Genomic DNA, 63,874 nt, shown 5'->3' on the forward strand with positions numbered 1-63,874 from the left:
AAACCTAATAAATTATGTACTAAAACCTTCCTCTTGAATTAGTCTATCTATTAAAAATAAAAATAACTGCGTTAAAAACAACCGACTTCAAAAACGGAAAAGTAAGAAATAAAAAAGATTTGATATTATTAATTACTACATATTATTTTTATGTGCTATTTACTAAAAAGGTTTGATGTCGGTGCATGGGCTTAATACTAAGTGCTTAGTGTTTGGCACCGACTTCAAACCTATTTAATAAATAGCACATAAAAATAATATGTAGTAATTAATAATATCAAATCTTTTTTATTTCTTACTTTTCCGTTTTTGAAGTCGGTTGTTTTTAACGCAGTTATTTTTATTTAATACTTTTTAGTGTATTTTTCAACACGAATCAAACGAGCCCAAACTCGATAAAGTTGAGTCAATATATTACTGAGTTCCTATGGCCACCTTCCGATTCCATCATCAGATCAGCTCCATGTCATGATAATGTTTCATCGCTATCCAATTTACATTCGTATACAAAATTTCAGCTCAATCGGTTACCGGGAAGTGAATCAAAGTTACTTGCTACATTGAAATTAAGTCATCGAGTACAGACAAAAATGCTCATAAAATAAAAACTACTAGGCCTAGCCGAATAAAATTTTTATGGGACCAATTCGACACCATCCCGCATCGAACAAAAAAAGAATCACGTAAATCGGTTCAGAAACCTCGGAGTAATCGGTGTACATACATAAAAAAAAAAAAAAAAAAAAAAAATATACCGGCCGAATTGATAACCTCCTCCTTTTTTTTGAAGTCGGTTAAAAAAACCGCATCAAAATCTGTTGCGAAGTTTTAAAGATTTAAGCATACAAAGGGACATAGGGACACAGAAAGCGACTTTTTTTATACTATGTAGTGATATTTATAAAGCAATTGAATGCCATAAAACAAAAAATAACAAATGCAATCTTCGTGTTTTGTGAATTTTCACCATCATGCGTTCCCACAAAAGGTAAGTTGTTGTTGTTTGTTGGTAAGTTGTTAAATGAAATGAAATGAATGCTTCTTTTATTATTTTGAGGTGCATTGGGAACAGAAGTTTTTGATAAAATTTTATTTGTAAGTAGCTTTTTTTATAGATTTACAGTTAACTTTTGATTTTTTTATTTACAGATTCAATGCTAATAAAATTATATCGCCTTTGGAAGACGATTTCTGCTGATATTTTTACTACACCACTTGAAAATTGATGATTTGATGATAAAGACAGTAGCAGCGAGGATTAAGTGGAAATTAGTAATCATCCGCTTCGTCAATTTTTGACTGAAGTTAATGTCCAACGTCTAATGGTTCAATCATTGGAAGTATCTCGGGAAATTTTGGAGGATATTTTTCAGGAAGGAGAGGAGGGGCAGCCAACCACATATCAAACTACTACGTTTTAGTACCGAAAAAAATGTTATTGCCAAATGAAACGTAAATTTTGCACTCACAACTTTACAAGTAATGTTTTAAGTTATCAGATAACCGCAAAGTCAAAATTTTATTTTTATTTTGACTTTGCGGTTATCTGATTATAATATTTATCGTTATGGCTATCGACGTACCGACCGTACTTTGATCAGAGTAGGTACATGATATACAGTTCATCATCCAGGATTGCTTAGAGCATTTTCACACTGAAAAAGAAGTTTTCTTTGAATCGTAGTTGCTTCATTTATTTATTTTTAATCATTTTACATAATATGTTTTATATTTTATAAATATATCATTTTCATTATTTAAGTAGATAAAATTAATTATGTAACGGTTTTATAAGAAAACACATTATATTTGTTAGGCGACGGTGATTTCTTCCAGGCAAAAGATATTCATCAGCTCAATAAAATTGAACAGTATGTTGTTAGTTATTCTTTAGATTCACAATTGTAATGAGCATTTCCGCATGCAAGTTGTATCGTAGTTTAGATATATCATAGTTTTTACACATTAAAGTTCCAACAAAACCCTCAAATTTTTTAGTAGAGTTGAGCAAGATAATTTGAAAAATGTGCCGTGTTTATAGAATTATAGAAAAGGTTAGTACGTTGGTAATTATTATTTCTTCTTCATTTACATGTTGTTAGTAAAAATAAACTTTAACTTACAGTCAAAGTAGTCAAAGTATATTTTAACTAATACTACTTAATATCTATTATACTTATGTTCAGTATTTATCTGTATTATTATTGCTTGACAATTAATATATTTTCATGTCGTATACCAAATTATAAACATAAGTTTAATATTGTGTAATTAGCTGGATTTATTTTTACACACTCACAGAATTAGGTATATTTTATGTTAAATGATAAAAGAGTGTTAATATGTAGTGTCCACCATACTACATTTTTTCACAATTAAAAACTTTACTTACTCAATATGAAGACCGTTTGACAAATGATAGGGTGCATCATAATAAGATGAACATGAGCATAAGCAATGACTAGAGTAGGGACGCGAATATTATAATTATATTTTAAGATACAAGGTCAAGTTTACCATTTGATAGGATCCCTTTTGCCTGAAGGCCAACCTAAGTTTGTTTAAATATATTTTGTATTCGACTACAACGAATAGTGGAATACAAGAAATCAATATTTCTCAAATTTAAAACTGAACTCATTTCACAATTTTAGAACAGGTTAATTCGTATGTATGCAGTTTTAAATCGACATTAGAAGCTTTTCCTCAAGATGGTGATATCGGCACTCAGGAACTCCCTGGACGTGTTATAACGCGCAGGCCACAGTATTACAATTTTTCCTACAGTAGGGCGACGAATGTATTTTCACATAGCAACGGAGGGGAACTCGCGGGGGGTCAAGTGACGCGGGCCACGTACCACAAACATGCTTAGTTTGTGGTATCGAGCGCGAAAGATAGTCATCGTGTTTTTAGTAAAGTTACTGTGTAAACTAACGTAATTTAATACTTAGGTACATATTCTATAATGGTGTGCTCAAACTGTTATTCTACATTTAATTTAGATTATTATTTGATACTAAGTAATGTAGAATTTAAACCACATTCATGTTTTCTTCAGATTTTAAGATTTTCTTATCAGAGTGTTCAATTTTAATGTAGTTAAATTTTATAAGAGACAATAGGTAATTAAGAAAATTTTAAAATAAAGTGTCACGTATTTTTTTTAAACGACGAATGACGAAAAACGACCTAATCGCGGACGAAGTCGCGGGCAAAAGCTAGTCTATACATAATATAATAAATCTGTAGAAGGGTCAATTCTGTACATTGAAAATATTGAAAAAATAAGTAGCAGAGGGTGTTACTGGATCGATACCAAACCCAAATATGTGATTAAAAAAATTTTTGTCTGTCTGTCTGTCTGTCTGTCTGTCTGTCTGTCTGTCTGTATGTGAAGGCATCACGTGAAAACTAGCGGTTCAATTTCGATGAAACTTGGTATAATTATACCTTATTATCCTGGGCGTAAAATAGGATACTTTTTATCCTGAAAAAATACGTAGAAAAAAAATAATCTTAATTTTTCAGTTTTATCCATAGACGTTGTTCCGTAGAACCGCGAACACACGTTGCGTATTATTATAGGCCCAGCCGTATTTGGGAATTGGTTCCAATAGATATTTATAAGATGTTATTGTCAGAGGTACTCAAAATGGATAAATAAACCATCCACGCGAAGACCGACATCCACGCGGACGGAGTCGCGGGCGGAAGCTAGTATGAAATAAGCGGTTACCGAATGTATAAAGCTCTTCGTCACTATAGAAAAGGCGGTGGTATAATATTATATGTCAATAACAATCTTAAGTGTAATATTATAAACGCAAAAACAAAAGACTTTGAAAGCATCTTTTGTTCTATAACCACAAACACTAACTACACTGCCAACATTTGCGCGGTATACCGCCCGCCTAACTTAAGTAAAATTTTATTTATTGATGAATTGAAATTTACACTTAAAAAATTCCCTAACACCACTGAATTATATCTACTAGGCGATACTAACATAGATCTTAAGAGTGAAAATCCTGTAAAGCATAAATACAACAACATGTTATATGAAATGGGCCTTGTATGCGGGATCACTGTACACACTAGACTAGAACTAAATAATGGCAAACTAAGTAAATCTTGTATAGATCATATTATATTTGCACGATCCCGCTCACAAGACTTATTCACGGCGGCACTCGGTACTACACTGGCCGATCATCGCGCGGTGATACTCGCTTGCATTGGTACACGAACACAGGATGTTCCCAAAGAAAAGATTTGTATTAATAATACAAAACTTCTTAACTATCTCGAGCAAATTCAATGGGAGGAATCGTATGATACTAACTGTCCAGAAACATTATATAACTTTATTAATTCAAAATTTCGGGAGTGTTATAAAAAATCTGAATACACAATTAAAATAAAAAACCGATCAACACATCGCTCATTTGCTTCTATAACGTGACAAAGTCAAAATCTCAATTGTTGGGAAAACGCATTTGAAAGTTTAAAATTCCTGTAACTTTTTAATTATTATGGTTAGACTATTCAGCTCAATACAACATATTAAAACATTCTTGTTTTTTTGAATCAAATAGTATTCAGAACAATAAGTCAGTTATTAAATTTATTATGATTATTTATTCCAGAAAGGGCCCTTCTTGTTGCGTTTTTCTTGTAAAAAGTGTGCAGTATTGCATTACAAACAGATATGTACCATTTTTCTTGAAAAAAAAATTGAATAAAAATCAAAAACTTTACAATTTATGTCGTATTGTTACGTTTTATTGATAGTCAGTAATCTATAATGTATGGGAAATTTTAATTAAGACGTGATACTGTAGTAGAAATCTTTTTATTTTTGTATTTTGTTTTACACAATGAAAGATATTTATGCGGTGTTATTGTGTATATTTCTCTGAAACACAAGTAATATATATATTTAAAAAAAATTATACAATTATAACCAGACATTAATATTTTTTGTTTTACTTTTACTCACAACCGTTGGCAATTATAATAATACGACCCGCCCCGAATTCGCACGGGTGCAATCTTGATACTAAATCTGTAATATATCTTCGAAAATATTAAGTAAAGGACCAAATAGATCAATATATTTAATCAACAATGTATAATTGGATAATGATTAATGCTGTATTGGTTAAAATCGCTTCTAAAATTATCTATTACTTTTCCTAAAAAGAAAATGACAAAAAGATTTAATTTTGGGATATCTTTAAGAGATAGTCATATAACTACCATCGATTATTCTGAAGACTTGTTCATGTGTAAAATACTTATAAATTATTTTGATAAATCTCGTAGGGTTCAGAATGCGTTTGCAATGCAGCAAATAATGTAATTATTTACGACATCACATTAGAAACGTCAAAAATAACAGTATTTATTCACCTATTTATGGATGCTATTATACAATATACATATATAAACCTTCCTCTTGAATCACTTTATCTGTTAACAAAAACTACATCAAAATTGCAAAACAGAAAGCATTTTTCCGGTGAAAACGACTTTGTTTTATACTATGTAGTACTTTTGCTTATCTCAGTAATATTAGGAAACTAATCTTTATTGCGGGTCCCGGTCATACATAAATCAAATAAACATATTAGCAAAACAAATCACAGGTTCTTGTTTCGAGACAGCTTCTTAAGCTCTCCTAAATTCCAGTAATCCTTCAGTATTTCACAGTGTTGTTCTTCGGAAAAAAAATTGACACTTGAAAATGCAGGTTTCCTTGCAGGATTCTCTTTTAGTTGACGAGACGGCGCAGTTTTTTTGTGATGGTTTCGATTCGTAGGACTGTCCTGCATTTTTTAAATGATTTGTAATTTTTTTTCATTTTTCTTTATTCAGTGGTCTTTTTTCCTCATTTATGCTAGAAAATAAATTGATTGTTTAATTCATTTGTATTTCGAGAATCGGTATGATCTTTTCATTTCTCTAACTTAATTGAATGTTCATTATTTCCTCGGACAAGATTTTACAATCTTCCTAGACCTTTCATCTGAAAAATAAATTAAGGAATCAGACAACATTTTTATCATTTATAATGCAACATTGTAGTGTATTCGTTGTAAAAATGTATTAATTTTTATCAAAAATGTGTTAACTTGAGATAACCAAAATAAAAACCAAACATTTTGTATTTTTATTACCTATCAACTGTAACGGAACATATTAAATTAACCAACAAAAAACATTGTTCATTTCAGCAACAACGGGACAATCCTATGTAAACCGTAGCATGCGAATACTATTTTTACTACAATAATGACCCACATGCAAATGTCCCGTTATAGTTGCAAATATAAATCACTAAAAAAACAAAAGGTTGTACTTACCTTTCAGCAAAACCGTGACACAATAAGCTGTTACGTTTTTACCGCAATCGGGCAGCAGTTTCCTTCTCAGGGGAGTAGCAACAACTGACATGAACCGTTCTTGCATTAAATTCAAGAGCCTAAAGAGATGTCGCTAAACCGATAGTCGCCGACCTTTTCCCTCATTACTCGGTCATTTTTGGAGCTAGAAATATCGCGTTTTAGCAGCAAGTAGAGCGCGATGCGCCGGTTCCTACTGTGTCATTATTCCATAACGATACATATGCTCGTTAACACGTTCTTGTCGCAAATGAGCGACATCGCAATAATAATTGGATAAACAAGAAAATTACGAATGCTTGCAAGAATAGAGATACATTATTTATAAAATGGATAAAAGATCCTAATAACCTAATATTAAAGCAAAATTATAACAAATCGAGAAATTACGCTAATAAATTAATTAATAGAACTAAAAATAATTATTACAAATCAGAAATAATTGCAAACGGGAATAATAGTAGACAATTATGGCAAATATTAAATCGAATCACTGGTAGAATTAAGAGGTCGATTGATGATACTATTAATAATGCATTTCAAAAAACTAACGTGTCTTATAAACAGATCGCAAACAACTTTGCACAATTTTTTAAAAATAGCACAAAAAATATTACTCCTAACTGCTCAATGCCATTACTTAATAAATCACAATACAAAACTTCGGCCCAGGTCACTATGCGACTAAAACCCGCGAAGCCTGATGCAGTCAAAAATATAATCATGAGCTTAGACAATAATAAAGCCCCAGGGGTAGATGGTATTAGAGCCTGTGACTTAAAAAAAATATGTACAAGAATTCAAACAGTCATCACAAATTTAATTAACTTATGTATAAAAACCTGTACCTACCCATCAGTGCTTAAAACCGGCATTGTCCGACCGATTTATAAAAAGGGATCAAAAACAGATTATACCAACTATAGACCGATACCAATATTGCCTACTATTGATAAGATTATTGAAAAATATATTGCCAAACATATATATGAATTCTATGAAAATAATAAAATTTTAACCAACCATCAATATGGATTTAGGCCAAACAAGAACACAACACAACTTCTGTCAGCGTTTACCGATAGCGTCCATTCACATTTAAATAACAAAAAACATGTACTAGCAGTATTTATAGACTATAGTAAGGCGTTTGATACGCTTTGTCACGAGAGACTATTAGAGTGCCTGCATGACAGCGGTATTAGAGGCAACCTATTGGACTGGTGTTCGGACTACCTCAACGATAGAAGATACACTGTTAGAGTCTGTAATGCGACTAGTGACATAGTTATTGCTACGGAGGGCACTGCGCAGAGCTCGGTCATCGGTCCATTGCACTATCTGACGTACGTAAATAGCCTTACAAATGTCATTAAACACAGTGAGACTTATCAATTTGCCGACGACACCTGTCTTGTTGCTGCTGGTAACAACGTAAGCGAAGCACTCGAGAAGTTACAAGAGGATTTTAACTCATTGTTACGATGGTCACATGACGCAGGTCTAGTTGTTAACGAGAATAAGACAAAATTAATGTACATAAGCTCTAGTCAGAACAGAAGCTCCCATATACCCAGACTAATAGCTCACGAACACCAATGCTTGCACGGAAATCAGAATTTTAATAACTCACCACATTGTAACTGTAACGCTATAGATATTGTAGATTATCAAACATACTTGGGTGTTACTATTGATAGCAGACTGAACTGGCAAGAACATATTAACGGAGTGTGTGATAGATTGAGGTGTATCCTGGCTAAATTTTCGATAATTAAACACAAAATTCCCTACAAAACTTTATTATTGCTTTACAAATCACTAGCCGAATCAATTATCTCATATGGATTGTCTAGCTACGGACGGACTTGTAAGACCAATCTTGACAAAATATACACACTCCAATTAAGACTACTAAAAACGATCGTTCCATATAACATTCAGGCTAAATATAAAAATGACTATCGTAAATTATTTGAACTGTGTAAAATCATACCGATACATGAAAAAAATAATCTAACACTTTTAAAAGAGGAATTCTTTAATATTGACATAAATAAAATTAAAAAAACGCCTCATAATAATATAATAACTCGTAGCGTCACAAACGCTACGCTAAAACTTCCATCTTTTAGAAACCTTCACGGGAAGAGAACGTTAAATTATATGGTACCCTGTCTCATCAACAAACTACCTATATCTTTAAGAGATTCAATAACTCACAAAAATCTAAAATTCAAACTAAAGCAATACTTTTTAGTAAATATAAATAAACTATTATAAAAAAAAACCTTCTAATAACTCTAAAATATTAAGAACTTGTAACTAATTTTATCTAAATATAAATACAAATAATACAAAATTATAGATTCACGAAAGGAGCATACTGTATGTTTACACGGCCAGCAAGATTACCGATGTCGCTCGTCACTAAAAAATTTCTAAGTACCCTCATTAGGATTAAGAACTAACAATAAGTATTAAAACATATTATGTAGCGGTTTGTGGGCTTATGGTGCACAGAAAAATATGATTGCATCAATGTAAATTTAAAAATAAAAATAAATAAATAAATAAAATAAATAAATAAAATATGCCCCGCTTGAGTATATTATTTGACCACATTCGATTATTGTTCATTCCCACTTTTACCGCTGTACCTAATCTAATAAATGGATTAACCGAATTGGATAAAAATATAACTAACTGTACTTCACCCGTTATGCACTTTCATTTGATATGTCACTTGGGTATATTTGACAATATTCGTTTTTTTCATTCCCAGTTTTACCCATATATCTATACTTATAATAAATCTGTAGAGAGGCCAATTCTGTACATGAAATATATTTAAAAAAAAACTATGAAGGGGTGATAAGGGATCGCTACTGATGCCAAAAATGCAATCAGTAAAATTTTTGTCTGTCTGTCTGTCTGTCTGTCTGTCTGTATATTCGTTATAGAAACAAAAACTACACGACGGATTTTAACCAAATTTGGCACAATTATTCTTCATACTCCTGGGCAGGTTATAGTAAAAGAATCATGTAAATCGGTGTAGAAACACCAAAGTTATACATGAAATACGCTATAAGTCATCGCGCGTGAATACAGAATCATGCAGCCATAAGGATTATTTTTGTGTATCAGTTGCCGCGTTCGACGCGCTTCGCGGCGGGAGCTATAAAAAGGCGGCGGGTCTGCACCCGTTTCGCGTTGTCATGGCATCACGTGTGAACGGCTGAACCGATTTCGATAATTCTTTTCTATTATATTCCTTGAAGTACGAGGATGGTTTTTATGTAGAGAAAACGTAAATATGTACCACGGGCGAAGCCGGGGCGGACCGCTAGGAAACTGACCGATATAAGTTGCGTTGCTACCCCAATCTACAAAACTTTTTTGGTCTTACATTAAAGACAAAAAACGCGCTTCGTCCGTTCCCACGCTTACTCTGGGTAATCGTTCAGCACATACAGATATTGAAAATAAGTAATATGTTCGCAGAGTTCTTTTCATCTGTCTGGGAAAAAGACTCATCAGAACGTGCACTTAGCCATGGCAATTAAAATAAAAATAATTTCGTCATCAGATAATGCAAACACGTGTTTACGTGAGTCATAAATTTATTATGGTATAGTCCTAAAATGTTTTCTAAGAAACAATAGTGTACTTACATTGTCGGCAAGTTTATTTTATTTTATTTTATTAAGGCTCATTAGCAGCTGTACATCGATTGTTTTACATAAAAAGTACACAAAAAAGTTCAAGTTCTTAAAGTCGGCAACTTATTTTTGTTCGAACAATAGAGATAATAAATTCCAAATGATCAAGTTGTAGATAAAGGTTGTAAAATAAAACGTTGCTATGGTCGAGATACAAAGGTGAAAGTTAATTTTTCGAGTTATTTTATTTTATTTTATTTTCTTTATTAGGGATAATAAACAGCAGAACAGTGGTTAATTGTACAATAAAACTTAATCTAAATACAGGTATAACTGTCCAACCAACAACATTATCCACAGTTTGGATACATACATTTTTATACGTGCAACAAATGCGAATAAGAAAAAATAAATATAAACGTGCACTTAGCCATGGCAATTAAAATAAAATAAATTAAGAATTGGAGATAAAAGTAGAGGGACGCAAAATAAGATAGGTTATTGCATGTTTAAGAGCAGATCAACTAAACTTCTTCGAACGGTTAAAGAGTGAAAATATGTACCAAAATGGCTTGGAGGGACTCGGTGATTATTTCAACTAATAGAGGGTCAAGATTTCAAGTAATGGAGGTTTTGGTGTTTGAGGGGAAGGGAACAAAACATTTTTTCTAGATTTGGAGGTATTTGACTTATCGAGGTTCGACTTAACGAGGTGCTACTGAACATGAAATACGCTATAAGTCATCGCGCGTGAATACAGAATCATGCCATAAGGATTATTTTTGTGTATCAGTTGCCGCGTTCGACGCGCTTCGCGGTGGGAGCTATAAAAAGGCGGCGGGTCCGCGTGCGAGGTTCATACAATATTTGGCTGTTGATGCGAATAGACGTTCAGAGTGTTCGACCTTATTGACAGATTTCTTTTGTTGTTGTTGTTGGTTTTAGTAGTGTTAAAGCATATTATTAGTTTACATTTTATTTCTTTATAAGTGAAGTACCAGTAGGTACGCATTTTAGTTATTTTGGAAGTGTTTAATTATATTAATAGTTTTTTTTCGTAATTATTTGTTTTTCTATAGGTTTTGGTAGTGTTTAAGCATATTATTAGTTTACATTTTATTTCTTTATAAGTGAAGTAGCAGTAGGTACGTATTTTAGTTATTTTGGTAGTGTTTAATTATATTAATAGTTTATTTTCGTAATTATTTGTTTTTCTATAGGTTTTGGTAGTGTTTAAGCATATTAATAGTTTACATTTTATTTCTTTATAAGTGAAGTATCAATTGGTACGTATTTTAGTTATTTTGGTAGTGTTTAATTATATCAATAGTTTATTTTCGTAATTATTTGTTTTTCTATAGGTTTTGGTGGTGTTTAAGCATATTATTAGTTTACATTTTATTTCTTTATAAGTGAAGTAGCAGTAGGTACGTATCTTTGTTATTTTGGTAGGTATTAATAGTTTATTTTCGTAATTATCATATATTTATTATAGTAGTGTTTAACTATAATTATTATAGTTCATTTATAGATTTCTTTTGTTGTTATTCTATAGGTTTCGGTAGTGTTTAAGCATATTATTAGTTTACATTTTATTTCTTTATAAGTAGTAGTAGGTACGCATTTTAGTTATTTTAGTAGTGTTTATATTATATAATATTAATAGATTTCATAAGTGCAAGGTAGCTTCAGTTACTGTTGATTAAAAATACACAATGCCACCTAAAAAAAGACCATCTTTATCTCGAAATTCTAGAGATGCTAAGAGGATGAGAAATGCGCGTTCTCAAGAATCGGCAGAGGAAAGAGCATATCGGTTAAACTCTATGAGAGTTAGTGCCTCAACTTCTCGAGCCAATGAAAGCTCTTCAGAGAGAGAGATGCGATTAGCAGCTGACAGAGCGAGACGAGCTACATCACGGGCGTCTCAAAGCTTTTCTCAACGAGAGCTAAGGCTTACCATTGACCAAGAACAACATGTGTTATCCCGAGCAGCTGAAACTGCTTCACAACGAGAATTGCGTCTCACAGCTGACCGCGAACGACATACATTATCTCGCGAGTCCGAAACATTTACTGAAAGGGAATTACGTCTCACAGCTGACCGCGAACGGCATACATTATCTCGCGAGTCAGAAACCTTCACTGAGAGGGAATTACGTCTTACAGCTGACCGCGAACGTCATATATTGTCTCGCGAGTCAGAAACCTTCACTGAGAGGGAATTACGTCTTACAGCTGACCGTGAACGTCATATATTGTCTCGCGAGTCAGAAACCTTCACTGAGAGGGAATTACGTCTCACAGCTGACCGCGAACGTCATATATTGTCTCGCGAGTCAGAAACCTTCACTGAGAGGGAATTGCGTCTCACAGCTGACCGCGAACGTCATATTTTATCTCGAGAATCTGAAACTTTTACCACCACCATATTATGTGCACCATAATATTGTTCGATCACTCGAAGATGAACATGAGCATGAACAACGACTAGAGTCGGTACGCGAACATTACAATTCTTTGACACAAGAACGATTAATAAGTTTGTCTAATGAAAGATTAAGAATCGAAAATATTCGGTCTCTTGAAACGGACGAACAGCGAGAGGCCCGTCTTACTGCAGACAGATTTCGTCATAGTCTTAATAACTTAGATGTACACATAGAAGATCAATCTAGAAATACGGTGGCGTGGTCAGACAAATATAAAAGTGGGTTTGCTTATAATTTCACAATTGATTACAGATCATCTTCTGTAATAGGCGATATGAACGTGGTATGTTCTTTTTGTAATGCTTTAAAGTGGAGTAAGGAGTCGGCTGGATTCTGTTGTTCTGGAGGTAAAATAAATTTGCCTTCATTCGAAGACCCACCGGAACCTTTGAAATCATTACTTTTAGGGGAACATGTGCAATCTAAACAGTTTTTCGACAACATTCGCACTTATAATAGTGCGTTTCAGATGACATCCTTTGGTGCTCAACAAATCTCCGAAGGTCCTTTCATGCCTACTTTTAAAATACAAGGTCAGGTTTACCATTTGATAGGATCTCTTTTGCCTGAAGACCAACCTAAGTTTCTTCAAATATATTTTGTATCCGACTACAACGAACAGTCGAATATAAGAAATCAATATTTCCCAAATTTAAATGCTGAACTCATTTCACAACTTCAGAACATGTTGCATCAGATTAATTCGTATGTATGCAGTTTTAAATCGGCATTAGAAGCTCTTCCTCGAGATGATGATAACAATTATAAAATTGTTATAAATGCCGATAGGCGTCCAACGCAGGAACACCCTGGGCGTTATAATGCTCCATCCACGAATGAAGTTGCTGTGGTATTGGTCGACCAGGAATGTGATAGGCGTGATATCGTTATCCGTTCCAGAGACAATCGTTTACAACGTATTTACGAAACCCACAGGGCTTACGACGGTTTGCAATATCCTTTGATATATTGTCGAGGGGAAGATGGTTATAATTTTGCTTTATACCAAACTGATCCGCATACAGGCGCACCTATTTATAATAAAAAGATTTCATGCCTTCAATTTTACTGTTACCAATTGCAAGTAAGACGGAATAGGTTTGTATACTTGCAACGTTTTCGTGGCTTATTCAATCAGTTTATTGTAGACATGTACGCAAAAATTGAAACCGAAAGATTAGTTTATATACGATCTAATCAAAGGCAGCTGCGCGCTGAAGAATACGTGCACCTTCGCGACGCCATGCAGCAAGATAATGATACGGTGAATATGGGCCGTTTAGTTATTTTGCCCTCTTCTTTTACTGGTGGTCCACGCTACATGCACGAACGTACTCAAGATGCTTTTTGTTACGTAAGAAAATATGGACGTCCCGACTTATTTATTACTGTAACTACCAATCCTAAGTGGGATGAAATCACTCGGGAGCTTCTTGAGGGTCAAGCACCGCATGACCGCCATGATATCATCGCAAGAGTTTTTCATTTAAAATTAAAATCAATGATAGATCTATTTACCAAAGATAACATTTTTGGAGAAGTATTGTGTTATATGTATAGTGTTGAATGGCAAAAACGCGGCTTACCCCACGCACATATCCTGCTTTGGTTAAAAGATAAGGTTCGACCTAATGATGTAGACAGTTTAATCAGTGCCGAAATTCCAAGTCCGATTGCAGATTCCGAGTTATACGACATTGTTAAAACTCATATGATACATGGTCCATGTGGTGCATTTAACGTGAATTCTTCTTGCATGCAAGACGGTCGTTGCACTAAAAGATATCCAAAAGCCTTAGTGGAAGAAACTGTAACAGGACATGATGGATACCCGAAATATCGTCGCCGTTCAAGAGATACTGGTGGTTTCACTGTTGAAAAGCGAGTGTCTGGACAACAGGTTATTTTAGACAATAGGTGGGTCGTTCCGTATTCTCCTGTGTTGTCCAGAGCATTTCAAGCTCACATAAATGTTGAAATGTGTAATAGTGTAGAGTCAATAAAATATATTTGTAAGTACATTAATAAGGGCAGTGACCAAGCTACATTTGCTTTGAGAAATGAAAATGATGAAGTTACAAGATTTCAGTCAGGCAGATATATAAGTTCTTCAGAAGCTGTGTGGCGGATCTTAAGTTTCAACATTCATGAAAGATATCCACCTGTGACCCATCTGGATGTTCATCTTGAAGGCGGTCAACGTATATATTTCAACACCGAAAATGTCACAGAACGGTTAGAGAACCCTAGACAAACAACTTTATTAGCATTCTTTCGACTTTGCCAAACTGATGATTTTGCAAAATCTCTTTTATATGAAGAAGTTCCATCGTATTATACCTACGATAAGCAACGAGGTGTCTTTAATCGTAGACGCCGTGGCAGGCCTGTAGATGGCGAGTCAGGTATTTTCAAAGAACATGTTCTTGGTAGAGTATACACCGTTCATCCTAACAACGCTGAGTGTTTCTATTTGCGATTATTATTACATACTGTGCGAGGACCAACCTCATTTATAGATTTGAGAAAAGTAGACAATGTTGTTTATCCCAGTTATCATGCAGCTTGCCAAGCGCGTCATTTGCTTGAAAATGATCAGCATTGGGATGACGCTTTAGCAGAATCCTGTGTTAGTGATAATCCAAGACGGTTACGTCATTTATTTGTAACATTACTTACATTTTGTAATTTGTCAGATGCTGTACAATTATGGGAAAAATATAAAGACAAATTTTCAGAAGACTTTCTTAGAAATATATCTAACAATGATGAAGGCACAACTAATGATAATTTCCGTGATCTTGCCATAAATCAGTGCTTATTAGCTCTTCAGGATGAGTTAACAGCAGTTGGCGGTAAATCACTATGTGAATATGGTTTGCCAACACCAACCTCAGTCGGAGAGGTAACTAATAGGGAATATTCCGCAGAGATTGGTTACAACTTAATGGAACTGCTGACAACATTAGAAAACGGTGTCCCAATGATGACTGCAGAACAACGTTCAGTTTATGACCGTGTGTGCGGAAGTGTTCAAAATAATTTGGGAACAATATGGTTTTTAGATGCACCTGGAGGAACTGGGAAAACCTTTTTGACTAAATTAATATTGGCTTATGTTCGAAATCAGCGTAAAATAGCTCTTGCCGTAGCTTCATCTGGGATAGCTGCAACATTGCTACCAGGAGGTAAAACGGCTCACACTATGTTCAAAATACCAATTGATTTAGATCGCACGGAAAGTCCAACCTGTAGTATTTCAAGAAATAGCGACAAAGCAAAGGTATTACGCGAGTGTAATTTAATCATATGGGATGAATGTACGATGGCCCATCGAAAAGCAGTAGAAGCGGTAGATAGAACTTTAAGGGATATAAGACAAAATGATCGACCAATGGGCGGTATCACGGTTTTATTTTGTGGTGATTTCCGACAAACCTTACCGGTAATACCACGGGGAACCCGAGCTGATGAGGTTAGGGCTTGCCTGAAAAGCTCTTATTTGTGGCGTGATATACAATCGGTGCATTTGACTATAAACATGCGAGTGAGAACTGGAGATAACCCGGATGATAGTCAATTTTCTGATTCATTATTAAAGATTGGTGAAGGTACCTATCCACAACTACACCAAGGAAAACTTATTCTGACGCCTGAATTATGTTGTATAGTGCAATCTCAACCACATCTTATATCGTCGGTTTACGGTGACGTAACAAATATATTAAATAGGGACAATTCCTGGCTATGCGAAAGATCTATTTTAACTTCTCGCAATGACCAGGCATCTGAGATTAATAACAAAATACTGTCGAATATACAGGGGGAAAGCAAAGTTTATAGATCAATAAATAGAATGGTCGATGAACAAGAAGCAACTAATTACCCGATAGAATTTTTAAATTCTTTAAATATGCCCGGACTTCCTTCTCACGAAATTTGTTTAAAAATTGGCATTCCGATTATTCTACTCCGAAATTTAAGACCACCACAACTTTGCAATGGAACTCGACTAAAAGTAACCCAGTTGCAACAAAATAAAATCAAATTTTAACAGGTTGCGGTGCAGGAGAAACCGTCTTTATCCCCAGAATACCCTTAATACCAAATAATTTTCCATTCCAATTTAAAAGGACGCAATTCCCAGTATCGGTGTGTTATGCAATGACAATAAATAAGGCTCAAGGGCAGACTTTTCATGTTGCCGGAGTAGATCTCGGTGTCAGTTGTTTCTCGCATGGTCAGTTATACGTTGCTCTTTCCCGTGTTAGCAGTTCTAGAAATCTTTATGTTCACGTGCCGGACGGGTCAACTTTCAATATAGTTTACCCGGAAGCTTTGCGCTAAAGTATTTTGATTCTATAGGTCCTTAAGCCTCATGTGAACCTGATGTAAATAATATTACCAATACATTTTAAATTAATAATACACAAGGAGTTACACGCTGACGTAGTCGCGGGCACAGCTATCTATACTTTTCTGCCGGAAGTCACTATTCCACGCGGACGAAGTCGCGGGCAAAAGCTAGTAGGTATAATAAATGGATGAACTGATTTTGATTAAATATGTCTAATTATAATTTACACGTCATGCCCTTTCATTTGATATGTCACTTGAGTATATTTGACAAAATTCATTTTTTATTACCACTTTTAACTCAAACTCAAACTCAAACTCAAACATTCATTTATTCAATTAGACTACTATTTAGTAGCACTTTCGAATCGTCATTACATAATTATTTTAACATTTACCACCGATTCGGAAAGCAGTGATCTATGGAGAAGAATCGGCAAGAAACTCCATAGTTGCTCTTTTAAAATCATGTAAATATTACAATATATGAAACTTATATCTAACTACATAATATGCCAATGAACTGTCTTGTGGTTTTTACGCGACAACCCTCCATGGGTTTTTATCGTCCATATATTCCTGAATACTGTAGTACGCTCTCTGAACTAATACATTTTTTATATAAGTTTTAAATTTAGAACTACTAAACTCTTTAATATTGTGAGGAATTCTATTGTAAAAGCGTATACCTTGACCCATAAATGAATTTTTAACTTTAGCTAATCGGAAAAATGGCATTTCAATTCTATTCCTGTTCCTTGTGCCATAATCGTGTCTATCTCCTACTCTTGTGTGTAAGTCGGAGCTTTTGTGTACATGCAAAATATTATTAAATATATACTGTGATGGTACAGTAAGGATACCAGTATTCTTAAAATGATCTCTTAGTGAATCCCGAGCACGTAAATTATATATAGAGCGAATGGCTCTTTTCTGTAAGATAAATATAGTTTCTATATCTGCAGCCCTGCCCCACAGTAGAATTCCATAGGACATAATGCTATGAAAGTAGCTGAAATAAACCAGTCTAGCCGTATCTTCATCGGTGAGTTGCCTTATTTTTCGGACTGCATATGCAGCTGAACTGAGCTTACCTGCAGCGGTGTTGACATGGGCTCCCCACTGTAGTTTCTCGTCCAATGTTAACCCTAGAAATACAGTAGACTCAGTAGGATGCAATACCTCCCCGTTCAAGGTAATATCTCTGTTCAACTTTTTTACGTTAGGAAGTAGAAATTCAACACAAGTGGTTTTTTTGGCATTTAATAATAAATAATTGGCATTAAACCATTCAGATATGTGTAAAAGAGCACTGTTCACTTCGTCAACATTTGGGTCATGCCTATCCACATTAAAAATTAATGAGGTATCATCTGCAAACAGAACTATTTCACACCTATCCTGCAAATAATAGGGAAGATCATTGATATATACCAAGAACAAGAAGGGACCTAAAATTGACCCCTGTGGAACACCAATGTTAATTGACGCACCGCTAGAACGTTCTCCATTAACAACTACAGTCTGTATCCTATCATGCAGGTATGACGCTATGAGGTTCTGTGCTTTTCCTTTAATTCCATAGTGATTAAGTTTACGTAACAAAGTACAATGTTCAACGCAGTCAAATGCCTTGGAGAGGTCACAAAATATCCCCAGAGCATTTTTTGAGTTTTCCCATGCTTTATATATATGTGTTAGAAGTGCAACCCCAGCATCTGTGGTTGAGCGCCCCTTTGTGAAACCAAACTGTTTGGTGTGCAGTAAATCATTAGATGCAAAATGACTACTCAGTTGGTTTAATATTAACTTCTCGAATACCTTACTTAATGTTGGTAAAATAGAGATAGGTCTATAATTGTTACAGTCTTCTTGATCGCCCTTCTTAAATAGAGGTATAACTTTACTAAGCTTTAGTAAATTAGGAAATGTACCATAGTCACAACACTTATTAAATATAAAAGCTAAATTTTTCGCAATATTTTCTATGATATTATTAACTAAATTTACGGACATTCCCCAAAGATCACAAGTATTTTTTAGATTAAGCGTCTTAAAGGCAGTAACAATATCACTAGCAGTTACGTGTCGTAATTCAAATAATGTACTGCACCCCGCAACATGGTCCCTCAAAAAGGTTTCTGCAAGTGCTGAAGACGAATTTAAACTATTAGTAATAGTAACAGGGACACTACTGAAGAATTCTTCAAAAGCAAGAGCAACATCAGCACTTTTGTCAATAACCCTGTCATTATTTACAAGTTTTATAGTATTACTTGATTTGCTTTTACCCATTTCACCATTAATAATAGACCAAACTGTTTTAACTTTATTATCCGATTCGCGTATTTTATCTCTGATATACAATCGCTTCGCAGTAAAACAAACAATTTTAAAAGTTTTTGAGTAATTTCTAACATAACTAAGAAAAGATGGGTCTTTATTATATTGCTTCATACCATATAACTCATAAAGAACGATCCTACACCTATGTATGCTAGGTGTCGCCCATTTACTAAATGGTAAATCCTTGGTTCTTAAATCCTTTTATACCTATATATCAAATAAATGGATGAACCGATTTTGATAAAATTTGACTTATTGTTACTTTCATTTGGTCGTTCACTTTCATTTCACTTTTACCCCATATACCTAGATATAATAAATGGATGAACCTATTTTGATACACTTTATCTAAGAACCAGCGTCTGAAAATATGCTGCCTAACAAAAAAACCGCATCAAATTCGGATTACCTGTTAGCGAGCTACGGTAGTACAAACATATATTATACACATATAGTTGTCAAACACTTATCACCCATATTTATGCGTCGGGAGTTAAAAATATAATACGACATAATTTAAAGGACATTTTATGTATAAAATTTACCTAGAAAAAAACATAATTCTAATTTTACCCCTTCCCCCCTACTACTTCAGCTTACCCCACTCCCCCCCACCCTTGGGGACTTTCGATATGATCACCTGGACATTTATAGGAATAACTGTAACAGATAACTTATATCGTACACTGTACAGTGTACAATAAATAGAATGCCTTAGCAAATGTTCGCCGTGAATACTTAAATGGTCATAACTTTTTTGTTTACGAACCGATTGACATGAAATAAACACTAAATGTTAAATGAAGATTACTCCAATATATTAGTGAAAACCGCATCTAAATCGGATAAGCCGTTTCTGAGATTAGCGTGCACGAACATACAGACAAACAGACAAACAGACAAACAGACAAAAAATTTTTTAACTACAGTTTTGGGTTTGGGGTCGATTCAGTAATAACACCTGCTAATTTTTTTTTCCATATTTCATTGTACAGACACCGCTTTTCTAGAATTTTATTATATGTATGTATGTATTATATATTGATGATGATAAATTGTCGTCTTTTTGTAGCTTTCGTTCTAATTGATAAAATTGAGCGCATGCTTTTGTTTTCGATAAACCTAGCTTTTCGTCTGCGTCTGGATGTAACGGGAGACGGACAACGTATTTTCCATCTGACTGACGAGTTGTTGTTGATTTATATTGCTGAATACATTGATAATCCTCTTGTGATATATCAATGTTTTCGTTAATGTCTTCGATTGACCAAAATTTTTGAAGGCTATCCACGTCGACCATGACAACGTTACATTGGAACGACTTTACGTTGCCGCATAAAATCCACCCAAGGCGTGTTTGCTGCGCTACAGGAATAGACTCGCTTTGCTTAATAATTCCCTCCATAATAATAGATGAATAGACATCGGCACCTAACAATAAATCGACTGGTCGGCGTCGATAAAACTCTGGATCGGCTAGCTGTATGTCGTTAATAAATGACCACGCTGGTTTGTTGAACGATTTGTTTGGTAGATTGTTCACCGCATGATTCATTATAAAAACTCCTGTGTTTAAAGAATAGTCGCTGTATTGAGAAGATATTTGTATGTTCATAAAGCCTTTACACGTGTTCTCTTTAGCTCCTAAACCTAAAATCACTCCCTTACAATGCTGACGTGGCAGACCGAGTCTCTGAGCTGCATTTTCGGTTATAAGGGAAGTCTGTGATCCTTGATCTATGAGAGCACGCATGACTAATGACGAACCATCTGCAGCTTGGACTGAAACTTGAGCTGTTGCTAGTAAAATTTCTTGTGTATCATCCAGAGACACGTGAGAGTTGTTATTTGGTTGTTTTTCGGGGCTTGCTGTGCTAGCTGTATTTTGGGATGTCCGCTGTGCGAACGCTTCATGAACCAAAGTATGATGGTTCTCATTGCATACTCGGCATCTTTTCGTGGAAAAACACTTATTACCATTATGATTATACAGGCAGTTTTGACATAGCTGTAACTTTGTAATTGTTTGTAATTGCAGTTTAGGTTGAGATTCCGCGAATTTATTACAATATATTATTGCATGATTATTGTTGCATATTGGACAGTTTTGCGTTGTGTAATTGATACCTTTTCCGTTTTGCGATGAATTATTATAGTTGCTAGCGAATGATTTAAATAAATGTGATTTCTGGAATGCTTTAGGATATGCTGCTGGTGTTGGTTTTTGAGGGTGCTGGAATGTTTTAGGTGGCTCTTGCTTGCGCTTAGATGATTCTAATGCAGTAAATTTCATCTCGAGGAAACTTAGAAATTCTTGCAGTGTTGGTAGCTCTCTAGGATTTTTCAATGACTCGATGTAATCGTTATGACTGTCGGTATCTAATTTGAGCGCTAAGATATGAACGATCATCGGGTCCCACGTGCTTGTATCAACACCAAGGTTTTTAATGGCATTCAGGCATTCCTTTGTCGCATCGTGCATTTTTTTTATTTGTCCGAGCGATTGCTGCTGCATGTTGGGTAGGCCTAAAATTACATTTATGTGAGATGTAAAAATAAGCTTTTTATTCTCGTACCTGTGATTTAATATTTCCCAACAGGAAGTATAATTTTGAGAGCTTATAGATAAATGCTGTATGAGGCGTTCTGCCTCGCCTTTGACCTTACTTTTCAGATACTGCATTTTTTGGGCATTCGATAAGGATGGATTTAGATGCACTGCTTCGTTGAATAAATTTTTAAAAGATACCCATTGCTGATAGTTTCCATTGAAAATCGGAATGTCAACCTTCGGTGTGATATTTTCTCTGTTAGAGACTGACCAGAGCTTTGTGTTTATCGCTTCTTTAAGGTTGTTGAAAATGCTTTCGTGGCGAGTGAAAGAATTCTCGTATTCAACGTCTTCCCCGTCCAGAATGCTTCGATTCGAGTCGATTTCCCAATGAAGGGAGTCAATAACGCTCCATCGGGAATTTAACTGTTGCAGGGCATCCTCGAATTTCCACTTAGTGGATATTTTTTCAACATCGATACTTGTTACAGTTCTTTTAAAAGCCTTAAAGTTAATTGCTTGTTTATGTAATAATTCATCAAGTTTGCTCGATGTACCTTGCGATTTAAATGATGGCTGAGGATTTAAATCCGGTTGCTGCTTACTTGTTCCCGGCTTAGACAATAAGCCAGGTTTTGCAGGTCTGATAGCGCTTTCCTTGCTTTCCACTGGCAAGTGCCGCATAATATAAGATCGAGTTTCATAATAAAAATCGGCCGTTCGCTTATAAATATTGTTGCTAAAATATTCATGTGATTTATCGTCATATTCACATATTTTAATATTATGATTGCATTGAAATTCTTGCCAGTAAGAATCTAACACACTTAATCGCTTATTAATATGAGCCGGGGTCTTTCGTTTGACACCGTCTTTCTTAAAATTGATTTGGAGCTTTTCTATCGCTTCGATGATCATGTTTTGGCTAGCTACTAGATCTTCCATGATGAAAATGCTACTTCGCTTCGATAGATAGTATAAGTAAAAAGCTGTGGACTCACCGCTGCTGCTGGAACTTACGTGGCAGTTCCCACTACACGAGTTACGCTTTAACACACGCGAATGGGTCCTCCTTACGGTTAAGCTCGAAGGACCATAAAGATGTACGGTTCGTACACCTGGGGATGCTGCTGTTGATGCTAATTAAAACTAGGCTGCTAAATGATATGCTTTATTGCTATGCTGAATTACACACGTACGCGGCTCGCGACGTTTTAATGTGAACTAACGCTATATGAAAATGAAAATGCTGTGGCATACAAAAAATGATGATGATGCGCTTTGAACGGTTGCACCGTACACAAAGGTTGGATTAAGAACTAGTGAGTTACGGTTTGACCATTCGAGTATGGAAGCTAAATCGGAGTTTAACTTATTTATCGCAGAATGTGCTTCATTCGGGTGAAATGATATAAATAACTGAACATCGTCAGCATATAATATATGATATCGGCACGATTTTATTTGTTTTACAATATCAGCAGTATATAATATAAATAAAAGAAGGCCTAAAATAGAGCCTTGAGGAACTCCTTGTGTAACAGGTTTACGCTCTGACATCTTATTACTACCGTCTTCCATTGCTACTGACACCCTTTGTGTTCGATTACTCAAATAACTAACTGTTGAACCATTTTATAGTAGAGTGACTGAGACCATAGTATGCAAGTTTAGATAATAGTAGTGATGTATTTAAAGTATCAAAAGCTCTCGAAAAATCCAAAAGAACAAGGATTGTCCCTTTTCCTTCATCTTGCGCACAAAGAATGTCATCCAGCACATCGGCCACAGCTGTAGTTGTATTTTTCCGTTTTCTGAAACCAGACTGACGATCCGGTAGGATGTTATGATTTTCAATAAAATTCATCAACTGCTTGTGCGCCAACTTCTCTATTACCTTCGAAAGACACGGTAGTATGCTAATCGGTCTAAGATCTTTGAAATTTTGTGGATTATTAACTTTGGGTATGGGACGCACAAGCGCGTTTCGCCACAAACTGGGAAATGTATCAGTTGCAAATGATTGATTAATGATATACGTTAGAGTTGATAGCGTCGATGGGATTGTAAGCTTGAACATTTCCAACGAAATATCATCAATTCCAACTGCTTGCGACTTAACCTTTAACTGACGTGCTATACGTCTCACAGACGTCACTATTTTTATTATGACAATATTTTTCAAATAACGCAACGTGCAGCGTTACCCCTCCCGCTACCTTCCTATCCTGCCATCTTGTTGCCGCCAGTCACGGCCACCAGCGCACCGAGTGCACAGGTGTTCCCACAGGAGCGATCGCCGTCTCACAGACGTAAGTACGGTGTTTATGTACAAAAACTAAGCATGTCTCTTGGTCGTCACCTCTGTGTTTACGTAGGTAGCCACATAGGGTCTCGTTGACGTCACATCGGTTTTAATTTTATTCTCTTTCGCAGAATGCCTTGAAAAAAGAAATCTGCACCAAAGAGTATGCCACAAACACCTATGCTAGCTAGGAGTATGCCAAGGAAACGGGAAAGAACCCCAGTTGAAAGATCAACTTCTCCACCGGCACTGCATTGGACCAACCGACATGCCTGAACCTCCTCCGTCTCTAAAAAGCCAAGCTAATCCGGAACCTGTAATTCGGAAGACGTGTGCTTATGTCCATCTCACCTAAAAAAAGAACAAAGTACAACTGCTATCAATGCAGAAAGCCAATGTGTCTTACATGCTGTCTTCAAATATGCAATGACCAATGACTACCACGGGACGTTGAAAATGTAGATACCGAAAATGTGCCTTGTCATTTTTTTTGTTATTGAAGAAAGACTAATTATTTTTGTTATTTTAAAATTATAATACTGTTGGCGGGGGTTGGGGTTAATTATAAGATATGAGATTGAGATAAAGAGATATTTATTATTAATTCACTTTAATGGGATGAGATGAGATGATATAGGATGGAGCTCCGCCCGGTGCGGAATCCGACTGCGAACTGACTTATTGTGGTAAAATAATAATTAATACATTATAATAAAATATGCAACATCGACGCATTGCATTCCGGGAACATGTATTGTCTGTACGATTAGGTAATCGTACATGTTCCCGGGGGAGAAAAAGGTGAAGGTTAGTAACTTGATGAAAGATGAACTTAAAACTAACAAGGTGATATTACAATTTAGTGTCTATTTACTAAATGATTGTGTTAGTTATGAGTACAAGATGATACATACATTGATTAAAAGATGAAGATACAATAAGTATAAGATTAAGATACATTTGTTCTTTACGATAGGGTTACAAGATTAAGTTACAATTGTTTTTAATAATAGCGTTACAGAGATTCACTTAAGTTGGGAAGCGAGAACACTCGAAAGATTGGCGACGAGGCCTGGTCATGTTTATTTACGCGCACATCACATTCACTAACACTTATCACACAATCACTTGTCACCGGGGTTGGAGGTGGCCGGGCGGGGACCGCGACGTTGGTCGCAGCCTCCACCGCCGGCTCTGCTGAAGCTCGTCGACGACGCAGCTGTCTCCAATACGTTATTATTGCCACAACAACAAGAATTCCAATTAACACATATATTATGAAGTAATGATGAATGTCGTGATACGACAACTTCGTGCCCAATGGTTCACTCAGTTTTAGGAGGTCAATTTTTCTTTTTATTTCGTCAAATTGCTTAATATCTTCCGAACTGTTTGTATTGAGATCCTGATCTGTTAATTTGGAGATCGATATGTTTATAAGATGATTTATTGGAGCAATTTCTATTGCCACAAACTCGGAAGTGGTATTTATATTGCTCGACAGCTTTTTATGAGAAAATACTTGAAAATCTTTAGTTTTAATAGTACAACCCTCCATAACGCTTAACAAACCCGCTTTTGTTACCTTTGTAGAGGTTATTTTATCAGCACAGATAAATTTTATGTTGCATTCATTACAACAAAAATAATAATATACATTAGAGGTCGATAATTCTTGCCAACGATTCGTACAAGGTAATAATGTTGTTTGACAAATTCTCGTATTAGTAATTCTCTTACATAAATCATGATCATCTATTAAATGTCGAATAGGATTTCTGATGTGACAAAACATAGTAGTAGGATTCTGGTTCAAACATGCTTTAAAATCGCTTTCAGAGATCGTTATATAAGAGTCCTTTTGTATGTTGATAGCCGCTAAATTAGAGGTCGGTATCACGTTCACCATGCTGCCGTTTGAAATACGTGGGATAGAAATGAGATTAAATATTTCATACATATTTCTTTCCACCAAAGGTATTTTTATTTCAATAATTAAGTATTTTTTAGTGTTCTTGGCTCTAACTTTTAGTAAACTATAGACATCTTGAAAATGTAAATTATCAACAGGCAATGCCAAATCGTTAGGTAGTTGAGTAGATATCAAATTTAACTCTGATCTCAGCTGTTTTGGAGATAACAAATGAAAGTCTAATTTGCCACCGTAAATATCCGTCACAGTATCTAAAATGAAGTCTTGCATTCTTCTAAGTTTGTATAATAAGTTGTTAGTTATAAGCGCCGAGGATATAAAATCGGAGATAAGAGATACGTTTTGTAGTTTTTGTTTAAAGATTTGGTTTGACTTTTCAAGGTAATTGAGTCTCTGGTTAATTATTTTATGTTGTGTAATCATTGTTTGTTCCATTCTTTTCATTAGATTTAATTCAGCTTCCACGATTGAAGTTTGATTTTTCCACAATTTAAATAAGTGATTTTCATTTTCTCTTAAAAGGTCGATATCGTTTTCATATTTTTCTGCAAATCTCTGATCTAATAATCCAAATAAACTGTTAGCGACGTAGCCTACTCCGTCTATTAAACCACGACGCGGGCGCTTAGCTCCCATATCAAATGAATCACTCATAAATAAAATGTTATTATAATATTCCAATTCGCCGAACTCGTGCTCGAGCTGTAATAGTATAGCGTCGCATTGTGTTAGTTGTTCTCTTATCATGGGACATATTGTTTTGAGATATTGTATGTCTTTTACGAGTGCGGCCGTTCCTTCTTGATAAGGGTATTTATCATAATAAACTATTAGCTTCCAATCGTCTCCAACCAGCCGCATGTTCGTTAATTTGTCAAAATAAATACTGTTGTTATTTAATGGTGTATACGTAAACTGTGCGTGACACGAACTTATTATTGAGAGGAAAAATAATGTTAACGATAACACTATAGCGGAGAAGGACATGCCACGGGGATTCTTTGTTTTCGAGATTTTAATTTCTTCCTTATCATAGTCGGTAGATTCATTAATTGTATGTGTATTTGTAGGTAACAGTGATAGCTTAACAATAGGTCGTTTCATGTATCCGTTTTTGGTTTTAAGAGTGACAACCCTCACAAGGCCGTCACTTCCGGGATGTAGTTGTACGACTCGCCCTAAAGCCCATTTGCCGGGCGGCAAGTTTTCATCCTTTATGATGACTATATCGTTCAACTTCAGATCTGTTTGAGGTTGTTTCCATTTGGATCTTATAGATAGTTGCGTGAGATATTCATTCTTCCATTTAACCCAAACGTCCTGATAGATTTTCTGAGTTAAGTGCCATCGAGTTCTAAGATCATTTTCTGTATCAAAAATAGTTAGATTAGGGCCGCTTGCTAGGAAATGGGCCGGTGTTAAATAGTCTAGGTTATCGGGGTCTTCTGTCAACGGGCAAAGCGGTCTTGAATTCAAACAAGCTTCAAGTTGAGATAACAAGGTCGAATATTCTTCAAAGGCGAGTTTTTGTTCGCCAATGACTCGTTTAAGATGATGTTTGAGGCTTTTCACCGCAGCTTCCCATAATCCACCCGCTGAAGGCCACGATGGGGCGTTGAAATGCCAATCTATATTCATTTCTGATATAATAGAGGTACACTCGTTACTTGATAGGATTTCTAAGATCTGTGTATATTCTCGTTGTAATATATTGTTAGCACCTATGAAGTTTGTTCCTTGGTCACTATAAATATGTCGTGGAACGCCTCTTCTAGCGGACATTCGCCGCAACGCAGCTATAAACGCTGATGCTGTGAGATCGGAGACTAATTCTAAATGTACAGCTTTCGTCACCATACATAATATAAAGACGGCTATATATCCTTTTGATGTTTTGATTCCACGGCCTTTATTCGCTTTCACTAAAACATGTCCCGTAAAATCTATTCCCGTGTTATAAAAGGGTCGGCTGGGTATGACACGGGAAGGGGGTAAATCACCCATAAGTTGGTGTTGCAATGTAGGATCCACTTTTTTGCATTTTACACATAATCGTAACCTCTTTTTGACAGCCCTGTTTCCTCTTAGAATCCAGTATTTTTGTCGTATAAAACCTGCAGTTAATTTTGGTCCGCCGTGAAACACAAGTTCGTGTGATTCGTCAATAATAAGCTCAGCTAACTTCGATTGTGGCGGAATAATAATAGGATATTTCATTTCGGGATTAATATTAGAGTTTTTTAGCCGCCCACCGACTCGTAGCAATCCAGTAGAGTCTAAAACGGGGTTCAAACTTAAAATTGTACTCTTTTTACTAAGAGGTAGGCCGTTTGAAAGCTGAGATTTTTCTTGAAAAAAATATTCATCTTGAACATGTCTTATTATCATTTCTCTGGCACGCTTTAAGTCTTTCATAGTAAGATAATTATATTCATACGTTTTTTTGTAAATAATCTTATCGATAAATTTCACAATATACGCTAAAATTCTTATAATTTTCCTAAGAGAGCTATATTTAGATAACAATTGTTTTATTATGTAATCTGATCTTGTAGTTGCCGCATTAACGCATGTTATGTTCTTTTTAAGATCTTCATTAGTTGTATATGTAGGATTTTCAGTATGTTCTTTGGGATTATATTGAGGTAGCCATTTAGGCCCGTTCCACCAATATGATGAGTTAGCGAGATTAAGCGCAGTTGATCCGCGACTAGCACAGTCCGCCGGGTTTTCTGTAGTATTAACATATTGCCATTGATTTTTTGGGATTGTTTCACAAATCATTTTTACGCGGTTTGCAACAAAAGGCTTCCACTTATCTGGTTCTCCATTTATCCAACCAAGTACGGCCGTAGAATCAACCCATCCATAAACACGTACGGTAAAGTTAGGTACGCATTCGACTATACTTTTCATCAACTTTGATAACAACAAAGCTCCGCAAAGTTCTAATCGAGGTATGGATAAGGCCTTCTTTAAGGGTACGACTTTAGATTTTGCTGCGACTAGGGTAACATGTGTAGTATTATATCTCTTTATTTTACAATACACGACACATGCGTACGCTTTTGTACTAGCGTCACAAAATCCGTGAAGTTCGATAATATCTTTATCTTGCGTTTGTATCCATCGAGGTATCTTAAATTTCTTTATATGAGGTATGTCGTCCTTTATTCTATTCCACTCTGAAGCTATCTCGGGGGTTACAGGTTGATCCCATCTTAGATCAGATTTCCATGTTTCTTGAAATAAAATTTTTAGCTTTATAGTAACGGGTGCTAGCCAGCCTAAGGGATCAAAGATTTTCGATATTTCGGACAAAAATTGTCGCTTTGTAGGAATAGGATTTGAGATAAATTCAATGGGGTAAAAGATAAATTGATCTTCATTAGGATCCCAGCGTAAACCTAACGTTTTTGTAGACTCTAAATGTTTAAAATCAAATTCCGCCTTTTCAATATCATCCATATCATCCGATAAATCAAGCAAATTTGAACGCCATTTTCTGAGATTAAAACCGCCAGCTTTAAGAAGGCTTATAAGATCTAATTTTAATCGTTTCGCTTCTTCCACAGTGTGCGAACCGTGCAAAAGGTCATCCATGTAAAACGAATTTTCTAACACATGGGGTGCGATACTATTAGGATAATTTGACCGCTCATCATTAGCGAGTTTTTTCAGGGTCATCATCGCCAAAAAAGGTGCAGATTTTGTTCCATATGTCACAGTTGCTAGTTGAAACTCCTGTAAAGGTTGGGATTTATGATCACGCCAAATAATTTTCTGTAGTTTTTGATGTTCGTCGTGCAGCCATATATTACGAAACATTTTCTCAATATCAGCCGTAAACCCGTACTTAAATAGGCGCCATCTTAAGATTAGGATTTGAAGGTCTTGTTGCAGATTAGGCCCTCTATACATGAGATCATTAAGGCTAAAACCACTCAAGGTTTTCGAGGAAGCATTAAACACAACTCGCAACTTTGTAGTTGATGACTCTGCGCGTAAGACACAATGGTGCGGTAGGTAGCAACTGGGCCTTAAGTCGGCGTCCGACATACAGGGTATCATATGTCCGAGTTCTTTGTATTCCGATATGAATAGCTTATACTCGCGTGCCAAATGACTTTGTTTTATTAATTTGTTTTCTAATTGCATATATTGAGCGATACATTTAGATTTTGACTCACCCAATTTTTCTTCGAAATTTTCCTTTAAAGGTATTTTCACCACGTAACAACCATCATCACGTCTTTCTGTTGTGTTTTGATAAAAATCTATACAATTTTGATCTTCCTGAGATACGTATAAAGGTTCAGGGACATCCTCCATTTCCCAAAACTGCTGGATATCGCTGTTTAAAACAAGATTACATTGATATTCTGACTTACAGTTGCCGCTTAAGATCCATCCTAGTTGAGTTTGTTGGGCGACGGGAAACATAGCATTAGAGCGGCAAATACCATCCATAAGAATTTCTGAATAAACATCAGCACCTAATAATATATCAATAGGCCTACTTTTATAAAATTCTGAGTCAGCTAATTTTATTTGATCAAGCATGGGCCAATCGGGTTTTGGAATTGTATGATTTGGTAAATTCCTCACAAGCTTTTTCATTATAAACGCATCCGTTTCAAAGGTGAAATTGTTAATATTTGACATGCAGTTCATGGTTATTTTACCCTTACAATTATTAGCTTTGTTTCCAATACCAGAGATATATCCATCGCATTTTTGGCGAGGTACTTTTAACAGTTGCGCGGCGTTTTCGCTTATAATTGAGATCTGTGAGCCCTGATCAAGGAGCGCTCTCATATTTAGGTAAGATCCATCTGCTGCTTGAACCTTGATAATTGCAGTAGCTAGTAAAATTTCGCTGGGGTCACATGGAAGGGATACTAATGTGTTCATATTTTCTTGTTGCTGGCGTAAAGGTTTCGACCGAGGCACGTGTAACCTCGAACGTGAGGCTTCCGGTGTCATATTCTGTGACGTGAAACATTCATGTAAAATGGTGTTATGATTTTTATTACATTGTTTACACAATATCTGTGAAAAACATTTCTTTCCTTCGTGTGAATGTAGGCAGTTGAGGCAAAGTTTCATATTTTCAACCGTTTTTCTTCGCTCATAAGGATGCATTTGTAACAACGTCGGACATGAATAAAGGCGATGTTCGCTGGAATTGCACAATGGACACTGCTTGCGTTTTTCATTTGTTATATTACTGGAATACATTCGTTGCGAAATAGCTTGATTTGTAGAATTTGGATTATTGTAACTTTGTTTAAATTTATTATTATAATTTTTAGAAAAGGATGATTGATTATTATAGTTTCTTAAATGTTTATGCTGATTGGATGGTTGATGAAATGCCCTTTTTGTGTAGCTTTCATGCTTTTTTCGTGAGGTCTCTAGCGTCATAAACTTGGTTTCTAAATACTGTAAAAAGTCTTGCAATACAGGTATTTCTCTGGGCGACTTTAAAGATTGCATATAATCATTGTATGTCTCTGGATCTAACTTCTGAGATAATATACAAACAAGAAAAGGGTCCCAAGATGATACGTTAATGCCAAGGTTTTCAATTGCATTAATGCTCTCATATGTAACATCGTGAATCCGTTTAATATGTTGATATGACTGATATTGAAGGTTAGGGATATTTAAGAGGTTATTAAGATGAGATGTAAAAATTAATCGCTTGTTATCGTAACGATGACTGAGGATATTCCAAGATATGAGATAATTGTCGGAGCTGATTTGGAGATGTTGGATCATTTTTTCAGGCTCGCCCTTAACTTTACTCTTGAGAAACTGTAACTTTTGTGCATTAGACAGGGATGGATTATTGTGAATAGTTTCCGTAAATAAATCTTTAAACGAAACCCATTGCATGTAATTTCCTTCGAATGTAGGCAGCTCTACTTTTGGGGTTGATTTTTCTATATGAGATAGAGAATACATCTTTTTATTAATATCTGTTTTTAACTTATAGTAATGTTTTTCATAATTAGTAAATTGTTCTTCATATTCAGCGTTCGTTCCGCTCAATTCATTTTCTAATTCCCAATGCAAGGTATCAATTGCCGACCAGCGGATTTGCAAGGACTTTAGGATATCCTCAAATTCCCACTTTTCCGACATAAGGTCAAGATTTATGTTTGAAACAGTTCGCAGAAAAGCCTTAAAATTGGTTGTTTGTTTTTTCATAAGCTCTTCCGTTTTATTCATATTGGAGGTATTGTTGGGAGGTTTTTCTTGATATTCATGAGAGGTTGACGGGGTTTGAAAGGTTGGAGGTTGTAATTCAGGGGTTTCTAAAGATTTATAATTCTGTAAGGCTGTCTTTATGTTATTGTATTTTTTCTTAATTTGATCATATCTATTGAATGCAAAATACTCATGAGAGTGATCATTGAAAGATAGAAGTGTCATATGGTTGTTGTGGAAGTCTACAAAATATTTTTCTAACGTTTCTAATCGTCTTCGTATATAATCGGGAGTCTTTCGCTCCGCTCCATCCTTTTTAAAGTTTATGTGTAGCTTTTCCAATGCATCTATTAATTGCTCTTGGGTAGCTAAAATATCCTCCATCGACATGTTTGAAAATAAGAGATAAAATATAAGAAACCTTACTTGGTTAGCTTCAAGTTACGCTTACGCCGCGCCGAGATGTAAATTATTCCGTCGATGTGTAGAGATGTGATGCCTTTCCAGGGCACCAGGGTTGAGATATGTAGATGTATGGTGCCTTCTTAAAGCACCGAGGTTGAGATGTTGAGATGCAGTGTCCCCCCAAGACACCAGGGTAGAGATGTGAAGATATATGTGGTGCCTTCCTAAAGCACCGAGGTCGCGTAATCACGGAAACCAGAACCACGCACACAAACACAGCACACTTTCTGAACGCGTCCCGGTCCCGCAATTCACCGTTTGCTCGAAGGACCAATGTTGGCGGGGGTTGGGGTTAATTATAAGATATGAGATTGAGATAAAGAGATATTTATTATTAATTCACTTTAATGGGATGAGATGAGATGATATAGGATGGAGCTCCGCCCGGTGCGGAATCCGACTGCGAACTGACTTATTGTGGTAAAATAATAATTAATACATTATAATAAAATATGCAACATCGACGCATTGCATTCCGGGAACATGTATTGTCTGTACGATTAGGTAATCGTACAAATACAAAGAAGTAACGATTATTTAAGTTCATTTTTCGATTGATGTGTAGATTTATAAAAAAAAAGAGTTCCTAAATTAAGCTAAGCAATTATAGTGTATTCATGAATAAATGTTGATTATTATTAAATTAAGGACAGTAGTTTTATTTTATCTGTATTAAATTGTTCTAAAACATGTATGAATCAATTTGTAAAACCGTTACAGTATAGTATTGTTTAATTTATATTATTTTATTTCAATTTAAGTTTTAACGTCTATGAGACGGTACTGCGGCGTTAAAGTTACATTTAGACCACGTCGTCAGCCAAAGGTTAAGTTCCTGGATAGCATGTAGTACATTGGACTCATTTACAGACGTAAAAGAAAATGTGGCATCTCCGTGTCGATGAAACTCATAATAGGTCAATGCGGATAATGGTAAACTATTTGCAGGAACATCAAGGAAATGATTATTTATCTAAAATTAGGGTTAACGCTACGCATTCCGATAACGAAAACGAATCTATGGTTGTTAATATAGGCGATAGAGACAATAGGCCAAGAACGCGTAACGACTCCAGTACAATTACTATATCAGAACGCGATTCTAGTGAAACGATATCTATTGCCGACTCTGAAACTCTATCGGCGATGAGTTCTCCTAGAACATGTGACTACCCAATCAGGTCACCATCTGTAACGTTGAAATCGGATACAGTTCATTCAGCTAATATTGTAGAATCGTCCGGTATACCTATATTACATGAAGCAATAGACACAAAACCAAATCAAATTTTAGTATATACGTGGTTTAAGAACGAAATGCAAGTTCACGACCTTTCACGTCAAAAGCAAAAGGTTTTAGAAGTTTTCTTGCCTACTAATAACCCGGATCTAGTAAAACAATTTTTAAAAGAGTATATTAAACCAAAAGTTAAGTATTTCATTTATTTCGAAGATGATGAACATCGCAAACAGTTCACTAGCATTGTCATAGAATTATTTAGAAAGGATACAGTATTGCTATTTGAATGTACGGAGCGTGTAGTTTTTATAGAAGGTGAGAAGGAACAAAAGGCTATTATAATAAAACACCATCAAGGCAAAACGTGTCACCGCAGTATTAAAGAGACTCTAGCAAGTATACGTAGAAATTATTTTTGGCACAATATTCAGGAAACTATTTCAGCCCTTATTAATGCTTGTGAAACGTGTACTAAAATGAAGTATGATCGTAATCCCTTTAAACCCATTTTACAGTTAACTCAAACACAAGACGTAGTGAATTTAACAACGAGCTAATGAAAGAATTTTTGAATTTACATAATATTGAGCTTCATATCGTCTCACCTAATAATCCTAATTCAATGGGATTAATTGAGCGTTTACATTCGACCATTAGTGAAATTTATAGATGTGCGAAATATGAAGAAAAATGCACGGATGCAGCATCAGTGATGATGTATTCAATTATTGCCTATAACAGTTCAATTCATTCAGTTACGGGCTTAACCCCCTTTGAAGTAGTATTTGGTCACACGGATTCAGGTAGCTTATTTAACGCTGATTTCGAGCAGCATTATATACAGCATTGGTTTAGGACCATGCAAAACGTTTAAAGGTTCTATATAAACATTTAGCAGAGAAAATGATCGAAACTAAGCAAAAGGTAAAGGATAGGAGAGGTGGTGAAGATCCAATCAGTCTCCCATCAGGAAAAATTATATTTGCAAAAGACGTTAATAAGCGAAAAAGCAAGGATAAGCCGCGATTCCATAAAGCTAAGGTTATAGGACAAGGTTCAAGGAACGTTGTACCGATAGAGATTGGTAAAAGGAAGACTAAGGTCCCTATTATAAATGTAAAACGCCCTCCGCAGGTGGTGTTGGCTGATAGTGATGAGGTCCGCGCTGGCCCTTCAACTACAACCTCTTCAACATAACCCGGGAATTTACCCTGTGAAAGAAGGGCAAGCATATCTTCAAATAGACTATTGGACTATAATTAAGGTTTTAAATTTAGATAAGATTAATGATGACTTTTTAATTTAATACCTCCAAAAGTTTCCATCATATCATAGCAATCTTCGGGGGCAACATTTTTCAAATACGTTATAGTGCTAACAGCAACTACTGTCAGTTGCCTAATAAATGTAACAGAGCTTTCATAATCCTCTGTCACTTCCTTTGGAAAAATTCGAGCCCAATCAGAAACTGCCTAAAATTATATCAAATGTAAGTATAAGAATACAAGGATATCTTAGAATATTATTTCAAACTCAAACTCGTTTATTTGGCAACAATTTTACAAAAATAAGGTATGAATGAATGAATGAATGAATATACTTTATTGCTTATAAATAGATAAATACAAGTGGAAAAGCACACAACACATAACATAAAATAAGCAAAAGGCGGCCTTATCGCTAGTTAGCGATCTCTACCAGGCAACCCTTCATATAAAGGAAATACACAAAACAAAAGTGGGTGAGCAAAAACAAGGCAAACTGGAAAAAAAAAAAAAAATTCTATTACACTTATTAAATTATATTCAAATACACTATCTAGTATCTAAACATATAAATAAAAATAAGAAATATATACATATTATATATATAAATATAAACAATATATATAATATATATTATAAATATATTATATAATAATAACAATATGTAAAAACAATATACATAAAAAATAAATAAATAACATAATAAGGTACATAAAATAAAATAGTTACATAGTATAAAATATTTATAATATAAGTATACTGTATATGAAATAATTATACGTACATATAGGTATAAATATAAACTAAACACATCTAGTTTAAGTAACAAAATTATATAACTAACGAGACAGCTAAGATTAGAACTAAGAAAGAGACATGAAATGATGTTTTACTAAAGTTTTAAAAGAATTTAAGTTTTGGGCTCGTCTGACATTTATGGGGAGAGAATTCCACAATTGAACTGCACGAACAGCAAATGAGTTATGGAAGAATTTAGTATTATGGGCCGGCATAAAAAGCAAGAGATTAGTGGAGGAACGCAATGAGTTTACATATTTGAATTTCTCTCGGAGATAACTTGGAGCTTTTGGATCAAACAACACACAGTACAGGAGATGAAGGACATGGGAGTTACGCCGCAGTCGGATAGGGAGCCATTGTAGCTTCTTTCGGTACTCAGAAACGTGATCATATTTTCTTAACCCAAATATGAATCGGATGCAGAAGTTTTGGAGTCTCTCAAGCCTATCCAACTGGGCTTCGGAAAGGTCAAGGTAGGTGACATCAGCATAGTCGAGGTGTGATAGAAGAAGGGAATGAGCAAGCGCTAACTTTGTTGGAATGGGCAGAAGATTCCGTAGACGCCGCAAAGCACCTGCGGAAGCAAACAATTTCCTACTTACATTATTCAATTGAACATCCCAGGATAGTGTTTGATCGATGTAAATGCCAAGATCTTTGACTTGTTTACTATAGGGTATTAGAGTACCGCATAAACTGACTGGAGGAAGCGAAGCCCAGTCAACCTTCGCGATTACCGATGGGCTACCAACTATGATGACCTGCGTTTTTGATGGATTAACTTTCAAACCGAATTGGTTACTCCACTGAAGGACTGAACTCAGGTCACTATTCATTGTTTGGATAGCATCCGGTAACTCAGCTAGGGTTGACTGAGTATAGATTTGAACGTCGTCAGCATACATGTGGTAGAGAGAAGTTAAGGATTTTGAGATAGAATTGATGAAAATAGCGAAAAGGAGTGGAGACAAAACGCCACCTTGAGGAACTCCAGCACGGATATCACACCATGACGAGGAGACGTCATCACTGTGAATCCTTTGCTGACGTCCATATAAATAACTATGAAACCAATCAATACTAGTTGGAGATATGTTAAGGGAACGAAGCAGACTCACAAGGACATCGAAATCAACAGAGCTGAAAGCGTTACTAAAATCCAGCAACGTAAGCAATGTGAGCTGCTTGTTGTCCATGCCAAGTCTAATGTCATCAGTTACTTTAGTGAGAGCAGTAGTCGTACCATGACCTGGACGAAAACCGGACTGGAGAGGATTCAGCAAGTTATTTTTATTGAGGAAGGTGTTTAATTGGTGATGTACTAACTTTTCGAGGACTTTAGACAGAAATGGTAAAATGGAGATAGGACGAAAGTCAGCAAAAGAGGAAGGGTTGCGTTTTTTCGGAAGAGGAATAATTTTGGCCTTTTTCCAAGACGAGGGAAAGGTACCAGAGGAAACGGAATGGTTAAGAATATGGGTAATGACAGGAACAACTACATCGAGGATAGGTAGGATCATGCTACGACTTATGCAATCACTCCCGACGGCATTAGATGACAAAGACATAATATTCTTCTTAACATCACTACTAGAAAATTGATTAAGACAGAACGGAGGAAAATTAGGAGTTGGAATAGAAGAAAGAGTATTAAGAGTCGTAACTTTAGTAATATTATCGAAGGGAGGAGTTTCAGCAAAATACTGATTAATAAGTTCAATATTAAAATTTTTAAAATCTGTATTAGGATCTTTGGAGCCAACTCCTAAGGTTTTTAAGAACTTCCAGACTTTAGCAGGGTCGCCGTTCTCGACCGACGAATGAATGTGGCGTCTTTGTGCATCTCTACAACATGTATTACAACGATTCCGAATCTTTGTGTACTTCTCTCTGTTCGCGTCGGTATTGTTCAGCTTCAGTTTAGTTTTAGCTTTAGACTTAAGATGTAAAAGTGACTTTAATTCATCAGTTAACCAAGGTGCAGGGAGGTGTTTGAGTTTAACAGGTCTCAATGGAGCATGCTTGTCATACAATTGTGTAACACGTGAGGTGAACAGTTCAACCTTGGCATCGATATTGTGTTCAGAATAAACTAAGGACCAGTCTATGTCTTGAGCATCACGACAAAGTTGATCAACATCCATTCCAGCAAAGTTGCGTCGCATGGAAATTTTGGATTTCAGTTTAGGAGGACGGATGTTGTAGGAAATATAGATAAGGTCATGGTGGGAAAAAGCATCGGCAGCAAATTGACCGTGCTTAAGGACGAGGTTAGGGGAGGATACAATAATAAGGTCAAGGAGAGAGGGAGAGCAGTTAGGTACATTATGGGTAGGATTTAAGGGAAGAAGGTGTAGGTTCGCTGACTCAACTGCAGATAGGAGAGTCTTGGCTCGGGAATCATTTTTGATGATACACGTGTTAAAATCACCCATTATCAGGGCGTTTTCATAGATGGGAACATGATGATCGAGGATGGTTTGAAAGGAGTGAAAGTAATTTATGGAAAGGGAAGGGCTATAAAAAACACCAAGCAGGAGCTTAGAGTGATGCAAAGTAACCTCAATAATTAGATGCTCAGCAGCATCGGATGGCGGAGGCTGAGGGGACACGCTAACTATTTTGTAGGAGATTTGTGAGCTTAGATAGATCGCGACACCACCGCCAACTCTACCAATCCGATCGTTGCGTATTAGATTATAGCCAGGAAGGGAATAACAGGAGGAAGGAAGGCAGGGCTTGAGCCAAGACTCTGAGATAAGTATAGCGTGAATGTTGAGAGAATCGAAAGTTGTTAACAAATCGGGAAAGTGTGCAGGAACACTTTGCGCATTGATGTGTACTGCGTTGAATATTTTGGACCTATTAGGAAAACAGTTTGAAAGGAGATTATTTAGAGGAGTGAAGGAAGAAGTACTGTGGAAGCTGTCCTCACTGCCAGGATCCTCAGATGAGAAAGACAAATAGTTAAAATCACTAGAAGAGCTTTCGTTCAGCATGTTCATTTGAAAAAAAGATAAATAAAAGTAAATATATAAAATGTATATATAAAATATAATAATATAATATAAATATAAATATTAAATAAACTATAAGAATAAGTAAAATAATAGACTATAATTACAGAATGATAATGTTTTATGCAAGATATATGAAACAATAAAGATAAAAAATAATGATTGTATATTCCAATAGTAATGAATAAATATGATTATAATTGATATTCAAGAGAAAAAAAATAAAAATTTGTTTATGACTTATTTTAACTACACCCCAGCAATCAATTTAAATGTACAGAATTGAACGCATTTATAATCTGTATCGGAACGTTTAAACGGTGACATCTGACAGCCAATGTTTGGCAGTTGACACTTGACAGTAAACAAATGAAAGAATTACAACAACATGACAAATACAATAACATTAGAATTAAAGTTGGTACAATGAAAATATTAATAAGACAAAAGCGGGTAATAAAGTTTTAGTTTGAACGGACAAGAAAGAAAAACGAAAATAAAATGTTTGACAGTGTAACAAGGTTTAAAATCACTTCACATATCGATATAATATGAAGTGCGAAACTTACTTGTTACTTATTTTGTTTAAGTAACCTTCTTGACCTAGACGCAACACATTTGGAAGTTTTAGGGTCGTTACTAGACAGTTCATTGGAGACCACCTGCGCCGAGGCTGTGCACGGTATCGAGTCCAACTCACTTAAGGAGGTCACACAAATCTTATCACCGCTCTGCCCAATAATGAAAATGTTACCGTCTCTTGTCCAACACTTATTTATGCCGAATCTCTTACGAGCAGCCATAAAAGTTTCATGGCGACTCTTAGTTAAAAATTCAGAGAGTGTAATACCAGAGTTTTTTAAGCTAGTCTTTTTGAACCAGATGTTATCTTTCAATTGCATATCACTGAATTTAACCAAAATTGGACGGGGCTTGGAATTTGAACCATTGGCTTCATCATTGATTCCACTGACAGCTCGACCCATTCGATGGCAGCGGCTTATTGACTCGATAGAGATCTTAATGTTTGGGAGCTTTTCAGATAATGTTCTCACTACTAATGCACGAGTGTCTTCTTTTTTATCTTCATGCACACCATGAATCAGGAGCATTTTCCGACGAGAACGGGTTTCCTGGAGGTCGTGAAGTTTGAAGAGAAGCTCAATTTCATCATGGATGTTTTTAAGCGAGGAGATAACAAATTTTCTAAAAAGTTCAAAATCACCAGATATGTTTGTAGCAGCAGGAGAAGTGTTGTTCTGCAATTCCTTTTGGAACTCTTCCATCCTTTTATTAAAGTTTTCTGACATCTGTGCCATAGTTTCTCTAATTGATTCCATTGTGAGAGTGAGTTTGAAGTGACTTGAAAATTTATGCGAAGATAGAGGAAAAAATATTTTAGGATTTGGTGCTGGTAGGTGTTAATTATCAGTATTCCATAGAATTAGATTGAAAAATTGGTTTTGAATATTTTTAAAAACAGAATATTTATCAGATTAAAATTTTAACTGTTGCCTTTTTCACGCCTACCCTCGAAAAAAAAGGTACTTAATTAAAACAAACAAAAAGAAATACAAAATAAAAATTAAAATTTAAAAAAAATAAATAAATATAATTAGTGATGCCAGAAGGGTCCCCACGTCAGCAAAAGTCACAGAGTGTTTCTGCAACACTGGTTTTCAGTGAGGACCAGTAATACAGATGACTTGCGGCTCAAATAACAGAGCACGACTGCCAGTCAATATAACCTGAACGAATATAAATACATATTTATATAACATATTATACAACAAATAATCGTTTATACATAATACATATATATACCTACACATACATACACACATCATATATACATACATACATACGCATATACACAAATATATGAATTAGAAATAGAATAGATACTTAATATATATATTGTATATACAGCAAGCACAATTCACTACCATCAATTACATAAGAAACAAATAAATAAATACGCCGGTACTAGACACTGATGAAGCAAGCAGGTACAGCAGTTATGTAATATACGCCGTGTAAGTGGGAAGAACGCGTGAGCCAGGAGGAAACTGATTTTGGTGATGATTTAGTTTAATTTTTAAGTGTTTTTTAAATGTAAGAACAGATCCTAAATTACGAATGGGAGGTGGAATGTTATTCCAACACTTACACGAAACGTATTTAAAACTACCTCGAAAAGCCGCCATGCTATACCGCTGTAAGCGCAGTGCCGGATTGCTTACCAGACGAGTGTTGACAATACCGCTGCACCATTCCAGTTTTTCATAGAGGTAAGTTGGTTTTTTACTGGTACTGGTTTTCAACACCGAAGAGCAAAGTGGCAATGTGGAGTTCCCTTCAGAGAGACATCTTTAAAATGTTTCTCTCGTTGAGGTAAGGTGTCACGTGAGTGCGAGGAGGAATTTCGAAACAGTATCTTGCACACGCATTTTGCACTCGCTGCACTATTCGCTCTGTTCTTGCAAGAAGTCGAGGCCCGTATACACAGTCAGCATAATTAAATTTAGAAAGCACAAGAGCCTCGCATAACCTAGTTCGAATATCAGTGCTAAGAAAACTACGAATTTGATATAGAATTTTTAAACGATAAAAACAGTTCCTGACTAAATTTTGTATGTAAGTTTCGAATCGAAGCTTTTTTTTTTATGTCAGAGCAAGCAAAGGAGCAGGTGGGCCACCTGATGTTAAGTGGTCACCACCGCCCATAAAAACTTGTAACACAAGGAGTGTTACAGGTGCTTTGCCGGCCTTTAATGGACAAATAAGCTCTTTTCTTGAAGGCCCCAATGTCGTAGTTGTTCGGGAACACCGCGGGTGGCAGATCGTTCCACAGTTTCACCGTACGCGGAAGGAAGTTGCGGGTGAAGCGGACAGTGGTGGAGCGCCAACCATCCAGATGGTGCGGATGGAACTGGTTTTTACGGCGTGAGGTCCGGTGGTGGAACTGTGCGGCTGGTAAAAGGTGGAACAATTCCTCAGAGCACTCCCCATAGTAGATTCTGTACAGTATACAGAGAGACGCAACGTCTCTCCGCACTGACAGTGGATCGAGCCCATCGGAAAGCCTACGGTCATCGACAATTCGAGCTGCCGACGTTGGATGCGGTCAAGAGGAAGGAGTTGATACTGTGGGGCTCCGGCCCAGAGATGAGAACAGCACTCCATATGCGGTCGCACCTGAGCCTTGTACAGCTGAAGTCGGTGGGCCGGCTTGAAGTACTGTCTCGATCTACTGAGCACACCAAGTTTTTTCGAGGCTAATTTAGCCTTCGCTTCCAAATGACTGCGAAATTGAACGTCACTCGAGATTTCAACTCCGAGGATTCCGATTTTCGGCGACTACTCAAAACAAAATAAGAAACGAAACAAAATAAAGAACTTTGGACAGAATTGCTTTTAACTGCGATATTATTGTTCTAACGGAGTGTTGGCTCTCGTGTCTAAGTAATAGTAATATCCCCTGTTTAGATAATTACTACATGTACTCTACTACAAAACATCTAAATCAGAGCGATGGTGTTGTGGTGTATATTAGAAGCGAATTAAATACAAAATATAAAGAATTAGATTTTAAAAACTCTGCCACAGGCTTAGTGGTTGAAATTGGTTGTGACATTGCCATATTATGTATATATAGATCACCATCTATAGTAAACACTGATTTATTCGTCTCTACTCTGAACGAAATACTACCTACCTTCTCCAGATTTAAATCTGTTATTTTAACTGGCGATATCAACTTAGACATTAAACCACAAACAACGGATCCTCGTTGTCACGACTACCTTAATGCCCTGGCATGTCATGGCTTTCTTCCCGCTCACACATTACCTACAAGAGGCCCCAACTGCCTAGATCACATAATTTTAAGAACTAAATCTCCATCACTTTCGCTTCTCTTAAACACGACAGTCACTGATCACTACTCTACCCTGCTTTGCGTCTATCGTAAAAAAATAAAAAACAATGAAACCTCGACTATATCTAAAATTGATTTTAATAAATTAGACAAAATAATTGAACAAATAGATCTAGCACTTATATACTCTATCTCGAATGTTAATATTGCTACTGATACTCTCGTGTCACTCATCCAAAACGCTATTACTGAAAGCACGATTGTCAAAAAATTATCTGCTAAGAAAAAAATCCTAAAACCCTGGATCACTCCAGGACTACTTAGGTGTATAAAACACAGGGATGCACTTCACAAAAAATTTAAAAAATCACCCAACAACGAAACCCTAATGATCAGCTACAAACGATACAGAAATTTTTGTAATAATATATTAAAAAGAGTAAAAAGACAATTCGATACTAAGGAACTTAACAAAGCTGGAAATAATTTAAAAATTCTTTGGGATACTATAAAAAAAATTACTTACACTACAAAACCAGAACACCGAACAAGTGATTTACTGACTCTGTCAAACTCACCGTCTCAGTCTTGTAACGACCTTAATAGTTTCTTTGTAGGAATAGGTGAGAGCCTTGCTAAAAATTTAATCAACAGCCACTCTTCAACGGGGCGAACTCTGCCGCAGTGTAAGAGTCCGGTAGCCTCTTTTGTTCTACTTGAAACCGATCCCAACGAAATTACGACTATTATACATTCTCTTAGAACGGATGCAGCATCCGGATGGGATGGTATTCCCCCTTCCGTTCTTAAACGATATTCGAAAACTTTGGCCCCTGTCCTAACCTATATTTTTAACCTGAGCTTCCAAACTTCTACTTTTCCCAGCTCTTTTCAAAAAGCTATCGTACACCCGATATACAAAGGAGGAGAAAAAGCTTCTCCTGGTAACTATCGCCCCATAGCAGTCCTCACTGCGTTGTCGAAGGTTCTTGAGCGCTTGGTAAATAATAGACTAATAAACTACTTAGAAAATTTCAAACTTATCTCATGTCAACAATTTGGTTTTAGGAGAAATAAAAGCACCACCGATGCAGTTCAGGAACTAACAACTTTTATTGTCAATAAGTTGAACTCACAAAACAAGGTTCTTACAATATTCCTCGACCTCGCCAAAGCCTTCGATACCATTCGAACTTCCACGCTTCTAAATAAACTCGAAATAATAGGTATCCGAGGCTCGCAACTGGACTACTTTAGGAGCTACCTTGCGACTCGAACGCAAATGGTTAAAATAGGAGCTTACACAAGTAAGGAGCTTCCTATTCACTTTGGTGTACCTCAAGGGAGTATACTTGGACCCACCTTATTTCTTGTCTTCATTAACGATCTTTGTAATGCCTATATACCTAACGCTAAGATAGTATCCTTTGCAGATGACACTGCTGTAACATTCTTCGCAAATTCGTGGTCTGAAGTTCAAAACATCGCACAAAATGGCTTTAACTATATACATGAGTGGCTTATTACTAACACCCTGACATTGAATACTTCTAAAACAAAACTAATAACCTTTTCTCTTTCTTCAAAGTCACAACCTCAAACACCAATTTCAGTAAAAGCTCACTCCTGTCACACGCCAACAACAGCTCTGTGTCACTGTCCAACCATTAATTCTGTAGATAATATTAGATACTTGGGCATAACTTTGGATAAACTTCTAAATTATAAAACTCATATTGGTCTCCTAACAACTAGGGTCAGAAAACTTATTTATATTTTTAAAAATTTGAGACACGTCACGAACACTGCCGTTCTACGTACCGTCTACTATGCCTTGTGCGAATCTATTGTCACATACTGTATTGTATGTTGGGGAGGTGCCGCAAAAACCATACTGAAGCCCCTCGAGGTGGCTCAAAGAGCAGTTATGAAAGTCTCCACGTTTAAACCTATGCAGTATTGTACAACCGACCTGTACAAAGATTGGAAGGTTCTCACCGTTAGACAACATTTTATTTTACAGACTATTATTTTACAACACCGATTAACACCTCTAGTTACAACCTCGTTTCGACGAAAGAACAAAATCTGCACTGTTCCTCAGCCATATAGCATGTTCACCAAGAGGTTCTTTTACTTCCTCGGACCCTATTTGTATAACAAAATTAATGATAGTCTTAGCATCTATGCCTTACCGTATTCTAAATGTAAATTAACCGTACGCTTCTTTCTATTAGGAAAAACTTATGACGAGACAGAACAACTTCTTGAGATACTGGCTTAAGTGTAAACGTGACTCTTGCTTAGATATCTATAATATAATATTTCACACACACACACACACACACACACACACACACACACACACACACACACACACACACACACTTACACAAACACACGCACACACATACACATACACACACAAATATATATACATTCATAAGATACAGTTTCATTCGCCACACCCGCATTCTCTTATACACCTTAAATTTTACATATATTTTTTTTTCTCTTACTCCCTATTGTAACCAATTTTAATTTATAATAATTAAGTACTTGCTAAGAGGCTTTTTGTGTATTTATTTTAGAGGCAAGCTGTTTCTCCTAAACACAGGTTGCCCAGTAACCTAGCTAGGGAAACATTGGCTTGTATAAATAATTGTTTTGGTAGCCTTTTTATTTATATACTTTTACATGAATATTAATTGTATACCTATTGTAATTGTAATTGTAAAGGATAAGTATAACGTAAATAAAAAATTCATTCATTCGAATTCATTCGATTCATTCGAAAATAGGGCCCACCTACACTTATCTCAAAGTTTTGCCTACACGTAATTTATAGGGTAGTTATTGGGGTACTTGAGTATTCCCTTACGTTGTTGACATGTTAACGAAACTTTATTGCTGTTTTAACTATTATTTTTAATGTTATTCTCAAGTGGGCAACCAGAAAAAGTTAAATGTTTCAAAATCACGTTCTTTCCGAATTCTCAATCACTTGTGTTCAAAGTCTCATTCTGAATGTTACTGTAGCACATTTTACTGTAGCACATTTAGCAGTTTCGGTATTATTCGTGATTATTATGCCTGGATCTCGCGTTCATATGGATATGGAAACGGCAGCAAGAGCAGTTGCTTTGCTTCAAGAAGGAAATTCTCAGAAGTCGGTGGCAATACGTCTTGGTGTGTCACGTCGAGCTATCCGAAATGCTTGGGATCGTTATCAAGAGACAGGTAGTGTTGCTAGAAGACGTGGAACAGGAAGTACTCGGGCTACAACAGCCCAAGAGGACCGGTACATCAGACTAACAGCGCGTCGGCAGCGCACGGTAACCGCCCGTGCCTTACAAAATCAACTGCGGCAATCTACTGGCACGCGAGTGAGTGATCAAACCATTCGGAATCGACTTCATGAAGGTGGCCAAAGGTCCAGAACTCGCACTGTTCGACTGAAAATGACAAGTTCTCATCGTGCAGCACGATTAAGGTTTGCTCGTGATCACTCAGACTGGTCTATGGATAACTGGGGGACAGTACTGTTTACGGACGAAACTAAAGTGAAGTTTTTAAGTGACGATCGTCGAGTGCGTGTATGGAGAAGGGAAGGTGAACGTTTTTCTGAACCTTGTGTCCACGGAACAGACCGATTTGGAGGTCCAAGCGTCATGGTGTGGGGCGGCATTAGCCTACATGGCAAAACGGAGCTCGTAGTTCTTGATGGAGGTACCGTGACTGCTACTACCTATGTCGAACGGGTCATCCGGCCTCACGTGATCCCATTTTCACAAAGAATTGGCGAAGAATTCATCTTAATGCAAGATAATGCCCGCCCACATACAGCCCGTATCACTCAAAGAGCACTCTCTGATGCCAATATAAGAGTTCTGCCGTGGCCAGCCATGAGCCCTGACCTCAATCCAATAGAGCATCTGTGGGATCAATTAAAAAGGAGCGTCAAAGCAAATTTCAGCAACGTAAACAGCCAACAAGATCTCATAAATGCTCTTAAAGTCTGTTGGGAGCAAATACCTGAAGAAAATGTAACCCATTTGATTGAAAGTGTCCCAGATAGGCTCAGAGAGTGCATACGGAACAGAGAGGGTCCCACACGCTACTAATTACAAAATAAACCAGATTTTTTTTGTTAATAAAGGTTTTATTGAAACTTTTGTCATGTGTCTTATTTGTGCAATTTTTCTCTAATACTGTTAATTTTGCATAATTTTCATAAAATCGCTAATTTTTGCTTAAGTTTACGTTAAAAAAATTGTCCTACACTTGTCCTACACCTTGTTCGTTTATACCCATTCATAAAATAAGAAAAAAGTGAAGAGTTTTTACAACACAGCAAAAAATCAGGGTGGGCCCTATTTTGTTTTGAGTAGTTTACTAAGGGGAGTACTCTTAAACCGAGGTTCTACGACAAATGGGGTCTTTTTAGCGGTGAACGCGCAAACCTGTGTCTTTAGGGGATTGAACTCGACAAGATTAAGTTCGCCCCAATCCGAGACTTCTTGGAGAGAAGACTCGACTTCAGACACAAGTTTGTTTCGACTCTCATTGAGGCTTTCCTTTGAGGTGTTTGCACGGCCGGGATAAAGAGCATCCCCCGTACTGTCGTCTGCATAGCAATGAATGTTACTGTTAAAGTTGCATGTAAATATGTTATAGTACTAAGTTTAAGACTAGATGGCGCCACGCACCAATTGAATCGCGCTATTGAAGTTGTTTCTGCAAATTGTATAAGTGTTTTGTTGGTTTAATAAAGGCCTCTTTGTGCATTCAAATTTGTCTGTATTATTTACATCACCACTGGGTAGAAATTGTACATGGTCCTTTCTTGCTGGATATAAGCAAAAAGTTGACAGTGCACTGGTACACCTCGTTTGCTAAGTGAAGCACTCAAACTGGAGCGAAGAGCGACCCCTGGTAACCTGGAAGATCCAAGGCACGGCAGGCATTAGCTGAGCGGGAGGAGCCCCCCCCGAGTCATCAAGCTGCCTACGTGAGGGAACAGTACATCAGAGCGGATCATCTCTTCTCACAGGATCGGTGTCAGTTGTCATCTGTCATCACTCATATATGACAAGAAGCCAGCCTAGGTGACGTATGATGTTTGGCAGAATGGAGTCTGTCATTGAAGATCATTGACATTTACTGTCATTGAAGATCATTGACATTTACTGTCATTGAAGATTATTGACATTTGCTGTCAAATGTCATAACCCGGAACTCGATTGTGAAGTTTTAAGTGTCAGTAAGAATAAAAATAAAAATAAACTTTATGTGAATTTGAACTTTATATTGTTGGTCAATTTAACTTAGAAAAAGTGAATTATTTGAAAACTTATATTCGTTTACGTGTTTGCATGAACTTAGAATAGTCGTAAAAAAGTGGAGTGAAGGGGAATCTATGCCAAATTTATCACAAAGGTTATATGTGTAAAGTAATAATTTTGGATTGTAAGAACTTGTTAGAAACACGTGAGTAGGTAAATTTAAGGTTATCCGTACGCATTGTTGTTTTACGTATTTAATTATTATATTTAATATTTATTGTTACCAAGTTTGTTGAGATTAAGTTAGAATTGTTGTTAAAATGGCTGAAAATTATTTTAAGCTGCAAGACGATCTTGCCTCAAAGATTGTTAAGGGCAAAACTAATTTAAAGAAATCACCGAAAGAACGTATGACTTTGTCCTATTTAGAGACACGGTTAGAAAATTTAGAGTCACAATGGAACGAATTCCACAACACGCATAGTAAAATTGTATACGAAATGAAAAGAGAGGAATTTCAACGAACTGAGTATAATAAAAGTGAAATGTATGATACAGTTGAGGAGGAATATTTAAATTACAAAACATTATTAAAGGAACAAATAAGCGAGTTTAAAGTAAAACATAATAATTTAAGTGTTAGTTCAAATTGTCAGGAACCAAGGAAAGTGTTTGTAAAATTGCCTGAAATTGCCTTGCCTTCATTTTCAGGGCAATATTCTGATTGGACTAATTATAAAGATCTATTTTTATCTCTTATACATAATAATTCATCGCTTGATGATGTTCAGCGACTACATTACTTGAAGGGTTCACTTACTGGCGAGGCTGCAAACCTTGTAAAATCTATCTGTGTCACAGCAGACAATTATAAAACTTGTTGGGATAGGTTGATGCTTAGGTATGACAACAAAAGGCTTATGGCAAATTCTATTATCAGAAAATTAATGAATCAAAAATCTTTGTCGCAGGAATCTGCCATTGCTATTCGACAGTTGTTGGACACTACTAGAGAGTGCTTACAATCTTTACAAAACATAGGAGTTGACTGCAGTTCATGGGATTTAATTCTCATTTATGTAATATGCCAGAAACTCGATCCGGAATCTAGGAGTAAATGGGAGTCTAAGGTAAGTGAAACTTGTGAAGGGTTGCCTAAGTACAAGCAGTTGGAGGATTTTCTTGAAACTAGATTTAGGTCACTGGAGTATAAATTGCCTGACAAGGGCCAAATTGCCGTACAGAGTACTTCAAAATTCTCTATGGGGACAACTATAGCGACTAGTGTATGCTTGTTCTGTTCTGAAAAACATAAGTTGGCTCATTGTAAGGCGTTTGCAAACGAAACTGTTGATGTCAGACGGCAGTTTGTGCAGACTCAACGATTATGCTTCAACTGTTTCAGTTCTGAACACTCTGCTTATGCATGTGCAGTGTCCACTACATGCCGTGTATGTAAGAAACGTCATCATACATTGTTACACCCTAAATTAACACAGGGCAGTAAGATGAATTCACATATGGAGACAGGTAAGGTTGTAGCTGTCGTGACTGAAGCTGCATCACCATCATCAGAGACAGATTCAGATTGCAACGAATCTTCTGATGTAGTCACAAGTTGTGTTGCCACCTTTAGCAATACTGTGTTACTGGCTACTGCTTTGGTGAATGTCAGATCACAAAATTCAGATGGTTCAGCTACCATTTTGAGATCTTTGTTAGATCAAGGTTCACAAGCAACATTTATCACTGAAGCGGCTGTTCAGTTGTTGGGCATTAAGAAGCTTAAGGAAACAATAAAAATCTCTGGTGTAGGTAATAGCAAATCAATTATATCTAAGGCATCAGTGAATATATGTCTTACATCATGTTATGATTCCAAATTTACATTGAATGTTAAGGCCCATGTTTTAGATAAATTGACAACCTTGTTGCCAAACAATAAAATTGAGGTAATGGATACTTCTCAACTAGATTTGCCTAAATTAGAGCTAGCTGACCCTTCATTTAATATTCCAGGCGGCATTGATTTACTTCTAGGTGCAGAAGTTTATTGCAAAATCTTAATGCAAGGTTTACATCATGGTGTAGGTGGTAATTTTATAGCACAAAACACTAAATTTGGCTGGATTTTGTCTGGATTTATTGATAATTCCAATATAAACCAGCAAACTGATAAGGGGGTTAATTGTCATACCATAACAATTAGTGAGCATAATGATGATGCTTTACTCAAGTTGTTTTGGGAACTAGAATCTGAACCCACACAACACATTAAAATGATGACTGAAGAAGAAAAGGCATGTGAAGAGCTATTTGCAGCTACCACAAACCGAGATGAAACAGGAAGGTATATAGTCAAACTTCCATTTAAGGATCACGACCCTGCTTCTAAGTATGGTGAAGGTGAAATCATTGCATATAGGCGTTTTTTAATGCTTGAGAAACGATTGTCTAATAACTCTGGCTTAAAGGAGGAGTATTGCAAGGTAATAAAGGAATACTTGGATATGGGTCACATGGAGTTATGTAAAAAAGGGAAGAAAGAGGGCGCAATATACTTACCCCATCACGCGGTAATTCGAGAAGATAAAGACACTTCAAAGGTAAGGGTTGTATTTGATGCCTCGTGCAAAGGATCAAATGGGGCATCCCTTAATAGTGATCTTATGGTAGGTCCTAATTTACAACCGGAATTGAGACATTTAGTAATGAGATGGCGCTGTTTCCCCATATCATTAGTTGCAGATATAGTTAAAATGTATCGCCAGGTTAAGGTGACGGACGAAGACGCTGATTACCAGCGTATTCTCTGGCGCGTAAACCCTGATGATCCGATTCAACATTTCCGGTTGCTACGAGTCACCTTTGGAACTTCATCGGCACCTTATTTAGCCGTTCGTGCCCTGCAACAGGTAGCCCGAGATGAAGGGCCCAATTTTCCGGCGGCAGCGGAACGAGTTTTCACTGATTTTTTTGTCGACGATTTAATGACTGGTTGTCATACAGTGGAGGAGGGAATGCAAATTTATACACAAATGACTAAATTGCTCAAGTGTGCAGGATTTCCTCTTCAAAAATGGTCCAGTAATAGTAAAGAACTTTTAAAGAACATCGGGAAGAGTGACGCTCCAAACCTCGAGATCAAGATTGACGAAATTACTAAGATTTTAGGAATAGCATGGAACAGAGAAATGGATAATTTTCATTTTAAGGTGAAGTTACCAACCCTGGGTAATAATTTGGTGACGAAACGACGAGTTATATCCGATATTGCTAAATTATTCGATCCTTTAGGCTGGATAGCACCGGTTGTAACGAAGGCTAAGATCTTTATTCAAAGACTATGGCTGTCAGGTATAGATTGGGATACTCAATTGAGTCCCCAGTTACTAGAGGAATGGTTAAGTTTTAGAGAGGACTTAATCAATCTGGAGTCTTTCGTAATTCCTCGTTGGATGCAACTCAATAAGGGTGACTTGGTTTTGGAACTCCATGGCTTTTCAGATGCTTCCAACTTGGCGTATGCAGCCGTCGTTTATGCTAGAGTTGTTGATAAAAATAGAAATATTCATGTTCATCTCGTTACGTCTAAAACTCGTGTAGCACCGATAAAGCAGATTTCAATACCCCGCCTGGAATTGTGTGGGGCTGTCTTACTGTCAAAATTGCTACACGAAGTGAGCAATGTATTGAATGTTTCAAAAAATAACATTCATGCTTGGACAGACTCAACCATTGTACTCGCATGGCTTAGTAGCCATCCAAGTAGATGGAAAACATTTGTTGCAAATAGGGTTTCTGATATTTTAACTTCAATGGACGGCAATCAATGGTCCCATGTTTCCAGCGAAGACAATCCTGCAGATAGCGCGTCGCGGGGTCTTCTGTCTAGTGAATTGGTTCGTAATGATCTCTGGAAAAAAGGACCCGATTATTTACACAAGTTTGAGAAAAACCATCAAACCGGAAGTGCAACCTAGTTGTTACTGACGATGATTATGCTGAAGAATTGCTTTCAAGGTTTTCTTCACTGAAAAAACTTACCCGGGTGATTGCATTTTGTCGAAGAACGCTGCGTTGGAGAAAATCTGAGAAGAAGAATACACATCTAGTAAATAGGTTATCAGCGAGTGAAATAAAGGAGTCATTACGTACCTGCATAAAAATGTGCCAAAGAAAATATTTCACCGAGGAAATTCGGAGTTTGTCGTCTTCGCAGATGGTCCATCGGAAGAGCACGCTCATATCACTGGATCCGTATCTCGATGATCATCAAATTTTGAGAGTTGGTGGTCGTCTCAATAATTCTGTTTTCAATGAGGATATGAAACATCCAATCATAATTCCTCATAAATCGCATTTCACAAAATTACTTATTGACGAAGCTCATGTAAGCACATTGCACGGAGGTCCGCAGATAATGCTTAATTATCTGCGGTCCATGTATTGGATTATTGGTGCCAAGGGATTGGTTCGCCAGTTTGTAAGAAGATGTGTAACTTGCACGCGATATTCAAATCAAAATAATCAGCCAATGATGGGTCAATTACCGACAGTCAGAGTAACATCACATCGCCCTTTCAGCAAAACGGGAGTGGATTATGCCGGTCCAATAGCCATAAGAGCTACAAAGGGAAGGGGTCATCATGCAACAAAGGGTTACATTTGTGTGTTCGTTTGCATGTCAACAAAGGCGGTACACTTAGAAGTGGTCAGTGACATGACGGCAGAGGCTTTTATAGCAGCTTTTAAAAGACTAGTTGCTAGACGTGGGCATGTCACAGAAATGTGGAGCGACAATGGCACAACATTTGTGGGTGCAGCTCGACAACTCACTGAGTTATTCGATATCGAGAGCTCGATTGTTGCCACCGAAATCGCCGACTGGTTAGCGTCTAATGGAACGGATTGGCATTTCATTCCGCCTCATTCACCAAATTTCGGAGGGTTGTGGGAGGCGGCTGTAAAGTCAATTAAATTCCATTTGGCCAGAATTGTGGGAAACGCCACACTGACATTCGAAGAGATGACCACCACTCTCGCTCAAATTGAGGCATGCCTCAATTCAAGGCCTATTTCGCAGCTCACAAGTGACCCACAAGATCCCTGTCCGCTGACACCAGGTCACTTTTTAGTAGGTGAGCCTCTTGTGTTGGTTCCGGACGACAATTATGAGAAGGCAAATGTCACTAATTTGAAGCGATGGCATCTCACACAGAGAATGACACAAACCTTCTGGCGCAGATGGACTGAGGAATACCTCACCCAACTGCAACAACGCTACAAATGGAGATGTCGTATTCCAGAACCGAATGTGGGAGATTTGGTTCTAATAAAGGAAGACGGATTACCTCCCGCTCGATGGCTGTATGGAGTAATCGTAGAGAAGCATCCTGGACATGATGGGGTTACACGCGTTTGCAGTCTCAAATGTAAGGGCCATATTATCAAACGTCCTCTGTCCAAACTAATCTTTATTCCAAAGTCAGAGTGATTATTCAATTGTAACTAACCTTTCATGTTCATGATTTGGCTTAATTACAAGGTGATGCTATGGCAATGTTAAAAAATAATTTTACGTTTCTTCATAGATGTATAATATGTTACTGGTGCACATTGGTGAAGGGTTTAATGTATTACATTCTGTTGTTACGGGTATTTGATTGTCATTCAACATTTAGTTTGTTTATGGACTAGGTCCATGGGGGGCGGTATGTTAAAGTTGCATGTAAATATGTTATAGTACTAAGTTTAAGACTAGATGGCGCCACGCACCAATTGAATCGCGCTATTGAAGTTGTTTCTGCAAATTGTATAAGTGTTTTGTTGGTTTAATAAAGGCCTCTTTGTGCATTCAAATTTGTCTGTATTATTTACATCACCACTGGGTAGAAATTGTACAGTTACTGATTTGTAACAAATCATTGATATGCAGAAGAAACAGTGTAGGAGATAGCACGCAGCCTTGTGGGACACCAGCGTTCACATGAAGAGGCTTAGAGCAAGAACCGTCGATAACGACCTTAATAAATAAAATTAAATAAAAATAAAATAAAATTCATTTAATTCAGGCCCATAAAGTGTTAGTAAAATCTTATCCTAGTGTTAGTATTACAATTACCTATTACCTACATACGATTATTACTACAGCTTAATTTACATATCCAATGCTTACTAATGATATTATCCGAATAATTTAACATCTTTAACACAATATTTGAATTTTTACGTATACGGTCTCTAATAGAAAAAATCTTTTTTCTCATAATTGCATAAAAGTCATTTACTCTATATAATGCAAACATTAAGGAAGCACTACAGTAACGCGGCAGGCCCATAAACATCCTAAAAGCATTGTTATATTGAACTCTTAGAATGTTCATGGTCCTACGCGTATAATTAACCCAGAGGTTGCTCGTATAAAAAGACTGACAATACGAGGTAAAAAGAAGCTTTTTAACATTTCTACTGCACTGCTTAAATCTTCTTATAATCATATTAGATCGTACAGCTAAACCTCGCCTTTCTCTCTCTATGTCAACTTCGTCGCTTAGAGTACTGGTGACAAAGTGACCTAAATATTTAAAATTTTCTACAATTGCTAGTTTCGTTCCGTTCAAATAAATAGGTGGGATGTTATCGGGACCCTTTCCTGAGCGAAATACCAAGACATTACTATGTCCGTGAACTACGCAGAGCATTTTTAGCAGATCAAAAAAATAATGTGAGTTCTTATCGCGTGCAGTTGAGTTCTAGAGTTCCTGATACTTTTTAGAAATAGTTCTGGCGTTTTTACCTGAAAAAACGACATTTGAAAAAATGATCTGCCAACTTCCCGTAGCAGAGCATTTTTAGCAGATCAAAAAAATTATGTGAGTTCTTATCGCGTGCAGTTGAGTTCTAGAGTTCCTGATACTTTTTAGAAATAGTTCTGGCGTTTTTACCTGAAAAAACGACATTTGAAAAAATAACTTAGCAGAGCATTTTTAGCAGATCAAAAAAATAATGTGAGTTCTTATCGCGTGCAGTTGAGTTCTAGAGTTCCTGATACTTTTTAGAAATAGTTCTGGCGTTTTTACCTGAAAAAACGACATTTAAAAAAATAACTTAGCAGAGCATTTTTAGCGGATCAAAAAAATAATGTGAGTTCTTATCGCGTGCAGTTGAGTTCTAGAGTTCCTGATACTTTTTAGAAATAGTTCTGGTGTTTTTACCTGAAAAAACGACATTTGACAAAATGATCTGCCAACTTCCCGTACTAGATAATTTTTAGCGGATCAAAAAAATAATGTGAGTTCTTATCGCGTGCAGTTGAGTTCTAGAGTTCCTGATACTTTTTAGAAATAGTTCTGGCGTTTTAACCTTAAAAAACGACATTTGAAAAATAACTTAGCAGTGCATTTTTAGCAGATCAAAAAAATAATGTGAGTTCTTATCGCGTGCAGTTGAGTTCTAGAGTTCCTGATACTTTTTAGAAATAGTTCTGGCATTTTTACCTTAAAAAACGACATTTGAAAAATAACTTAGCAGTGCATTTTTAGCACAGATGAGATGTGACACAGATTTTAGCAGATGTTTTTGAAGTGAAACTTCTTTATCGGGGGTGGACAAAAATTTTGTGTAACATTTTTGCGTTACGTCGTACTCGTGACATTTTTGCGTTACGCGCCAAATTTTTCTTATCCCTACCACGCGTGATTCGAAGTATCGGTCGATCAGCCGCTGGAATGTGGCCGGCGCGTTCTTGAGGCCGAAAGGCATGCGCTTAAAGCGATATATGCCGAGCGGAGATATGAAGGCTTTTTTTTTTTTTTTTTTACGTGAGGAAATTCTTCATGAATACCGGCTGCTTCGGGGGCAGCAGCACGGTTATGTCAGACTTCTACTGACTAAAACCTCACGGTGGCCTACTTTCGCGCAGGTAAAGAGGGGATCCCGGGATCTCCGGTAGGAACGCTCACGGTACCCCTCGCGCGCCTGCCATTGGCAATCCACTCGCATGTAGTCGCGGACTACCCTACGCGCATGCCTAACACTACGACAGACTGCAGCCACAACAGTCTGTCGCCCTCCTCACGTTGCCTATTGAATGTGCGCAGCCCCCGCCGCACACACTCTGCAACGATAAAGGCAAGAGCTCGTCGGGTCTACTAAGTGACCCGACGTCCCCTGCGGCGTGCTCTGCGACGCACGGGATTCCTACGCTCCCGGTCGCGCTCAGCACTTTCTTTCTGTGACATCACTGCATCACAGAAAGACAGCACTGCCATCCACACGTCCTCTCTTTCACACATGGCACCAACTACGATCGGAAGTGAAAGGTCTGATCCAACCATAGCACGTAGTGCATCGCGTTCCGCTGTCCACGCTGGACACGACTCTAAGGTGTGCTGAGCCGTGTCCTCCTCACAGTCACAATGGTGACAAGCAGCATTTGGCTGTTTTCCTATTCGACACAGATACTTACCGAAGCAACCATGCCCCGTCAGAATCTGTGTCGTGCGGAATGAGAGCGAGCCGTGGCGCCTAGTCATCCATTCCTGAAATACAGGCAAAATGGCATGGATAGACATCATGCCATATTGCGCGTTCGCTAGCCGTCTGGCCCATGCCTCCGTTGCCTGTCTTCGGAGTCTGGCCCTACGCCTGTCCATGTCTCTTGGAGATATGCTCCGATGCATGCCTACTTCTTCTCGCCAGTGGAACATGGCTGAAAGAATCTCCGCTTCCAAGTCCCAGGGGAGACATCTAGCAAGTAAGCAGGCTGCGTCATAAGAGACTGTACGGTATGCCCGGGCGACTCTGATCGCCATCATCCTCTGAGGCTTACGTAAGAGGCTGATATTTCGGCTCGTCAGCGAATCAGCCCAGACAGGAGCTCCATAAAGAGCCATCGACCGCACAATCCCCTCATACAGCTTGCGACATGATTCATTCGGTCCCCTAATATTCGGCAGTAAACCACTGAGAGCGCCCGCTACTCTAAGAAGTTTGGGCGCCAGACACTTAAAATGCGGATAGAAGGTCCATTTGCCATCCAACATGAGTCCGAGATACCTCATCGACGGCTGGATGGCAATGGACACTCCTCCCACATTTAAACAAGACCCAGGTGGAGGACCTCGTCGTGAACCACGGAAACATATGGCTTCCGATTTAGATGGAGCAACCTCTAGACCTATTTGACGGATCCGTGCGATTACCTGGGCTGTTCCAGTCTCAGCCAGCAAGACTGCCTCAGCAAAAGTCTTCGCTCCAGCAGTTATCAGAGTGTCGTCGGCATAACATGTCACCTCAGTACCCTCGACATTGGTACCTCGCAGCACCCAATCATAACCAATGTTCCACAGAAGTGGTCCCAAAACCGACCCCTGTGGAACACCACATGTGATTGCTCGGCGCTGCCAGCCAAGCCTCCCAGGATATTCAACCCACCTCTCAGATAAGTACGATTCCACGATATGGCACAGGTAAGGAGGCACCCCGTGAAACCGTAATGCTTCCCTGATCGTAGCCCAGGGAAGGGTGTTGAATGCGTTTGCTATATCCAAAGACACCGCGATGACGAACTTGCCACGGCAAACTGCTTGCTCCACTATATTCTTAACACGCAATATTGCGTGGAGAGTCGAGCGCCGCCTCCTGAAACCAAACTGGCAGTCGGCTAGATCGGGACCAACACCCTCCAAGTGCTGAATCAGCCGACCAGCAATTACTCGCTCGAAAAGCTTGCTTACTTCGTCCAATAAGACTATTGGCCTGTATGCCGAAGGAGAGTCCATTGGACGGCCTTCTTTTCGTAGCAACACAAGCCTTCCTATCTTCCATTGGCGTGGGAAAGTACCGTCAAGAAGACATTGAGTAAAGAGTTTCTTCAGTCTTCCACCCAACCAATCCATTGTCATTACCAGTACTCTTCCGGGTACACCGTCAGGACCAGGGGCTGTATTCTTACCCCGAAGTCGTATCAGTGCCTTATGAAACTCTGTTTCCGTAACAGTTGGCACATCGGTAAGATGTTGCGCTGACAACGGCTGAGCCATTACAGGCGGCACAACTGCAGCATCCCCGATTGGAAACAGGGTCCCCACTACTCTATCCAGGAACTCAGGCTCCAACGTCCTCCTGTACGGCCTGCCCCATGGATCCCTAGAAAGAGATTCTAAGAAATCTTCCCGGGCTTTTGCCTTTGCCCTCTCAATGGCTCTCTTCAATTCGTTAATCGCCTCGCGATATTCTGCATAGCGCTGATTCTCCAACTCCCTATCACGGAAGCGGCGTCGACGTAACCGGCTGTATCGGCGCCTGGCCCTAACGCAGGCGCTACGCAGTGTTGTGAGATTCTCAGACCACCAGTAAACCTGCCTCTTGGGAGGCAGAGATCTGACCCGGGGCATGGCTGCATCACAAACTTCTGAGAGGGCCTGGCGAAACCACTCAGTCTCAGCCTCAACATCAACAGCCTCTATTTGCGGTGACGCCCAGGCCAGAACGATCGCTGCGGCCTGCAATGCTTCGCGATCAAGACGCTTTAATGCCCACCGTGGACCTTCTCCCGAACAGGCAATCCGGCTTTGACCGGTTTGGGGCATTTGAGCAACGGAGACGTCAAACCGGATATATCGGTGGTCAGACAGTGTCTCTACGTCCTCAAGTACCCTCCAGCCCTGAACGCTGCTAGCCAACGTGGCCGACGCAAGTGTAATGTCTACGATAGATCCACCTTGTTGACGTACACACGTATTTACGGAGCCCTGATTCATAACTACCAAACCAACAGCTACTATCCACTCATCCAAAAGTGTTCCACGTGCACTAGTTACTGGAGAGCCCCATGTCGCAGACTTTGCGTTGAGGTCTCCAGCCAGCAACACTCGACGGTAGTTGTTTTGTCTTATAATAGCCTCCAACTCCAGTAGATAGTCCTTGAATTCTGATAGTGGCCTGTTGGGAGAGAAATACCCTCCAATGATGAGCGTTTCACCCAGTAAAACCGCAACCCAACCATGACCTTTAATAGTTCTTCCAAGAGGTGGGGTGTCTTCAGGCATTTTCACCACAATGGCTACGAGGCCATCACAATCTCCTAACCAGTCATCCCGATTTGGAATAAAATATGGCTCCGCAACAACTGCAACGTGCACCAACCACTGCGCCATGCTCTGAACCAGGAGGTCCTGAGCTCTAGCACAGTGGTTGATATTCGCTTGCAAACATCGTAGAGCCATCTTAAGTGGGATGTTCTGTTTCCATCTCCGCATCCAGCTGCTGTGGTTGTACCGCAGGTACAGCTGAACGATGCCGCATTTTTTTTGGATGCCCCACACGCTCTGCTACCAATAGAATGGTTGGCGGATATGCCAGATGAGGCGCAAAGAGTACAGTGTGGCACTGCCAAACAGTCTCTTGCTTTATGCCCCAGTTCACCGCACCGGTAACATTGAGCACCTCGATCGACTTCTGATTTACAGTGTTCTCGGACGTGTCCCACTTCTAGGCATTTGAAACAACGCCTTTTCCTTCGTTCAAGAAGCTGAACCCGTGCCGACACCCAACCAATCAGTAACTTTCCTTCACTTGAAAGTTTTTTGGCCACCGCTATAGGGCATCTCACCCATACCGTTCCTGTACCTGACCGACCGCGTCGGATGGAACCTATTTTGATCATCTCTGGAGGACAACTAGCCGTCTTAACAATGGCAGCAGTCACTTCTTCAGAAGAGGTCGAATCATCCAACCCGGAAATGCGCAGTTCAGCACATTTCATCGGTCGGGTGATCCGCACCTCTAATTCGTTCAGTATGTCCTTAAACTTATTGGCCAGTAGATCAGCCTTCTCCTCATTAGCAACGCCAGGAATCTCAATAATAGCGGCTCCTGTAGCGGCACGCTTGAAGCGGACAGACTCGATTCCAAGACTACTTAGATCAATTCTTTTTTTCGCTTCAGAAATGATCTGAGCGTATGTCAAACCTCTGTCTACACCCTCGGAAAGCAGCGTTAAAACTATGGCTGCAGACCTTGGGGGACGCAGCTTTGCAGCTTTTTGCCGTGTAGACTGTGCGGTAGTCTTCTTAACCTGCTGACTTCTCTGGATGGTTTTACCTCCTTTGACAACTGTAGCCCAACTTTCTTTCCTAAGGGTATCAGTAACAGGAACCAGACGATGCTCATCTGCTGAAATAGGTGCTTGAGCAACCGTCTTATTCCCATTGCCTCCTTTCTTCCTCTTTCTCTTCTTTTTAGAATGGGATGTAGATGCTACGCCAGAACCTTGCAATTGTGCTTGGGCATCAGACGAATCCCTTGACTTCTTAGATTTTTTCTTCTCCTGAGACTTTTCATTACTTGGATTAGCTTTCGCTGTTCCTTCTTTTCTCCTCTTGTCCGCTGCAAGCGGTGGTCTGACGCGGGTTTCCGGCAAGAGTCGAGACTCAACGGCTTCAAAGCGTGCATTGACTAATTCTCCAAATTGGACCATAAGTCTACGCTCGCGTTCACCATCGTCCCGTTTCGCTTCTTCACGCAATGCCGCCATTTCTTTACGAAGTTCAGCTAACTCAGAAAACATGCGGGCATTCATTGCCTCCGCTCTTTCGTACTTCTCTTTCATGAGTCTTAGCTCCTCATTTTTCGAATCTAATTCCCGTTCCAACCTTGCAGTCTCCTCGGAAGCAGTTACGCGATGAACTCTTTCACCTAGGTCCCTCAAACCAGCTACTACCTCCTTAAGACTTTTCCTGAAAGTCCCTTTAATATTTCTTGACTTGACTTCGACATTGTTAACCATGGAAGCCAAATGTAAGATCAAGTTTCTAATGCCATGAGACATTTCACCAGTTTCCACCTCAATAATGGAGGACGTGTCACTCAGGCAAGAAGCTCTAGCTAGGTGATAATCCTCAACAAGCTTCGCCGCTTCACTTTCAGCACATTCTTCCGCCTCTTTTCGCTGCTCTCCATGCTTGGCTACCAATTTCTTAGTGGCCCTACTAAGACCAACCCTTCTTATAGAAGAAGTTGGATATCTTTGCCTTCCCCTTGTCTTAGGTACTTTGGGCAACGGAGCAGCTGACTTATCGCTAGGAGAGTCAGAGTTGTAAATACTCCCCTCAGGTGACCGTATCCTCTTTTCACGTATGGGTTTCCTCTGTGTTCTTGGGATACCCGTACTATTATTATAGCTCAACTTGCCCGTTGAGCTCAGGCTCATCGCAGAGTCTTCCATTAACGACTCAAGCCGCGATTCCGCCTCTAAACTTCTCTCCAATCTAACAACACAGCGACCAATTGCCCCCTCAGATACGATTGGGCTGAGTGTGTCCACAGTTGCCGCAGAGGCATCTGTCGACACACCACGGGATTCTCCAGCTACACTGGTACCCGCCTGAGTAGTTTGGTTATTGTTCGCTTTTTCCATCATTCTTCCTCCCCTCTCTCTTCATGGACGCCTAGGAACCGGGCTCTCCCCGGCCATACACACCATCAGCGACGTCCCAACCTTAGTGTTAGGGTCTATTTTTTAGTGAGGTTAGACTTCCTCTTGGTCCTGTAAGACCTCCGTATCCCTAAAAATAGGCGTTAACGGGTTGGCCGACGTTGACCAAAATCTGACCAGTGAGGTTTGTGACTCTCACCAGTCCGCCGCCCATGACCGCAAGCCTTGCAGGCCTGCCATACTACGAGCACGAAGCTCCTCTGGGCAGTAGAAGCCCCAAACACGCGCCAGAGCGCTAGTGCATCTCCTGTCCCCTCTTCACATAAGAGGGATACCGAGAGCAGTCCACTCGGTCCAATTAGCTTCACTCAAGATGCTGGATTGCATCCCAAGTTACTGAGCCCCCCCGCCGCGACAAGGCCTGGACCCGGGAGGGGGAGATATGAAGGCTGTCTTATCCCTGTCTTCTATCTGGACGCTCACTTGCCAGTACCCAGATCTGAGGTCCAGCGTGCTCATGAAGCAGTTCCTTTTTGTTGATTGCAGGAGCTCATCAATTAGTGGCATAGGGTACGTGTCCGATTTGGTAACAGCGTTCAGGCGCCTGTAATCTACACAGAACCTGACGCCACCACGAGCCTTAGGTATCATCAACGCTGGAGCGCACCATGCGGACTAGCACTCTTCAATTATGTCTTTCTGCAGCATTTTCTCAATTTCTTTTTTCATCACCTCTTTCTTCGCAGGATTCAAACGGTATGGGGGCACTGCTATCGGTGGGTGTTCACCTGTATCTATACGGTGCTCCGCGAAAGGCGTAGGAGCTCCCCCTAGACGGAAAATGTGCGCGTGCTTAACGAGGATCTGGGCGAGTTCGTCTCATTCTGCCGACTCCAGATGAGTACCCTCGTCATCCCGGAGAACATCTGTAAAGGCACAAGTAGTGCCACGCGAAGTTGGTTCAAAAAATAGCGTATGTTTAACGCGATGATCGTTGTCAAAATACCATAATTCCTTGGAGAAATTAATAACGACACCCATAGCCCTAAGGAAATCTATACCGAGATATGTCTCGTTGTCGCCGGACTCAGGGAAAATAAGAAATGGTATTGTGATGATAACGTGTTCCAACCGCACCTGCAACGTGGTAGTGAGAACGTTCATTTCACGTGCGTGGCCATCGGCGAGTTTAATTTGCCTCGTCGAGGGCGTGAGCGGGTGGCCTTTGCGTAGAAGGAGAGCATATAGTGTGTAACCGGCAATACAGTGTTTCGCGGCAGTATCAATTAAAGCGACGCTACATGCCAACAAATCGTCATCGTTCCTAATACGCACATAATTATCATCATAACAATATATTAAATTCACATCATCAGTAAAGTTACTGTTTTTTACATCCGTTGGTTTTATAGTTTGAAAATTTTATACAATTACATTCAAAATCCGACTTAATACACTTTTGAATTGTATCGTTACATGTATGCTTACCCTTAGTGTCATTTTGAGAAAAAACAACATTTTCGGTGGTAACAAGATTTTGTGAAAAATCAGACTTATGACCTTTTACTTGAGGGCAGGTTGTTACAATATCATCGATTTTATAGTTTGAAAATTTAATACTTTTGAAAATTATTACATGCAAAATCCGACTTAATACACTTTTGCATTGAACTGTTACATGTACGCTTGCCCTTAACGTCGTGCATTGAACTGTTACATGTACGCTTTCCCTTAACGTCGTTACAACAAGTACACGGAACGTTGTGTGATAAATCTGAACCCAATTCATTAACTGATGATGAATTAAGATCTTTTGGTATTATTCTCTCTCAAATTAAAGATTCGGAAATAATTGAGAATCTTGAAAATGATAATATTTTATTCTTGTGTTGTTATTTTATTAAGCAAATTCCTAAAATTTTGAATAAGAGAGGAAGAAAATGAAAAATTAAAATGAGTTATTTATGTGTAGTAAAGGGATGTTTTTAATATAGTACATGGTTAATTAAATAGGAAAATATACATAGGGGTATGATTTATTAGCGTCGGGCAACCTTTTTATAGCTGCTGCACCATATCTTATTTTTTTTTACTTCGTGGCGCACCATTTTTATCTTTATAGCTGCGGCACTTTTTATATTTTAACTTCGGGGCGCACCATGTCCCAGACACTAATTCAAATAGGCATACTGTTCGAATAGAATCTTAT

General features: G+C 37.9%; 4 protein-coding genes across 4 annotated transcripts; 2 read left to right on the forward strand and 2 right to left on the reverse strand.

The window, feature by feature from the left end:
* Positions 1–19,862: 19,862 nt before the first annotated feature.
* Positions 19,863–22,501, reverse strand: LOC123704885. Its single transcript, XM_045653379.1, has 2 exons — positions 20,389–22,501; positions 19,863–19,906 (listed from the first exon to the last, which is right to left on the reverse strand). Exons 1-2 carry the CDS (start codon positions 22,499–22,501, stop codon positions 19,863–19,865), a joined length of 2,157 nt encoding a protein of 718 aa, XP_045509335.1.
* A 2,636-nt stretch (positions 22,502–25,137) lies between these two features.
* Positions 25,138–31,041, reverse strand: LOC123704886. Its single transcript, XM_045653380.1, has 2 exons — positions 26,634–31,041; positions 25,138–25,532 (listed from the first exon to the last, which is right to left on the reverse strand). Exons 1-2 carry the CDS (start codon positions 31,039–31,041, stop codon positions 25,138–25,140), a joined length of 4,803 nt encoding a protein of 1,600 aa, XP_045509336.1.
* A 17,503-nt stretch (positions 31,042–48,544) lies between these two features.
* Positions 48,545–52,207, forward strand: LOC123704887. The gene has a single exon (XM_045653382.1). The coding sequence runs from the start codon at positions 48,545–48,547 to the stop codon at positions 52,205–52,207; it is 3,663 nt and encodes a 1,220-aa protein (XP_045509338.1).
* A 185-nt stretch (positions 52,208–52,392) lies between these two features.
* On the forward strand, positions 52,393–56,381 carry LOC123704888. Its single transcript, XM_045653383.1, has 2 exons — positions 52,393–53,659; positions 56,149–56,381. Exons 1-2 carry the CDS (start codon positions 52,393–52,395, stop codon positions 56,379–56,381), a joined length of 1,500 nt encoding a protein of 499 aa, XP_045509339.1.
* The last annotated feature ends 7,493 nt before the right edge of the window (positions 56,382–63,874 follow it).

Source organism: Colias croceus, chromosome W (assembly GCF_905220415.1).
Source record: "Colias croceus chromosome W, ilColCroc2.1".
NCBI lineage: Eukaryota > Metazoa > Arthropoda > Insecta > Lepidoptera > Pieridae > Colias > Colias croceus.

What these genes read in the sequence shown, in the direction of transcription:
- LOC123704885 (XM_045653379.1), bottom strand. Translation starts at nt 22,501, where the DNA reads ATGCGGCACTTGCCAGTGGAAAGCAAGGAAAGCGCTATCAGACCTGCA. An exon ending in AGACGCAGACGAAAAGCTAG is followed by an intron (nt 19,907 to 20,388) that starts GTTTATCGAAAA and finishes ATAAATGTCCAG; the next exon opens with GTGATCATATCGAAAGTCCC.
- LOC123704886 (XM_045653380.1), bottom strand. Translation starts at nt 31,041, where the DNA reads ATGACACCGGAAGCCTCACGTTCGAGGTTACACGTGCCTCGGTCGAAA. An exon ending in AGTAGGCTACGTCGCTAACA is followed by an intron (nt 25,533 to 26,633) that starts GTTTATTTGGAT and finishes CCAAATTAACAG; the next exon opens with ATCAGGATCTCAATACAAAC.
- LOC123704887 (XM_045653382.1), top strand. Translation starts at nt 48,545, where the DNA reads ATGGCTGAAAATTATTTTAAGCTGCAAGACGATCTTGCCTCAAAGATT.
- LOC123704888 (XM_045653383.1), top strand. Translation starts at nt 52,393, where the DNA reads ATGTGCCAAAGAAAATATTTCACCGAGGAAATTCGGAGTTTGTCGTCT. An exon ending in ACGCGTTTGCAGTCTCAAAT is followed by an intron (nt 53,660 to 56,148) that starts GTAAGGGCCATA and finishes ACTTTCGCGCAG; the next exon opens with GTAAAGAGGGGATCCCGGGA.